Below are 72,089 nucleotides of genomic sequence, written 5' to 3' on the forward strand. Positions count from 1 at the left end.
CATGGCCTTCATCTTCCCAATGAACTTTGGTGTAATGATGATGCTATTCTTAGGGGAAAAGCACTAAATTTGTTTAAAGGTCTTTTCTACCCTAAATCTCATATATTCCCCGCTAGTATGGATGACTCAAGTATGGCTCCTAGCCTTACTGAAGAAGCCTAACACTCTTTGAATCAATAGATGACGAGGGAAGAAGTTATTTATGTGTTGAATAAAATGAACCCTTTCAAGGTGCCTGGCCTAGATGGATTCTGAAGTATTTTTCTTTAAACAATTTTGGCATATAGTTGAAGATGACTTTGTCAAACTTATATCAGATGTCTTTGTGATAGGTGGATTTCACTCCTCTCTTTCTGAGACTTTTATTGCATTAATTCCTAAGGTAGACTACCCCAAAAATTTAAGAATTCTGATCCATTAGTTTGTGCAACACTATTTACAAGCTTATTACGAAGATTATGGTTAACAGATTGTGGCCTTATCTAAATCAGATAGTTGGACCATTCTAGAGTAGTTTATTTCCTGGTAAAGGTGCAACTAATAATTACGTTATCCTCCTAGAAGAAATTCATTCTATATGTAAATTTAAAAATAAAAAACCTAACATGGTGTTCAAAATAGATCTAGAAAAGGCCTATGATCATGTTAGTTGGGATATCTTGGAATTTTGTTTGAAGCGAAATGGGTTTATTCCCATTTGTATAAATTTGATCATACATTGTGTAACCAACTTCTCTTTGTCTATTATTTGGAATGGGAGACAACTACCAATTTTTTTCCAACTAGAGGATTAGTTGCAAGGTGACCATTTTCTCTTATCTCTTTGTTATTTGCATAAAATTCTTGTCGTACACAATCATCAAGGCAGTCGGCGAAGGTCATTAGAAACCTGTCGGGTTATCTCGTAATGGACTCCCTCTATCACATTTATTTTTTTGCTAATGATGTTCTTATTTTTGCAAAGGTTTCTAACTCCCAGGCAAGGATAATTTTTTATAGAATTTTGTTGCCATTTTTTCTAGCCTTAAAGTGAATATTAATTAGACCACTATAGTTTTGGCTAATTAAATAATAGCCCTAACACATGTAACATTACATTTTTAACCTCAAAATTCTAACAAAAGTAAGACTGAATCAAATCAAAAAGCGAGGAGTATTTGATTATTGACTTAAAAGAATCACTTACACACATGCACGCGTCTAGGTAATTAAGGTGTAGGTGCTCCTTCAACATGCGGTTCTGAATGAGTCAATCATGGTTATGAATGCACTAGAGTCAAACGTATTTTACTTTATTGTTTATTTAGCTTATCGAGTTGTTTTAGGAAGTGCTTTAGCAATCTTTTCTATCTATTTATCAAATTATAGTACTTTCAATCTTATACCTCGCATTTACTTGATTGACAAAATATCTTTTTTAGTCCTTTAACTTTACCTCGGAGTCCATTATGGTCCCTTAATTTTTAAAAGTGTTAATGCAGTCTCATATGTCTTCAAAAAAGGGTCACGTTAGTCCTTTCTATTAGATCTGTTAGTCAAAGTCAAAATAAAAGACCACTTGACATACACTTGGCGCTGATGTGGAAAATGCTCATCACTAAGGTCATCAAAATTTCAAGAAAATTTTTAAAATTTTGCATTCACCATGGATTTGAACTGTGGCTATATTACTTGTTGGGCTAGATACTTTAACATTTGACCACTTCACTTTTTAAATTTAATTTACAGATTAAATATATATATATATATATATATATATATATATATATATATATATATATATATATATATATATATATATATATATATATATATATATATATATATATATTGAAATCTTGATTATCAATAAAAAGAAGATATTCAACCCAACCATTATTAAACCCTGAAAAACTTTTAGCTTGTTCATCGTCTTCCTAGAAATCATGTACCTAAATTCTAGATCTTTAAATTTCAATCAATAAAAACCTAAATCAACAAAACATTATGTATTTTCAGGTTAGATCTTTTACCATTGTTCATGAATTTGGGATCTTTAAATTTCAAGTTAGATCTTTAAATTTCTATCAATAAAAACCTAAACTCCAGATTCAAACATTATTGTACCAAAATCAACCCTTTGATGCTATTATTGTTCCAAAATAATCCTTTAAGTCACCATGAATCCGCCGGCGCCACCCTCTCGCTGTCACCACCGCGTCGGACAGTATTATTTGTAGACGGTATCAACCTTTCATAGTTCAAATTGCAGCCTTCAATGACCAACAAACAAAGCACGATTTATATTGATTTTGAATTTCAATCAAAGCGAAAGAGTTTCCACAGAGGTGTGAAAACTGAACATGTTTCTGTAATTTGTAATTACAAATTATTTACAATATGAATTGGAGAATCACTTAACCCAAATGAGAAAAATTGTAATTCTTTTTTGTTGCAAAATTGCCATGTTAACTGTTGTTACATAATCAATCGTTTTTGTAGAATGGGAGGACTTAAAAACCATAATTGACTTGTTTCCACCATCATAAGCAAGAAATAAATAAAGGGTAGCCAAATTGTATATATATTTCAAATAAGCTTATTTCTGCTATATTGTTTCTGTTATATCTCAAAAAGAATAAGCAGGAAGAAATAAGAGTAGTCAAACTGTACATATATAAATTGCATGTTAATGTTGATATATAAAACATTTGAAATTATTTATCAAAAGATAAGTAGCTCAAATGGTGAAAGATTCTTCCATTATCCTCTTAAGCATGGGTTTCCTGTGTCACACCAGATGTCACGTGTGCAGAAATAGACGTCGTTTCTACATTGACATTAAAGTTAAAGGATCAAAAATGGTATTTTGCATACTTGATTTCACATATGTGTCCTTCGTAAATGTCTGAAGACACCGTAGATTTCACATATGTGTCCTTTGTAAATGTCTGAAAACACCGTAGATTTTGTCTGGATTCATTTCTTACATAGATCAAGCTTTTTCACAATGTTTCAAAATCTCTTTAAAAGCTATAAAAATTTAAACTATTAGATAAAAAAAACCACTTTTAAATAATGTAAAACTTAATTAAGTATAATACATGTTTTATTTAACATATATAATTAATCAAACATATTTATTTTTACAATTTAATCTTTTTTCCTTGTTAGAAGTGTAAAGAAAATCACAATTGAAAATTATTAGTAGATCAAAATAATTTTAATTGTCCGGTACAAAAAAGTTTTGATATCTTTAACTACTTTTATACAAAATATCTATAAAATTTGGTGATATATTAAAACGAAATTTTAAATTAAATATACAAAACTGTCTATCTTACAAATTTGATATTTTCTTTAATTTGTCAAATTTCACATATGCTCCAAAAGATAAAAGAGGCTCTCACACCTGTGACAAAATGTTTATTATTTTCCAACACCACTCAACAACGGTGGTTAAGACTTAAGACATTGTTTAGATCTTACTATCACACAAAGGACAATCCAATGGGATTAATATTACATTTTCTTGACACGTGTACAGTTGATATACTCAACCAAATAAAACAAGGCAGCGAAAGGAAAACTCATGATTAACTTGATTAATTATGTGCTTGTTATCGCCCACTCTCTCGCTGATTTATGATTTTTAGCTCAAAGTGCATAATCACAAATTATTGTGGTATTTGGTGCCTCACCAATCACTCTCATAGTCTTAGTACTCCCTAATTGCATAATTCATTTTTGCTATAAGTTGTTCAATCTCTTCTTTATTTTTGGATTGATGGTATTTTTATCAAGAGAAAAAAAAACAACAAAGTTCTTTGAAAATTGAATTCTCATAAAGTCTGCTAAACAGATATTAACTAAAGGAGGATGACAAATAGAAAAACTCTCAATTCTTAACCAAACGAGACTTTTAATTTAACAATCTATCAACACTAGCATTCCTTTCGCGTAAGGTGTGAACCATGATTCTAAGTGATATCAAGACCATGAGAAATGAATAGTGTTGGATATAATCTACCAGAGGCGCATAAGGATGAGAAGAAGACACACACCCTCTTGAATAAACTTCAGAGTTGTTTGAGAGACAGACTTACAAATCACATTTCTAAAATCATGATTCTAATTGATATCAAGACCATGAGAGATGACTTGACGCTCGGAATTAATATTAGATGTGAAACCACAACTTCATGTAAAACCTATCCAGCCTCCAAAAGAGTTTCTCAAAAGACCACCAAAGTCTGATGGTTATGGATTACCAATGGTATGAAATGAAATAGTATATAATGAAATTTCATTGTTTAGATTTGTAAATAATAGTTGGAGTAAAATGAAACGTGATGGAATCCATTTTTATCTCATTCCATCAAGTTCTCTATTTTTTATTCCATCCGATTTGAAGTGTATGCAATGAAATGAGATATTTTTAACAAATATTCAAACAATTGCCTATGTTCCATTCCGTACACTTTCCTATATTTTTAATAAATTTTGTATTCCATACACTTTCCTATGTTCCATTCCGCTCCACTTTGTTATGTTCTATCAATCCAAACATAGCCTAAGATCCATGTTAAACTTAATTGAATTTATTAATGATTTATATTTTAATTTATCAACAATTATGAAATAGAATGATGTTTTTTACTTCTGACAAGGCCAAATTTCATCTAGAATTTCAGGGGGTCGGATGCTCCTGTGATGGTTATTAGTGTATTGATGAAGGAGACATGTTCGTAAGGATTGTTGCGCCCATCAAACTTGGCCAAGGAGGGAGGCTTGAAGCCCTCTAGGACAGGCGCCCCTCATATCTCATCTGAGAGTGGTTAGAGGTATAACAGCTTCATCTCCTCTAGAGGATTGAAATCGTGTTGATGTTGTCTGATGTTATGGACGTCGTCTTCCAACGTTTAGTTATGGCAGTGTAACTCGTCCATGGAAGCACGCATCTTCGTCAGGGCGTCGACACCACTGTTATCGTTGTTACCTTTTGACGTAAGGGAAATAGCTCATGTGTTAACCATGGCTAAAAGTGGCTAAGTATAGGGGTGAAGGTAATCAGAAAGAAGGGTGGTGGTGATAAAAAGGGTATGGCCTCGATTCGTTTTATTGGGACCCCACGTTGGGTGGCATTGTAGTGGTCAAAAAGTACAGTTGTGCATATTCTCCTTGCAAGAGCAGAGAGACTCAAAGGTCTTAGTTGTTATATCACGATGTATGGTGGTTAGGGCTTGCTAACGGCGATGATAAGTCTTGTACGATGGTGTTTTGCAGTGGTTTTATGAATCTTGCTCACGTGAGTTGAGAGACTCTAAAGATGAATGTTGTGATTATGTGTAAGCGTATATGGAATGTAATTTGTATGACTTAAGATTTTTCCTCCTCTCCCCTTTAAGGGAAGAATATTTATAGAGGTCTTTTGGACCTAGGGTTCAGGTAACCCTAAATGGTGGAAATCATTCCCCATAATCATGAAAGATTATTGACCACCTATCTTTTAGGATTAGTAGAGGATTCCCTTTTCCTTTAACGATGTCCTTACACATTATCGGTATATTTATGCAAATCTTCAAAGTATCGCATGGGCGGTACAGCTTTTTGGACGAGGGCGCCCTAGTTTAGGACCTTCACAAATATAACACTACAATATCTAAGCTAAAGAAGTTTTTCGTAGTGATTATTTGGTTGTGTAAGCATACTTTTACACTACTTAAATTTTTAGTTTGCAAGCAGGTTTCTTGAGGACAAGTAACAATTCAAATTTGGGGTTGTGATGACAGTCAGTCGTCATGTAAATTGATAAGCAATTTTAGGTGTTTTTTTAGTAGTAATATTGAACAAATGTGTGAATTTGGAGTTAAATTTAGTGATATGTAAGTAAATACCAAAAGTTGTTAAAAAATGAGAGAGAGAGAGAGAGAGAGAGAGAGAGAGAGAGAGAGAGAGAGAGAGAGAGAGAGAGAGAGAGAGAGAGAGAGAGAGAGAGAGGAAAAAATTTGAAAAGCAAAAAAAAGATACTGGAAGAATTTGGTCACAATGTAGGCAAATCGTGGCGCGGTCATGTAAAAAAAGGTAGAATTACGACACAATTAATATGAATAATGGCACGATTTTTGAGTCGTTTAGCCTAGTAAATAGCACTTTTTCCATAATTTTGGGGGGTTGGCAAATTTTTAGAGCATTTTGAGGACTGCAAGGTTCAAGGAGTTAGGACTGAATGTTTTTTTTATTGAAGACAAATTTCCACCTCCAACTTCATGTATTGTTCTTATAAACTTTATGTTATGAATAATCTAATTATGAGTAGCTAAGCTTCTCTATATTAGATCTTTTGAGATGATGTTAATTTGATTTGTTTGAACCATGTGATTGGCTTTGAACGATTTTATTAATTTGAGGTTCTAGTATTATTAAGTTAAATTTGCTCGTAACGTATTTTTTATGTTGACGAATATACGAAGTGAACTTAGCTTATGAATGACTACTGACCCTAGATTTTAAAATCTGACATAATTTAACTATTCAAAGTTAGTAATTGTTTTAGGAATAGATAACTATAATTTTGTGATTTAGGAATTAACGTACGTTATTGGTTGTTTTGATTTCAAGTGTACCTAAAGAATTAGGGAGTTGTTAGTAAAAGAGAGTGTTATACACTAAGGAATTGAATATAACTTTTGAGTTAGTTCATCGTCTTACTAGAAGATCATCTTAAAAGAACAAGTGCAATCACCAAACAGTGATAATTAACAAATTCAAGAAAGACCTGGTCACTTTAATCTCTAATCAATTTTAATTTATTTTACTTTCTTTGTTAAAATCAACTTTTATGGGAAAAAATCCAATTAATAATTATAGTACTCTAGAGTTGTAGTGTTGAAATTACACCGTCCCTGCAGATACGAATTTGGAATTTTATTACTTGGTGACTTTTAGTTCACTTGCTAAAATAATTCACCAATTGCAAACACAAAAGAAGAGTTCTTAAGATTAACGAGTGACAAAATTGGAGATGGTAACCTCGGGAATCATCATATATCTTCCAAAGAAGACGATTGTACGATACACAATATTAGATGTTGGGAAGCGCGAAACAGACCACCAACGGTTGAGATCTTACGTTAGATTGTTCAAAACACTTGAATACATTTGGTACAGAAAGATATCATTATTTTAAACATAGGGTCACACGTCGAGACTCCCTTATGAGGAAGAAATTTAATACGCTTGTTCTCAAAGTTATTGAAGATCCATCAAAAGATTCAAAACTCTTACACTTCCTTCAGCTAGAAGTTGGAAAGAAGACATGTATGACAAGCCATCATCCTACGACTACGAATAAGAGCTTGGGGACAAGTGTTTTGGGTCGCTCGCATGACCCACGATGAAAAGCCTTTTAACAAGCATTGCACTGAAAGACACGCAGAATAAGTGAGACCCCAACCGACACGTGATTTCGGTCTCCAGTATATTTTCCACTTTGGATTTAATCGGACGACAACTCGCACGAGGCGTCGAATCTCACAAAGGCGATTTTAATTGCTCACATTATATAAAACACAACATGTGTCTGCCACACTCAAACTACTTTCTCATTCATTCAGTTATTTGAATGTTTAAGTGTTAATCTTAAAAATCCACCCACTTGTGGGGTCCTACTATTAGGATTCCATTAAAAAATCTAGAGAGAGATGCTCCTCCTTCTCTCTAGAAATTTCTCCCCAAATCCTTTAGGGTTTGGTGGCTCTTTCCCACCCTCATGGTGGCCCATGCCTTCCACCCCTATGGTGGTCACATCCCTCTCTTTTGAGAGCACCCTCCTTCCCATCCGTTGTCTTTCTCAAGTCTTCACAATAACAACGGTTAAGTCTCCCTTTCTTCTGTTTCGGCCACCACCGGAGCCACCACCACTAACAAAGAACAAGTTAGTTGTGGGTTTTCTTCACATCCCACACACCTTTTCGGCGGATGCTTCTCGCTCTTCGGCTACTCCTTCTCTCTCGCTGCCCGGAACTACTCGTCCTCCACCGAAGCCGCCATGGGTAAATGTTGTACTATTGGGTTTTGTCAAGATGATTCATAAGAGTTTTGTGTCTTGTAAGGTGTTGGTGTCTCTCTTGTTCTTGTTGTTTATGGTTTATGTTATTTTGCTGTGTGAATTGCTCTTAGGCTTAGGGTGCTGTCAACTCGTGCTCAAGGTGTTTGATGATAGGTCTCAAAGAAGCTCGGATGATGGTGCTGTATTTTTGAGGAAGAACCTTTTCAGGGCTGGTGCAAATCAATCTCCTTTTTCCATTCAACATTTGATTCATCCACAAATTGTGAGTTTTTTCAATATTGTGAACCGGTATAATCGACTTGCGCGTGATAAAGCTAGTGTTAAAGCTAAAGATATGATCCTTAATTGGATAGATATAAAGATTGTGGTTCCTAAACTCATTTGTATCTTGCGGAAGAGTTCTGTTTGGTGGATTGGATTAAGGAATTGGTTTGGTAACTCCTTTTTAGGTTCTTTTTTTGCTAAGTTTATTGAAGTCCATAGCTTGTTTGGCTCAATTATTAGTGTTGTTGTTAAATTGTGGATGGGAAATACCCTAACACAATCTCTTTCACTATGTTTGTACCTTTCATTTTTCATCTATTGAATGAGTTTGTTTTACCGTAAAAAAAAAAAAATTCACCCACTTTTATACATCAAAAACTCACTTTATCACATCAGAATTCTGCTTCATTTGATCTCCATCTATTTTTGGTTCTAGTAAGAAACAAATGTACTTTTTGAACGCATGATTTGCAAATTGAAACATATAGAACTTGACCATTTGATTAGTTGGGAAAATGCCAATGGCAAGTTTGAATATTATCCTATAATCTCAAACTCAATCAAGTTGAAGTGTTATCATGTGTGTGAAGATTAGGCAGTCATAATCAACATGTCAAGTGGCTGGCCAACTTCAACCGTAGAAATTTTTTGATTAATTATATATGTTTATTTTTCCGTAATTATTCGTTCATACTATTTTGTTTAATTTCATATGTACTGCTGATGACCATATTGGCGTGGTCCCACTGGTACTAAGACTAACACACCTTGGATATATGCGGGTGCGTGTGTATGGTCTAGCGGTGAAACGCTTGGATCTTGAGAGTTTGCTCCTCTCAAGATCTCAGGTTCAAAACCTGCTAGATTTTGAAAAAAATTTAGATAAGTTAAACCGTAATCGTATATTTGTTATAAATTGCTTATTAAAAAAAACAAAAAAACAAAAACCTTGGATATATGTTTATATCATAATAAAATAAAAATATTATCATAAGAATATAAATTTTTAATATTTTATAACAAAGATAAATGAAATAAAATTAGTTTTTTAAGATATTGAAAAAAATTTAGATAATTTAAACCGTAATGATTGTGTGGTCATGAGACTTGGATCTGTTTGTTTGATGTTTTTTAAAAATAATTTTTATAGTATTATATTTTTAATTTAGAAAATTGCAAAGATTTTAAAAAAAAGTTTAAATAAAAAATTAATGTAAATAGTTTCTCATACAATATTATTTAAGTGTTTTATCATTTTACTCTAATATTTTATATTAAAATTTAAACCTATTTTACATAATTTTTTATAAAAGTTATTTTAAAATTAATATTTTAATTTATGAAAAATAAATTTAAAATAAATTTTACTATTTAAATTTTTTTTCGTTAATATCATTTGTTAAAAAACAGAACAAAGAATTTTTTTAAACTAAAACAATATGGTCATTGGTCTTTAATAAGATGATTTTAATTTTTTAATAAGAGATTTTTTTTAGTTTAATTAGAAGTTTTTATTCAAATTCAACTCTATATACGCAGTAGTGTTAAATTCTCTTGAGAAAGAATTCTATCATCTATTATAGTTATATTCAATTCAAGAAATCAGTCTGTCCAATGCGTTAATTGTTTCATAGATTACAAACTTTTTTTAGGTTGTTGTATTGGATTGAAATTTTAAACGATTTTAATGAAAAAAATCTTGTTGTATTCATTTAAAAAAATTAAAATTAAAATAAATTTTGTCATATTTAATTAAGGTAATTTTGAATTATTTTTTTAAATAGTGAAATTCATTGACATCCAAAAGTTCATAGATTTAAAAAAAAATATATCAATGAGATGGATTTTGAAATAGTTTTTTCATTTAAGAAATTCTTAATCCACATTTATGTTGTGGAAAAGAACTCTAAAAAATTCGAAAAATACACATTATTTTTAGAAATACATTTTCAGACGTACTTCACGCATACAATTTATTCTTTTTTTTGAGTTATTCTCTATTTTACGATTATATTTATTTGAAAATACATTTTTAAAAAATAGATCGGAAACAAGCACCCTGTCGCCGACATCCGGAAAAGACTCAAATCCAGCTAAGGGGCTTAATTTCCCATCTGCATTCACTTTGATGGGATACTTCATAATGTGCCCTTGCAATGGCTTAAAATCATCAGCTGTAAATTTCTTCCAGCTTTGTTCCGCAATCTTGTTCACAGTCTTCACACATTCCAAACTTTCAGGCTCCTTGAAGCAGTCATGTATGGTCCCTAAGTGCTCTGCCCACAAGGACATCCGATATCCATATACCTGCAAATATCAGTTAAACAAATTCTTGTGAAAATGATGTCTTGAGAAAGGTGGAATCATACTATTTAGTGAATATTATTATACAAACCTGCCCATGAGGGTGCCCTCTTTTTCTTGATTCATTAATATTTACTCTTTTAATGATATTTATTTATTTATTATAATTTATTTTTATTTATTATCATATTTAATCATATTTATTTATTCTTTATATATAATTAAAATTCATATATATTGTAGTCTAATAGAAATTTTTCTTGGTGTATGAAATTTAAAAAAAAAAAATACCAATAAGAATTTGTATTTGATATGAAATTAAAATTGGTTTATATATATTTTATATTAAAGTTTATTTTGAGATTATAAGAAAATACAAACTCATTTAATATATAATTGATTAATATATTTTCGTAAAAAATTTATTATCTTATTATGAATAGTGTTTAATATCGTTCAAAATATTACCAAATATTTTTTAAAATTTTAATAATATATATTCTAAAATATTTATTTATTTATGAGCTATAATTTCTTTTTTTATTTATTTTTAGTAATATTTAATTATATATTTTTATTTGTTATTTAGAAAATCACTAAATATACATATATTTAAATCAATTGTAGCATGATTTTTTATATATATAAAATTGAATATATAGTTTATAACAGAATAATTTTTTTAATTATATTTTCATATACTTCATTTATTTGTATGTTTGCTTATGAAATAGATTTGTCAAATAATCTTGTGTCAACTTAAAATACTACTATTTTGTAAATTTAAGATATTTTTATTTAATTTATTACATTATCTGGCAATAGAAACATACATTGACATGTGTTTGTTTGTGAAAGACTCTCCGTGTATATAATTTAGAGTAACCTAGAAACATGGACCGTGAGAAATTATATTAAAGACTATACTACCAAATCAACATTACTAAACTTTTCTATAGTTTTTGAAAAAATTGATATATACCAAAACCATTAGATTTTCCCCATCATTCTCGTGAGGCCTTTGTCGCTAGCTCACAAGCCAATAAAGGCAACTCACTCTAGATCACATTTCAAGTTCCAACACTATAATTTCCAATTATCTATATCTCATTCTGATCAACTTCAGCTTCTTTGGTTTTTCATATTTTTACTTCATTCTGGTGTTACATAAAGTAAGATTTTCTTTCTCTTCATCACTTCATTACTATTATTTTAGTGTCACTTTGAATATTAGACAACTGTTATGTCTCATGATTTATAATATTTTTTATTTTTGTGTAATGTATACTTCACTTTGTTTGCTTGCAGTTTGAACTTTGAGCATCAAACTAGAGTTTTTTTTAGTTTGGCTTTTTAAAAGGACTTGAATTTGTGGCATTTCTTCACAGCATTGAAACCATCACAATGGTGTCTACTTGTGTGAACTTTAAGACCAATACTCATATAACAAACTTGAGGAAACACAATATTTTTCATCAAGAGAATGGTTTTCTAGGTGAGAGAATCAAAGGGGGTGTGAATTACAGTCCATGGATTATTAATCAGTTGGAAATAAGTTTGAAAACCAAAGAGAGGGTTAAGAAGGTAAAACCTGGTGCTGTGTCTGCTGTTCTTACCTCAAATGATGCCACTGAGACTAAGGTAAGCTAAATTATGTCATGCGATTTATTTCCTATCATGGTTTTAAATTTGTGATTGCGAGTCAAAGCCACTTGACATGTCTAGTGTCCGTGTCTGTGTTCGTGCTTCAAAATATTTATGTGCGTCGACTTCAGACATTTCAGGTTCCATCTTTTTTGAGAAGAAAAGCTGATCCTAAAAACGTTGTTTCCATCATATTGGGAGGAGGTCCTGGTGTTCAACTATTTCCTCTTACCAAAAGAGCTGCTACACCAGCTGTGAGTAACCAAACCATTGTCTTTGTTGACTCAAAATTTGAGAATTGTTTCATTCTGTAATGAATAATGATACATAGTACTGTTTACATTTTTCAGGTTCCTGTTGGTGGATGCTACAGGCTTATAGACATTCCAATGAGCAATTGCATCAATAGCGGCATCAACAAAGTATTTGTATTGACACAGTTCAATTCTGCGTCACTAAACCGTCATATCTCTCGTACCTATTTTGGAAATGGCATCAACTTTGGAGATGGATACGTAGAGGTATGTATCAAGGAATTGGTTACTAATTACGAATAATATATCTATATTCATAAAAGGCTAATATGAACAGGTTCTTGCGGCTACTCAAACACCGGGAGAAGCCGGGAAGAATTGGTTTCAAGGAACAGCAGATGCTGTGAGGCAGTTTACATGGGTATTTGAGGATGCAAAGAACAGAAACATTGAGAATGTAATAATCTTGGCTGGAGATCATCTATACAGAATGGATTACATGGATCTCGTGCAGGTATTCGATTTATTTGTTTCATTTGTTGAAATATTTAATTTCTTCGTTTCATTTTCTGTGTTTTCTGATCATCTCGAAACATATAAACAGAGTCACATTGACAGAAATGCGGATATTACAGTATCATGTGCCGCCGTTGGTGAGAGGTATGAATAATGTTGAGTCTTCTTAATCCTTTGTTTGATAAAAGCACATAAGTTTCAAATTCAGTTTTATCTAAGTTTAATATCCATTTGCCCGATTTTCAGCCGCGCATCAGATTTTGGATTAGTCAAAGTAGATAGTAGAGGTCGCATCATCCAATTTTCCGAAAAGCCTAAGGGAGCTGATCTTAAAGCAATGGTAAGTCCTAATGTCCTATACATATATGAAATTTCAAGTAAAACACTTTAGTTTCTTGCCTCTTGATAACTTTATAAATTGACCGATAACTAGTACAAAATACTATATATACCGAGTCAATATGAAAATGAAGAAGATAACAAAAATAATTAATCTAACTAACTCTTAACTAACCTTATCTCTAATAGTTCTTGTTACTTCTATGCAGCAAGTAGATACTTCTCTTTTTGGATTGTCACCTCAAGATGCAATAACGTCGCCATTTATTGCATCTATGGGGGTTTATGTATTCAAGACTGATGTTTTACTCAAGCTTCTAAAATGGAGGTATCCAACCTCCAATGACTTTGGATCTGAAATCATTCCAGCATCAGTGAATGAATACAATGTTCATGTAAGAGAAATTTGGCAAAATAAATATATTTCCTTTCAATCCGGGGGTAATAAAAATACAGGTTGAATGACTATTTCACCTTTCTTTCAGGCGTTCTTTTTCGGAGACTATTGGGAAGACATTGGAACAATACAATCATTTTACGATGCTAACATGGCTCTTACCGAAGAGGTAGGTTGAAGAATCAAGATAAATTTTTTTCCTATCATGAAACTAACAATGTTTATAATATATGCTACTCTTGCAGAGCCCAATGTTTAAATTTTATGATCCCAAGACACCTATTTTCACTTCTCCAAGATTCTTACCACCAACAAAGATTGATAAATGCAGGGTTAGTATGACTATGTTCATCTCTCTTCAAAGTTCGATCTTAACCTCTTTGTATCATGAGATGCTTTTTTTACCGGTGTTTGAGTTGCTCTTTTGTAGATTGTGGATGCAATAATCTCACATGGTTGTTTCTTGAGAGAATGTAGCGTGCAACACTCCATCGTGGGTGAACGTTCGCGTTTGGATTATGGCGTTGAGCTCAAGGTAAACTACCATGATATCTTTACCAAGAACGATGTTGCTCTTTAGTTAGCCACAGTTTAACCGTGACTAAATTAGAGATTTTTTGTTGTAATCTGTCTTGCACACCCTTATTATCGACCCTGAACGCTATATAATATAATATACCAACATTTAAAACAATCTTTTACAGGATACTATAATGATGGGAGCAGACTATTACCAAACCGAATCCGAAATTGCTTCTGAGCTGGCAGAGGGAAAGGTTCCAATTGGAATTGGAAGAAATAGCAAAATCAGGTAATCTTTCTCAAGATGAACACTAGACTATTGAATTTGTTACGTTGGTTTAAAAGTTAACAAAAACTATTGATATTATCTAGCATAACATATCAATATAACAGGTAGAGAATATTGAATATTCATTTGATATTTGTTGCCTGTTGTCTTTGTTGAAGGAAGTGTATAATAGACAAGAATGCTAGGATTGGGAAAGATGTCATCATCATGAACAAAGATGTGAGCATGACTCTCTTTTACATTTGGTGTCATTTTGTTAGTTAGCGGTTTTCTAGCGTAAGATCATCATGAACTATGCGTCGATCGAACATAAGTATCTATCTTATGTATTCCCATTCAAATGTTTTGTTTGTAGGATGTTCAAGAAGCGGATAGACCTCGTGATGGTTTTTACATCCGATCAGGAATCACAATAGTAATGGAGAAGGCAACAATAGAAGACGGCACTATCATATAGAGAAGTATTCCATCAAGCATTTTGGTTTTGAACTGTAAAAATAGAATGAAAATAAATGTGTGTAAAATCAAGATGCTCATGAATAAAATGATGAAGGGTTGTTTGTGAACTCTCATTGGGATGAACAAATTCCATGGTAGTTTTGATATGAACACTTTTATGTTATATGTTGTATTAACTTTTGAGTTTCAAATTCAAACCAGCAACTTGAAACCGAAACATGGCTAGTTTTAAATAAAATTCATATTAAACCGAAACAATTTTATAAAAAAACAAATCTAACATCACCACTTAAACAAAAATGGAAGCATTAACTCGTGGTTCGCAAAGTTTTTTTAGTTTTGATAAGTTTGTGCCAGTTCCCACTGGTATAGTTATATGATCGATTCAATAGCCAACTTGGGTCAATTACCCTTCCAATTCTCGGTTCAACCAGTCGATAAGAGCCAATTTTTAAAACATTAACTTTGACCCTCTAAAATCTCATTTTAGAATGATGACAGTATATTGCAAGTATATATGTTACAAAAAAAAACATATATAATATCTTTTTATTTAGATATATTGCTCCACTAGTAAGTCCCATACATAATATCTTTATTTAGATGTTGCTCCACCAATAAGATATGCAACTTCCATTACACAACCATTATATATTCCTAACAAACTAACACCAAGACTCCCCAAATATTTATATCAGCAGTGGCCAAAAACTTCAAAGTCCCTTCATATTCCAAACTATCACAGGTCCCTTTTTCGTCAACTGGGAGGGATTCAAACTATTCATTGCCTTTCCAAGTAGGGCCATGGCTGCTACACTTGGAAACGGCTTGTTTTTTACCTCTCCTGCCGTACTGTTTGAAGACTTTGGATCATGATTCTCAACTGTTTTGTGCCTCTTTTTAGAACAAGCAGCCCGATTATGACTCCATCTCTGAATCCAGGGATGCGAAAGTGTAATTTCTACAGCTTCCTTAGCTTCGGTAAAAGAGGACTCGGCATTTGATAATACTAGAGGTGGTTCTAGTACCGTCTGTCCTTCGGCGTGACCGTCATCATTATATACCGTTTCGGCTTCCAAATTAGTTTTGGCGTCTTTCATATTAGTTAGTTTTACATGTGAAGTTTCTCCAATATTTTCACTCTTGGTGCCAAGAGCATGTTCTGGTGAGCATAACTTGAGCCGTTTAACCCATCTGCTACTTGGGTCTGATCCCAAAGAACTATGGCTAGATTTTGACCTTGCAGGTTCTTTTTCTTGAGAAAAAAGTTGGTCCACATCAAGGCTACGAGTTCTTGATGTGCTAGTCTCCATGTCAACAATGGGACTTGCCCGAGTGAGAAGTTCCTGTTCGTTTATATTCCCAGGCTTCTCTAGGTTTTTCCCTCTAGCCGAAGTTGTTGCACCTAGAGTTGAGAGTGAGTTTTGACTATCCTTGGAGCACTACAAAATTTAAATTTTGATCATTCATGCTTGATTTACCTCTCAAAGTTTAGAATAGTATCTCCTTGTTAACACATAAAATTAACACAAACTCTAGAGAATAGAAAAGATATTTTCGCTAAGTAAACAGAACCTAATTGTGTGTGAGTTTATGTCTTGGTATGAAGAAGTTGTGTCATTAAAGTTAGTTTTGTAGTGTCATACAACACTCATCATATACTCGACACAAATGTAAAGTTAATGAAACCCTTTCGTTTCCCACAAAAAAACCGTTGTATATAAAGTGTAAGAATCAGATGATAACAAATATCAATTAAATGCTTAGGCAATGGTGTTGATGGGAAATCAAACATGGGAAACCTTACCTTATTTGACAGCATTGGAGCTTCACCTGCAATAGGTTGGAAGCAGCACAATTAGTTCCAACAAAAAAAAACATCAATAACATCAAACTTGCAGAACATGTTGTCTTACAAGTAATAAAACTGCTATCAAACAACTGAAATTATGGAATAGTTAACAGTAAACATTATACAAAGTCTTAAAGGATAGCATTATATGGTATGTTCTTTTGCAGTGTGCATATATACCTGGAAGATTGTTCTCGTGTGAAGTACCAATGTCCATAAAGTCGGGTTCAGGAGTTGATTCATTCGTCAAGCTTGTTGGACGTTTGAAATCAGAAACATTTTCCTTCCCTTCACTTTTTACTGAACTTCCTAGAGTTTCGAGTTTAGTATGGTCACTAGCGGGTGGATTCAGAGATAAATCAAGGATCTCATTGAAATTATTTCCTTTGAATTTTGTATGTGGCATTGACTCTCTAAAAAACTGACCTTTGTTAGATAAATTAACACCGGGAATTTTCGACACCAGAAAACGATGTGTTGCTTGGGAAATGTTGGGAAGACCTCTTGATAATTTTTCTACGGAATCTACATTGGTGTATTTACTTGCATCCTTCACACCATAAACAGATTGTGGCACTTGCTCTACCGAAGAGTAAAAATTTTGTGGTTTAGCTGACTCCAAGAGTGAAGTCTGGTTTGCAATGTTTGGATTAACAATTAAATTTTGAATCTTGTGGTGCTGACTACGAACAACATTGTGTCCGTCGTCGTCACTGTCGGCTATGGGATCATGCGGAAAATGAGTGAAGCTGCCTCGCATCAATCTTGTTAGGGAAAATCTTTGATGGTCTAACAGGCTACTACTCATCTGCTTCTCAGGGACATGGGGAACAGAATAACTATGAAATTTAGTGTTTGTGTAATGTTCTTGGGATGCTGAGCTGTAGCTCGATGGATATACTTCGCGCGGTCCACCAGTTACTTCATTCATCGCAGATTTTCCTTTGTCGCGTACATTTGTGAGTACTATGTCAGAAGCTGATTTTACCGGTGCGAAAAGAGTTAAGTTCTTTGGTTCATTATCCCTCAAGGATCCAATTGGCACTCTCTGAGACAATAATTGACACTTTTCTATTGAAGTTTCTATTTTATGAGGAGCAGATGGTAATGGCCTAACTCTGCTGACAGAAACTTTGTCATCACCCGAGCATGACTCTATCCCCAACTTTCCATCTTCCTTGCGGAAAACACTCTTTTCTTGTCTCTGAAAAGGCAATCTTCCCTTCAATTTTTCAGAAACACCACCGGATACAAGAGATGGTTCGGAACCAAAACCAATCATTGCGGCCCCAGTTACATCCATGGAATGATCTGATCTGACCTCCCCACTCCAGCCAGGATTTATTGTTGACATATAATTTGTGTGATTCCAATGAGCCATCCATGGCAATAGATAACCATAACCATAACCATGCATTGCATGAGCATCAACTTTGTCAACATCATGGTGTGCACGGCCAGAAATCTCATCAGTCATGGAACAACGCACCGCTATATTGATCTCAAAGACTTAGTCAACTCAAACAACTCTTCAAAACCTGAATTTCCCACACATTGAATCATTAGCTTCCATTACAAAAATTCATGACATGCAAAACTAGATCACAAGTGCTTAAACACTGTCACATGCAAAATGCAGAATATGCTTACCAACCTAACCATGGAAATTACATCACTGACTATGTTTTTAGAAGCTAAATTCAAATCGAAATAATTCCATCTCATAAATCTATGGCAGAAGCAAATCTAACTAGCATGGAATCCAACAAAAACCAAACGGATAAATTCAAAAATTACCTTCGTGAAAGAGTGAGTCAGAAAACCGAAGACTGAGTTGAGCGAGTAGAAGGGAGAGGAAAAACAAACGAAGAAGAAAAGAATTGCTTAAAAAGAATGAAAACGGAGAAGTGTTACTGTCTGTAAATCAACGGTCAGAAACTCGTGAAGTGTGGTATAGAGTCCATCTAACCGTTGATTATTTTGTACTACTGTGTTTATTTTGTCTTCTTTCTTTTCAAGTACTATTCTCTTTCCTTGGCCACATGAATCGAGGAATAGGGATCGGTCCAATGGGACCCGCCCATGTACACTTTTCTTGTTTTCTTATTGGTTGTTCTCGTTGTCTTTTTGTGATTTGTTTTGGGTTTTTCATTTCTCCTATGTTTAAACCTACGCGGATGTATTGTGACCACTTTAAAATAATTTTCTTTTTATTTTTGTTTTTGATGACTAGACATTTTTGCTTAAGTTGAAAGGTTCCGAATCTTCGGTTTGGTCAAAATTATTCGTTTTCAAATATGGAAAATATTAAAACAAATTTACATAAAAGTTACTTTATACGTCTAAAGATGAATACTATTGTTTTACATTTTATATGGATTAGAAAATTCAATAATATTGTTCAGCTCTGGAATAAAAAATAGAGTGAGAATCGAAAATGATGATTGATTTAAGTTTTTTGGGCAGTTGAAATTGAAAGAGGTTGACCTCCAATAGTGTTTTAAAAATCGGAACGAACTGACCGGTCGGACCGGTTAAATCGAGAATCGGAAGGGTCATCGATCTGGTCTGATTGTTGGACCAGATATGCTATTGAACTGGTGAGAGTCGGCCAAAATCGGAAAAAATTGATGAACCGGCGGTTTAAGAAAATCGGTGGTTCAAATGCATGTTTTTTTCCAGCACAAAACGACGTTGTTTTCATATTTTTTTATAAAAATCAAATTAAAATATAATTAGACTTTATTCAACTCTTATTTGAACTATTTTTTCCTGTTTGCAATTAGACCTGGTTTAAAATTTATTTAACTTTATATTTTGTATTATTTTATTGTGAGTGATGATTATATTTAGAATTTGAATGTAAAGAATAAACATATTAAATTATGATATTTTTAAATTTTGTAGGTGTTGTGGTTTTTTTAGAGACTGAGTCATTCGGTTCGACCGATTTAATAAATATATAATGTTGCAATAGAGACTGGTTTATTCAATTGAGTTATACGATTTAATCTCATTTAGTCATGTGGTTCGACCAGTGACCCAGTGGTTCAACCAATGAACCATTGACCCAGTACCCTCACTAGTTTGATGACCGGTTCAATTTTTAAAACACTGCCTGCAAGCAGTGTTTTAAAAATCGGACCGAATCGGCCAATCAGACCGGTTGGACCGGGAACCAGAAGGGTCACCGGTTTGGTCTGATTGCTGGACCAGGTATGTTATTGAATCGGTGAGAACCGGCCAAAACCGATCAAAACAGGAAAAAACTGGTGAACCGGCGGTTTTAGAAAATCGGCGGTTTTAGAAAACCGGCGGTTCAAATGCATATTCTTTTTTTTCCGTACAAAATGACATCATTTTCATGATTTTTTTTAAATATATAATTAAAATATAATTAGATTTTATTTGAACCTTATTCGGAACAACTTTTCCTCTATTTGCAACTAGATCTGTTTAAAATTTATTTAAATTTAAATTTTGTATTATTTGATTGTGAGTTATGGTTATATTTAGAATTTGAATGAAAAGAATATGCGAAATCATGATATTTTGAAATTTTAAAATTTTGTAGGTGTTTTGATATTTTTTAGAGACTGAGTCATCTAGTTCGAACGATTTAATAAACATATAGTAGTGCAATAGAGATAAGTTTATTCAACAGAGTTATCCGGTTTAATCCGATTTAGTCATGTGGTTTGACCACTGACCCAGTGATTCAACCAATGAACCAGTGACCCAGTATCCTCACCGGTTTAATGATCGGTCCGGTTTTAAAACACTGCCTGCAAGGCTGGTACTTCAATATTTAATTCAATATGTGAGGAATAAGTGTGAATTCAAATTGTGTTAGAAAGTTGTTACCTCAATTTAGCGTCTTTTTTATATATATATATATATATATATATATATATATATATATATATATATATATATATTTATGTGAGAACATGATAATGAATCTGAACCATTAAATTTTAAAATAAATGGTGGAGATTATGTGTCATTCTTTTTTCTCTTCCATTATTAATATGGGGCATATCAAGTGAGAATGATATTTTTACCTGAGAATGGTAGGAATAATTATTAGCCCTTCGATTTAAACATAAATGGTTGAAATTAAATGCAGAGAGTCGTTGGATGCACTTGCAATTAGGATCTTTGTTACTGTCATCAGGAGAATTCTCATGTGCTAAGAAGATCCTAGAAGATGTATTGTTCCCTCAGAGTGGTCGTTCAGGGGTCGATATGGTCGATCCATAACAGTTTCCCCCAAGCTCGTGTATGTGCTCGATAAAGCATAGGTTTGTCGCTTCAGCTTTGGCTGCTGACCATTGTCGCCTTTACTTTTTGAAGAGAAAAAGAAATTATTTTTGTTCCTTGGAGATTTATGCATTTAATGCTCCATACTTTAAACGTCTTCCCGAAAGTGTCGTTTTTACGACTCTTAAAAACTGAAACACTTAAGTGTTGCGTGTGAGTGATTTGGCACGTTTGATAGAGTATATTTCCTTTTGCATGCTAGAATATAGTCTTCAAAGAGTTAGCATTAGTTTTCTTAGAGTCTTTTCCATAATTTAACACTTATATTCTTCTTTGACATTTCACTTTCCTGCAATTGAAAAGTCAGTGCATTATGGATAAAAAATTGCAGAAGAGTGCTCACAAACCCCTAAAGAATGCTTAATCTTCATGGGTAGAATCTGGTTACTCCTCTATTTGTTATGTTTTTGCTAAAGTAGGCAATTTTTATGGCACGTTTCTTGAAGTTAGTCTACCTTCACAATGGGGTATATAGACCCCAACTGAGAATGAAAGGATATGCAGTGAGTGTGGTGATTGATGTAATGCCCGGAAATTCGATTATTCGCTTAATTTAGACATTTGGAGTGTTTATGGAATTTTTTGCATTTTGGGACGATTTAATCGGTATTAGTTAGAGATATCGGATCAACAATTAATCGAGATTTTTAATATTTTTAGTATTAGAAATATTATTAGAGTGTCGGGTATTATTTTGGGAATTTTCAGAGCAAATAAAATTAGACCGTAAAATAAGAATTAACGAGTAAATTGGGAGTTTTAATAAAATAAATTAGATGGGCGGAATGGTGTTATGTTGTAATTTAGTTTTGGCCCAGATTGGAATAATTGAGAAGTGAGGATACACCTAGGTTTTTAGAAACTCAGTAACATAACATTTGGGAAAAAGAGAAGGACGGCAGAGAGAAGAGGAAAATTGGAAAAGAAAAGAGATACGAGAATTAGGCCGCGAAGAGAAAAACAGAAGAACTACGCGAAGCCGGAAAGCTTGGATTCGATCGGAATTGTAAAGCGGACTCCGAATACAAGGTAAGGGCGGGGTTCTTGCTCTATAAACGGGGATATGATGGACCGTATGTGGGGTTTAGAGAATTTTATTATCTCTTTGTGTTCGATTGATTTCTAAAAATTGTATGAAATTATCTTATGTTTGATTCTGTGTAAATTTGTTGTTTCCGTAAAAATTGATGTGTTGGTGATTTTATTGGTGTAAAATTTGTGTGATTTGATGCATATAATTTGATATCGATATTCGTACGGCGGGCTGTTTATAACATCAATTTTTGTTCTCCTATATACTTATAGTGTTTCGATAATGAAAAAAAATGATATATATTGAAAATATTTACTGTAGCATCGTCACGTTCATGTAATGTTTGTTTTCATTCTACGTCACTAGCCTCACGTTTATTGACATAAAACCATGTTTCAATATATGGTATGCTTAATTGTTTAGAGAATAGAATGAGCATGTAAAATCTGGAATTGAATGAGCATGTAAAATTTGGAAATAAACATATGACATCATTTTATAAGGAAAAAAAAAGAGATGCTTGCTTAGAAGACAATATATATTGCGTTAATATGCATGTTGCTTCTCTTTTCTACTGTAACGACCACTGTTATTTTGGTAGATATAATAAACTAAGTAGGTGGCAATTTGATGAAATATATCAATGTAAAGCGTATACGGTAGCTGTAAATTTAGTCAATTAGGAATCAGGTTGCAGATTTACTAATATATAATACTTCATTAGTTTATAATAATAATAATAATAATAATAATAATAATAATAATAATAATAATAATAATAATAATAGTTTAATATTATTAGTGTAATATTTTTAGGAGTTTTGAGTTAGAGATGAATATTTGTATTATTTGGTTAATTTAAATTATCTTCAATAGTGTTGTTAGAGATGTTTGTATTATTTGTGTTAATGTAAAGCGTATGTCTCGCGACGTTGTTTTGAGATGTTTGTGATTTGTTGCATTTCATCAGTGTCTCATGATTTTCATGTTTTAGCGATGGCCTGAATTGGCAAACAGCGATGAAGGCTTATGCCTGTTTTGATGCCTCTATTATCTAGTAATTGGTGATGGGGGCTGAAGCCCTGGGTACCACATGCATGAGCATTTGTTAGAGTCACATTTCATTTGTGTGATTATGATGTTATGTATTTTGATGTATGAATTTATGTGACTTGTTGTGAACTTTGAATATGATCTTATGTGAGATATTGTGACTTGTGTTGTTGATTGAAACAGTGAAGTAAACTAGGCAGTAACGATTATACCGCAAAGCGATAATTATTATAACTTGAACCTGAATATACTGTTTATCATCACCCTGTTTATATTGTTTGATATCTCACCCCTTTATTTTGTTTCGTCGTTACCTTTATACTGGTAACGTACAGGTGATAGCTTGATGAAGATTTAGACGCTGTGAGTTGAATCGGTGATCGCTCTGATACATAGCACTTGGGGGGGGGGATAAACGATTGTTTTACTTATTGTTTTATTTGCTGAATTTTATATGGTTTTGGTTTAAATTATAACTTAAAGTTACCGTGCAAAGATGCTACGATATTGTTTGAATAATTATGAACTTTGTTGATTCCGTTGCGAGTTAATTGTTTTAATTTGAAACAAAGTGATTTTCGAGTAATGATTTTATTGTCGTTTTGAATTTTTGTGCTATGTATCTATATGAAGGAAAGTAAGCCGTAAATGTTTTCGAATGACGAATATGTGATACCTCAAATGAACTTGTTTGAAATTTATACTCTGATTTTTCCGTATAATTTATCGGGTAGATTTGGGGTGTTACATTAGTGGTATCAGAGCAGGTCGGTCCGTCCGGCCAGAGTCGTCTAATTGTTGTTTATCCCTTAGTACGCGACATATGTGTGAAACACTGTTGGTACTTGTTTGTTTTGTTGCAGGGTTAGTTTGAGCGAAGTGGCGGAGAAGCTTTGCTTCTCGAATGTGGTTTAGTTGCAATGTGCAAAGAGGTATCGTAATGGTTTACATATGCGTAGTCGAAGTGAGATGTGTTAATTGATTGATATGTTGAAAGGTTGGACGTGGGAATGAAGTTGATGATGGTGGTGTCGGGAATATTTTCGAGGACGAAAATCTTTTAAGTGGGGGAGAGTTGTAACGCCCAAAAATTCGAGTATTCGCTTAATTTAGACGTTTGGAGTGTTTATGGATTTTTTCGCGTTTTGGGACGATTTAATCGGTATTAGTTCGGGATAGCGGATCGAAAATTAATCAAGATTTTAATATTTTTAGTATAAGAAATATTATTAGAGTGTCGGGTATTATTTTGGGAATTTTCAGAGCAAATAAAATTAGACCGTAAAATAAGAATTAACGAGTAAATTGGGAGTTTTAATAAAATAAATTAGATGGGCTGAGTGATGTTATGTTGTAACTTGGTTTTGGCCCAGATTGGAATAATTGAGAAGTGAGGATACACCTAGGTTTTTAGAAACTCGGTAACATAACATTTGGGAAAAAGAGAAGGACGGCAGAGAGAAGAGGAAAATTGGAAAAGAAAAGAGATACGAGAATTAAGCCGCGAAGAGAAAAACGGAAGATTTACGCGAAGTCGGAAAGTTTGGATTTGACCGGAATTGTAAAGCGGACTCCGAATACAAGGTAGGGGTAGGGTTCTTGCTCTATAAACGGGGATATGATGGACCGTATGTGGGGTTTAGGGAATTTTATTATCTATTTGTGTTCGACTGATTTCTAAAAATTGTATGAAATTATCTTATGTTTGATTCTGTGTAAATTTATTGTTTCCGTAAAAATTGATGTGTTGATGATTTTATTGGTGTTAAATTTGTGTGATTTGATGCATTTAATTTGATACCGATATTCGTATGGCGGGCTGTTTATAACATCAATTTCCGTTCTCCTATATACTTATATTGTTTCGATAATGAAAAAAATTATATATATTAAAAATATTTACTGTAGCGTCGTCACGTTCATGTAATGTTTGTTTTCATTCTACGTCACTAGCCTCGCGTTTATTGACATAGAACCATGTTTCAATATATGGTCTGCTTAATTGTTTAGAGAATTGAATGAGCATGTAAAATCTGGAATTGAATGAGCATGTAAAATCTGGAAATAAATATATTACATCATTCTATAGAAGAAAAAAAAAAGATGCTTGCTTAGAAGACAATATATATTGCGTTAATATGCATGTTGCTTCTCTTTTCTACTATAGCGACCACTGTTATTTTGGTAGATATAATAAACTAAGTAGGTAGCAATTTGATGAAATATATTAATGTAAAGCGTATACGGGAGCTGTAAATTTAGTCAATTAGGAATCAAGTTGCAGGTTTACTAATATATAATACTTCATTAGTTTATAATAATAATAATAATAATAATAATAATAATAATAATAATAATAATAATAATAATAATAATAATAATAATAATAATAATAATAATAATTGTTTAATATTATTAGTGTAATATTTTTAGGAGTTTTGAGTTAGAGATGAATATTTGTATTATTTGGTTAATTTAAATTATCTTCAATAGTGTTGTTAGAGTTGTCAATAGGGTTGTCAGAGTTGCTTTCAAGTTGTTTAGAGTAAAATTTGATAAACTATAGATTAAAATTGAAGGTATTTGACCCTTTAGAGTCGTTTTATTATTACTTGAGTCATACTATTAGCCAATTTGATGCATAAGAGTTACCCTTATATGTAATAAGAATTGTCAGTAGGGTATTTTTGGGCACTTTAGAGTTGTATGAATTATTGTAGAGTTGTTTAGAGTCCCTTCGAAACTCTGTCGAATTATAATTATATATTATTATAATTTTTGTGAGTTAATAATATAGAAGGTGTTAATGAAAATAACAGTAGCACTTTGTTGCTCATCAACGTAGTGACCAATTTCGTAACAGAGGCATTATATCAGTAGCAGAGGAATATAATAATAGACGGAAAAATATATAGCGAGTTGAATAATATTAGGAGTGTTCGGGGATAATTCGATAACCGTTGTGCTTGCGGTGTTTTTGGTAATGTTGCGACGTGACGTATTTTTGTGAGTTTTGTGAAGTATGGCGATGTTTGCGTGAATTATCTGTGATGAATTATTGTTGTTGATTTGTCGTGTGATATATTGCGATGTTGCGATGAGTTTTTGTGAATTATTGCGAAGTGCAGGATTTAAGGTGACGATTGTTTATCAATAACTATTGATATATTTTGGCGATGTAGGCGAATGTCTTTGTGACGATGTTTGGCGACGTGTTTGTGATATAGGTGTATGTCTCGCGACGTTGTTATGAGATGTTTGTGATTTGTTGCATTTCATCCGTGTCTCATGATTTGCATGTTTTAGCGATGGTCTGGATTGGCAAACAGCAACGAAGGCTTATGCCTGTTTTGATGCCTCTATTATTTGGCAATTGGCGATGGGGGCTGAAGCCCTGGGTACCACATGCATGTGCATTTGTTAGAGTCGTATTTCACTTGTGTGATTATGATGTTATGTATTTTGATGTATGAATTTATGTGACTTGTTGTGAACTTTGAATATGATCTTATGTGAGATATTGTGACTTATGTTGTTGATTAAAACAGTGAAGTAAACTAGGCGGTAACGATTATACCGCAAAGCGATAATTATTATAACTTGAACCTGAATATACTGTTTATCATCACCCTGTTTATATTGTTTGATATCTCACCCCTTTATTTTGTTTCGTCGTTACCTTTATACTGGTAACGTACAGGTGATAGCTTGATGAAGATTTAGACGTTGTGAGTTGAGTCGGTGGTCGCTCTGATTTGTAGCACTCGGGGGGGATAAACGATTGTTTTACTTATTGTTTTATTTGCTGAATTTTATATGGTTTTAGTTTAAATTATAACTTAAAGTTACCGTGCAAAGATGCTATGATATTGTTTGAATAATTATGAAGTTTGTTGATTCCGTTGCGAGTTAATTGTTTTAATTTGAACCAAAGTGATTATCGAGTAATGATTTAATTGTCGTTTTGAATTTCTGTGATATGTATCTATATGAAGGAAAGTAAGCCGTAAATGTTTTCGAATGACGAATATGTGATACCTCAAATGAACTTGTTTGAAATTTGTACTCTGATTTTTCCGTATAATTTATCGGGTAGATTTGGGGTGTCACAATTGCAACACCCCTTTTATGAGTGCATCTTCTTAATTATGGGTTTTCGTTTGTCCTTTATTGCTTTTGAAATGGAAATTATCAACAATTTAGAAATGGCTTCTTCGCAACTTCATCTAGTAAGTTGGGCATACGTGAAATTCTACATGTATTAATGTGAATACTAAAAGGGGGAAACTTTCTCTAACTCGTTTCTTCCATCTATTTCGATGTTGTCATAGTTTTGCGGTTCATCGCACTACTAAGGAAAAGGTATTTAACAACGATTGGGAAAGATATATAATCACGCAGGATCAAGCATTTAACAACGGTTAGGGAAGATATATAATCACGCAGGATCAAGCATTATTATGTAGCGTGTGGTAGTATATGCGCCACTTTCAATCACGGTCCAGTGACCGTCGTAGTAAATAGGAAAGCGCGCTCTTTAACAATGGTTATTCCTAATAACAGTTGTGATATTATGTGTGAATAAATGTCAATCGTATCACACTAGAATCAACACTACACCATTTTTGAATTGCTACCAAAACTTGTATTATAAGTATACACAATAAATTTGAACAGCTCGAGGTATGCAATCTTTCCAACTTCCAAAGAGAATAGAAAGCGTATAGAATTTAAGAAACGATAATGAATATCTTTAGTTTTTAAACTTCCAAGAGAAGAAGATGAAGAATCAGAAGGAACAATATAAAAGCGGAAGAACCAAAACACAAAAACAACTTCATTCAAAGGAATCACATGTGTTATCCTGCTCAAGCTACCAACAAGAGAATAAGAAGAAGAAAAAGGTTGAGGCAAATAATTAATTTTTTCGATTCTGATGATGATGATGAGGAGGCCCACTATGAATGGTCTAACTTTTTCTTAGCGAGTGGGTTTATATATGATAATGGTTTTTAATTATCTAATGATAGTTTTTTTTAATGAAGTTTTAATCTTTCTGTTTAATTGTCTTAAGGTTATCAACTTAACAGCTTAAACTATCAGCTTAAATTACAAATTGGATAAACTAACAAACAGATAATTGTAATTGAAAATTCAATAGTTTACGATGAACTTACTTGTAAGAAACTGTCTTCTAGTTGCATTCCTGTCAAGTTCACTGCATCTTTAACTATTACATTTCATAACAAAGTAAATATTAAACATAAAGCAGATAAGAATCAGTGTAAAATTTTCAAATTTCAAACCCTACTTCAACTATTGTATTTCATAACAAAGTAAGTATTAAACATGAAGGAGATAAGAAAACACAACAACTTCAAATTTCCAACAAATCTCTCTGACTTCAGTTTGTTCTTCAAATTCTTGTTCTTTTTTTGAATCTTCACACATAACCTTCAAATAGCCCATAACTTTCAACTCTGACTTCATATCACTCTCCTCTTTATTTCCCAATTTTTCTCTCATGTATTCATCCCATATGAACAAATTACATGTTTCATCACTCCTCTAAAATGGACATCTCTAAAAAAAATCCTTCCTTTATTATGTCCCTTCTTGTATTGGTACGAAACCATACGACTATCACAACCATAAAAATTTCCAGATTTAGATTTTACAGTGCAAGAAGACATAGTAAAACCTTTGGATGAGTTTGTCTTCAAATGCAACATTTGAAACGAAACTGAACAACAACAATGAGTATAGGTGTTATTGTCTTCTTCCCGACGATGCTAACGGGGTTGGTGTTAGGGTTTGTTTCTTTTTTTAGTGGAAAGATGGATACTTAGTGTTTAACATATATAAAGAAACGTCAGTGTGTAACAACAGTTTTATAAAGAAGTCGCAGTGATACCTATTATTTTTTATTTAAATATAAATAAAATTGAATAGGCGCGCATTAACGTAAAATGGATTAACTATTTGAGAAACCTGAAGATTGAACCCAGGAAAGTTGGGCTATATTAGGGGTGTTCAAAAATATGGTTAATTGGATTGTATGCTTGGACTGAATTGCATTGATCCATAAAAAAACTGAACCATTAAAATGGTTAATGAACTGAACCATTTATTTTAAACAATTCAATTTCAGTTTAAAACCGGTTCACAACCAGTTTTCTTTTATAAACTGATTTAATTAAAATTAGTTTTTCATTAAAAAATCTTGAATTTTTTTTTCTGGAAACAAAACTTAATTCTCTTCCAATTTAGTTTTACAATTTTGTATGATAGCTTTAACTTAATTTCAAATAGATTCTAAAACAAAACTACAGCCAAACCGTAATCATATGGAACCGTGAAGCTTATCGTAAAAATTCCAAACTATAAATTCTGAGTTGTCCTGTCCAAACTACAAAAAAAACTCGAACTCACTCGAAACCAATTCTGAAATTCAAATGTGAAGTGAGACGCGGAATATGAACCAATTTCGAAATTGCAACTGAGCCATTCATAAAACCGAGTCGAATTGAATTCTGAGTAGAGTAAGAGAGCAGAGCGAGCATTATTGTTGTTGATTGCGCAGAGAGAATGAGCGATGAATTTTGACTGTTGTTGCACGAGAGAAGCAAGAAAAAGCGCTTTTCAAAAAACCGTTTATCAATAAAATAAGGTTTCTTGTTTCACGTTCTATACCGCATTTTCATGTTTCCCCTGTAACTCTTCTTTCCTTTCCTTGTTTTCTATCCCTTTTGTTTTTTTATTATTTAATTTAAATATTTAAATATCACGTGACTAATTCTAAGTGGCCATAGGTTTTTTAATTAAAGGAATCGATGTTATTTCCATCTTTCTCATTCTCTTTGTATTCATTTTATTTTTTCATTATCATTAATGCCAAGTGTCATCTTTTAATTGGCCCGTGAGTTTAATTGAGAGAATAAAAATATTTTTTTCTGAAAATTAAAAAAATAAATAATTTTTTTTCTAAAAATTAAAAAGAATCTGAAATTTTTTATTACTGAAAATAAGACAATATTTTTTTCCGAATATAAAAAATTTCAATTTCTTTTTTACCTATCGTTTTTTAATATTACAAATTTTAAGGTTTTTTATGAAATTTAAAAATTGGTTGTAAAAGAGTTCAAAATATAAAATTGGTTTAAAATTGTAAATTGATTATAAACTAGTTTATAAATATAAATTGGTTCTGAACTAGTTTTAAATTGAATTGAAACCATTTTACCAATTAATTGAATTTTTATTGAAGTGGTTATTATAAACTGAATTGAACCATAAATATGGTTTGGTTCAGTGCAGTTCATGAACCATGAACACCCCTAGGCTATATCACCATGGTTAGGTAATTAACCGTAATTATAATTGTACTGACCTGAGGACTAGCACCAGAAAAGGCCACTGACGTCTTGCACAGTATTGATGATGGAGAAAGAGGGGGTGTACCTATAAGGTACTCTGAAGATCAAATAAGTAGGAGCACATATACGATTTAGTGCTTAGGGTTTTGAAAATGTGTTACCAGACTCTCTCGAGGAAGAGAGTTTATATAATGCCCTCAGCGCATGTGTAACACCCCATTTAAAATATATAGTCGATTTATTTTAATTCTATCGGTGTGTTTGGTTGGTGTTTGTTGAGTTCGGGGCATCGGGAAGAGAGCATGGTAGATATTGATAACCTGGGTTTTGTTGGAGGTAAAATAGATAATATAATAATACGATGAGCTAAGGGTAGTAATTGAATTAATTAGTATTATTCTGATTATTATTGATTTTAATAATTGGGTTAGAATATTAAAAAAAATTGTTTTAACAAGTATTAGTGATTTTCGTAATATAATATTATTATTATTATTATTATTATTATTATTATTATTATTATTATTATTATTATTATTATTATTATTATTATTGGGAAAATAGTATTATTAGAGCGAATTAAGTAAAAAGGGTTAATAAGTATAATTGGGGATTAGAGTTCAGTACGAACGATAAAGAGAGGAGACAAAAGGCTAAGGCACAAAGGATCTTTGGGGAAAACTCAATCGGTAATGAAGAACCTAAGTCAAAGCTTGGAACAGAGGTAAGGGGAGAGAATGGGTTCGGTTAATCGTGTATATGCATGAGAGGGTAGCGGGGGTTTCTTTTCCCCATAGGTTTTGGATTTGATTTGTTGTTTGATAATTTGTTTTTGATGCATGTGGATGTGTTGCTATCTGAATTCGTATTCTGTAATTATGGTATGAACTAATAATGATTTTGTTCTGGAAATTCTTGCTGCCACTGTTGTGTTTGTTGTGTTCCTGGTACCCATTGGGAGTTTGTTACTGTTCCTGTAGAACACTTTTGATTATCTTTCGGAAGAAGATTCCGGTGAGGTCACATGGGAGTTTGTGATTTGTAGCTATAGGGATTTGAGCAGCACAGCAGATGCGAGCTTAAGATAAAAATGCGTCTTGCCTATCCCTCGGTTGGGAACCCTATTTATAGCTGTTGGAGCCATAATTGCTCTCATTAATGGAGGAACCTTGGATTCCTTCCATAATGAGCAAACTGCCATAACCTCTACCGGCAAACTCTTTAAAGAGCTGTTACTTCCATAACCGTGAAGACCATTGATATGGAGGTAACGGTTATGGATTCCCCGGATTAAATAATGCCAAGTTCATTCCACGTCTGCCGGCCTGCCATGATATTCCGGGTCGACTGAGCGCTAAGGTCGGCTTATGGTCATATCCCAGGTTGATGATTATTGTCGACCTGATACGTCTACTTTTCCCAGTTTAGGTCCGACTTGTCTGATCGGCCTAAATATTCTAAATATGTACAAGCCCCCTAAGCTAAAGTTCCGTAGGGACGCATAGTTCGGTCCGAAGAGTCATTTTGGGTCAGTTTGGCAAGTCGGTCCCTCTGCTAATCCAACGGTAAAAAAAATCTTGACCTTGCGTGTGTCAGTAGGATTCACTTGTTGATTGTCGCCCTTTCGTTTTTCGAATGTATCACTAATGATGAGCATTTATGGGGAATATAAACCTACTTTATTAGCCCCCGAACCTGATTATTTCCCAAAAAATATCGCTCTTCTCTCCTTTCTCTACGGTTTCTAAATTTCTCTTGCGTGAAGCCTATTCAGGATTGCTTTCTTTCTCCTTTGATTTTCTTCATTAGGTAATTTCTCTTCCTTTTATCCTTTATCATGGTTATCATCAGGGAGTGTGATGATTCGGGGAACGTAATTGTTCCCCAAACTACTGAAGAGAGAAAAGCTCTCTGGAAGCATTGCATGGAGTTATGCAAGGATCATTTGAATAGGATTCAATTTAATCAAATTGTTCAAGAGGTGTACGGAGACCTTTATCAGTCTTTTAGCGATACTGACTCAGATTGTGGATCGTCAGGTTCAGTGGAAGTTCTCACAGAGATGGGAGGATGCTTTATTGATGCGGAGGTGGTGAAGTATAAGAAAAGTGTGGTGACTCGTGATGATATGCGCAAGGTTTGGACCAAGAGAGAGATTTCGTCTACTGGCAGCGAGGAAGATGTTGTAGTAGAGCTGTGTGAGGAGGGGGAAGTTTTGTGCCTCTCTCGTCTGAGAGGCGTTAGCAACAAATTTTCTACTTTTATTTGAGCCTTCTAGATGATTTTAGAATTCAGCTTCCTTTTACCGACTTTGAAGTTGAACTATTGAACACTATGAACGCGTCCCCGATCAGAATCCGACCTAACGGATGGGGTTTCATCCGGGCCTTCCAACTTATATGTGAGGCTCTGCTTATTGACCCAACCTTGGGCATTTTCTTTTCTCTCTTCGAATCGAGGGGGCTGACAAAGGGAGCTGGATAAGCATTAACGGATCCCCGGGAAGGCATTTCCTCCTGGCCTATACCTCGAATTATAAGAATTTTAAGAATCGTTTCATTCGGCTAAAAGGGGGTGAAGGGTGTCCGGACGTACTATACACCTCTGACGGGAATCAGAGCTTTCCCCTTTATTGGACTGAGGACCCGGTTCCCATTGTTGGTTATGATTATGACAAATTGACTGTTGACGAGATCAAAGCTCTTTCTTTTCTAGACTCATTTTCTTCGATGAAAACCAAAGACGTAATGGAGAAGTCTAATGATCAATTGACACTTCTGTCTTTTTTAGGTACTGTCTAACTTTTAATGTGTCCGGGGAACTATCCATTCACCTTGTGATCTGACCTTAATTTTGGAGCAGCGAAAGCTAATGGCTGAAGCGAGAGTGAAGCGTGCTGCAACCCAAACTACGCTGCAGTCGAATCCCTCTGGCCTCCTAACTCGGTCGTCGGTAGGAAGAAACCCGAGATCGTCAAGGAAGCAGAAGTGTTTACAAAGTCAGGAGCTGACATTTGAACAAAACAATATATTTAGCTCAAACTATCACGATTTTTTTAAAAAGAAACGTGAGTTGTAATAAATACAATGGATAACAAAGAACCTCTACACATAATGTGATATCTACATGCACCTTCTAAAACATGCAATATTCAAGTGTATATAACAGCTTGACTAACCATGTTCACGAGGTTGACCATCGACACTAACTCTCCCATACGATTTCTCTATAGTTTTTACAATAGCAGTGGTATCCTGGAGAAAAACCAAGAGTTTCCTCTTGTTATGTGCCTGTTTGCCATATCCTGATGGTTCCATCCACAAACCCTGATGCATTCTCTTCCAGGAGAGAAACAAACACGGTGTACATGACCATGATGACCTTTGTTACATGCTCCCATTACAAGATTTTTCAAAATACCACACATCAAATTCAAACAAACTAAAAAATCAGTTAGGTTATCAAAAGATGTTTGGCAAAAGTGAAAGATATACTTAAATACTTTGCAGTCCCATTAAGTATATACTCTTGTTGGTTTAAATACACAAGATGTATAATTTGGTCCATATTGCTTTGATTTTAGGTCCTAAAACATTTATGTCTTTGAAATACATTTACAAATAGTCCCTGGTCTAGGGACCGAAATTAATATTATCCACGTGAGACCAAAACAACACAAACCAAAAACAATTTTTTCTATTTTTTAGGGACAAAATTCAAAATCGGTGTATGCTACGGGACTCACTCCATTAAAAAAACATCCTTACAGTGGGGATAGTTTGCTCTTTTGACAAGCAAAGTCCTCGAGTAAGTGGTGATGACCATACATTCAATATTGAAAAGCCGAAGAACAAAAACTTAAAAATAGCTTAAAATTAAAACTTACAAAGTCACTCCAAACCAAGCTTTCAATCCTTTGACAATACCGCCTAAAATTCGCGATTTTATTGTCTGCGTCAAAATAGTTAGGCTTATTAAACTGCATTCCAATGGTGAGGAACTTTAATGTCCAGAATGTAACTAAAACAATGCTCAATCGATTTATCGAATATCTTATATGCACCTTACCACATGCTTCTTTGATGCTTATTGAAGAATATAAACAAACATCCGCAAATTTGACACCTTCGAAGCCACATAGCCTTGTGGAGGTGTTTTCCGCTCCAACCCTACCAAATCCTGACAACTAAATAACCATTAGACATTAGTTCATAAACATATTATTTTTTATCAAAAAATCAAATCACCATAAAAATATATAAAATTATGAATGAAAGAGAATCACCAAAACCACGCCCACCATCCATTCGTCCACTCATGCCCCTTCCAAAACCTCTACCAGGGCCAAAGTATAAACTCAAAAAATATACCTTATCAGACAACACAACCTCGTTAATCAAATGTTTAAGGAGTATTGTTGCACAAATTGTTTTTCGATATCTGCAGATTCACTAATCCACTGTCATCAGTAGCATACAATATAATCAATATTGCTTCAAAAAACTGAATCATACCTAAAAGGATACAAAAGATTGCAAGAAAACTCATTTATAAGAATTTAGTGACTAATAAATAAACTTCACTACTATCTGGTCAATACTTTCCCATAATACTTCCCATAACAGATAAGAAATGTTCTTTCCCATAATACTATCTCACTCTTATTTTATATTAATGTTCTTTCATTGAGGACAATGTATGTCTTAAGTGTGGGGGAGAGAATCATTTATTTATTTTGTTGTCTTTCAATTTTTTTTTGTTTTAATTTCAACCAATAAAAAATGCATCTTCTTGAAAGTTTTAGGCTATAGACTAATTTGAATCGAGTTTGCGGAGACTTGGGAAAAATTCACAAGATCGGTATCGTTCTAACACCGTAAGTCTCCTGCATACGGAAATCGATTTGAATTTGTTATTATGTTTTAGCCTTAATTTCTCATTCTTTGACAGCTCTTGAGTAGTTTATTTCAGCAGTCGGCACCATCTCTCACACTTTACGCAAGAAGCCGATGAATATAAGTGAATGTTCCGAAAAGAAAAGAAAAAAAAAAGAGAAAAGAAAAAGGTAATACACCTTCTAAGTTTGGTGACCCTCACCCGGTCACTTAACCCAACGGTTGTGTAATCTTCAAAAAAAATAGTTTTCAAAACTCTTTGTTAGTTGGTTCAGCGGTTTCTGGTGCTGAACTTGGTAGGGAGGATTACGGTCCGATCCCCCGCAACTACATCTGAGTAAGCAAAGGGTTATGCCACGCAAGTACCGGAACCCCGTGCAAAAGGATCAGAGTCACTAACCGGTTGTCCTGCTATAAGTGTGTGGAGATAACGGGCTTAATGTGATTGCGCCTGAATGAAAAAAAGCAAAAAGGATGAGTAAGTTAGGCTATGGTATAATAATATGATTTGAATTGGTTTGTGTATTTAGGAGCCTTATGTCTGCATATCTGTGGTTAGTGTTCTTACGATGTCCTTAGTGTGCAAGATTAGTACCTGTCGATGCAAACTTAACCGAAGAAGATTTGTAGCCTAGGATGAGTAACTGTTGATGTATTTCTGCTTTCTTTTCATTTTGCTCGGAATGCAAAAGTTCAAGTGTGGGGGAATTTGATCAGTGCATTTTGATGCACATTCTTCCATGTTTGTACTCAAGCATTTCTTCGGCTTGTTTTATTTATTTTTATGTTTTAATATGTTTTAATATTTTATTTTATTTTTGCACTTAATTGTTTTTCGTATTAATTTTTCAGCATTAGCAGTCTGCACGGAAACGATCATATCTGGAGTTTCAGGAGTCCGATTGAGGCGTTCTAATAATCGACGGAAAGCTAAGAGAAAGAGCTACAATTCTTATGTTGGAGTCGAAGTCAGAATCGGATTGTAGAAGGGCCAGAATATTCGTTGAAGTTGCAGCACTAGTTTTAGTTAAGTTTCGGGTCAATTAGTTTTGGGTCTGGGTCGTATGTTTGACCCAGTTGGGTTGTAAAACGGGTTGTAATCTTTCCCCTTAGGGTAGCAGCCGCGGTACTGTTCAGAATCATCTCCCATTCACGAAAAAACAAGGCTTGTACGAATTGATCCATGGCGAACTAATCCTTTCGAGTTAATCTTCCGTATTCAGGTTCCAAAACTATGAGATTAATATAATTTTGCATTATAATTCCAAATCCTTCAATTCTACTTTGTGTTTATCATTTGCTTAATCTGATTATTCGTAGAGTAGATTGTTTAGTTCGATTGATTTATGCTTTCCATTTTATTTGCGGTTTATCGTTGCTTAATCGTTAATCAGCTGTATGCTTAACCGAATGCTTAATTCGGCAAACGGGAAATATAATTCTGATAATGTTGTCGCGCTTGTTGATTGATGTTATAATCGAACAGGAATGGAATCCGCTTAGGATAGTAAAATTATAATCATCGATGATTGGTAGGAACTGAATCGGTAGATTGGCTTATCCCATAATCACTTATTTTCAAAACAGCTTATTTTCAGAATCACTTATTTTAAGCATTTTTTTCTGTAATTCGAAACTGAACCAACTCCCCCCCCAAATTCGATTTTACATTGGTTAATAAGAATAGGAATCCTTGAGAGACGATACTCGAGTTACCGTTACCGTCGTTACTACAGTTTTACAAATTAACTCGTTTTTGACCCGCGTGCGACAGCGGATCAGTATTTTTTGATGTTATATAGATACACCACTTGATCACTCTGACCTCAAATGTCACACATATGCACTTCTAAAATATTAATGGATCATAGCTCAACTCAATCACTCTTGATATATCTTCACTCTTAACTCTGCACTATTATAAGATTTGTTTTACTTAAACACTAAATTTGACAACACCATTATTATTTCCCCCTCTGCTCATGTTTACTTTACAACATCTTGTATGAAAATCATTATGCTTAATACAATCTCTGTGGGATCGATACTTTTTCTTATCACTTGCTTCTAATTTGACTGTGTATAATTGCACGTACAAAAATTTAGCCCATCATTTTCATGGTGATCTACACAAAGAAATTTATTTGGAGCAACCGAATGGATTCCTAGAGAAGGGAAAAGAAGACTATGTTTGAAAAATGGTAAAAAAAAAAAGTCTTTATGGTTTGAAACAAGCACCTCGCCAATGAAATCAAAAGTTCAACTCAGTGATGATTGAACATAGGTATAAGATGACCAAGACTGATAATTGTGTGTTTTTCCGGAATTTCTCTGAAGGTGATTTCATTAATTTGTTGCTTTATGTGGATGATATGCTAATTGTTAGAAAAAATATTTCAAGAATTAAAGAGTTGAAGAACATTTTGAGTTAATCTTTTGCTATGAAGGATTTAGGGGAGGCTCGGAAAATTCTTGGTATTGAAATTGTTCGAGATCGAAATGAGAAGAAGTTGTACTTGTTGCAAGAAAAGTTTATGGAGAAAGTCCTTTGGCGTTTTAGTATGGATAAGGCTAAAGCGATGATCATTCCACTTACTTCTCATTTCAAACTTAGTCATAAACTATGTCCATCTACGAATGAAGAAAAGTTGAGTATGAAGAACATTCTGTATTCATCGACTGTTGGTAGTTTGATGTGTGCTATAGTTTGTACAAGACCCGATATTGCTCATGTTGTGGGAATGATAAGTCGTTATCTTTATAATATGGGAAAATATCATTGGGAGGCCGTGAAATGGGTGATGAGATATTTGCGTGGCACTTTAAATTTGAGAATAACTTTGGGATGCAACAAGCCTATGTTGGTTGGATATACAGATTCAGATTTGGCCATAAGCTTGGATGATAGAAAATCTACTTTGGGATAAATGATGACTTTTGTCGGGGGAATCATGGCTTGGCAATTGAAGTTGCAAAAGTGTGTTGCACTCTCTACTACCAAAGCCAAGTTTATAACCGCTGTGGAAGCTTCAAAAGAATTGTTATGGTTGAGGAAATTTGCAATGGAACTTGGTGTGAAACAAGAAAAGTATGTATTGTTCTGTGATAATCAAAGTGCCATTCACTTATCGAAGAATTCCTTCTTTCACTCGAGGTAAAAGCGTATTGATGTTCGCTATTATTGGATTCGTGATGCATTAGATTCCAATTTGATGGAGTTTAAAAAGATTCACACCGATGGCAATGGTCAATATATGTTGACAAAGGTGTTTATTAAGGTAAAGTTTGAGTTTTGTCGTATGGACGCCAGATTGGTATTGCCTTCTAACTAGTCGATCGAGGGAGTTTGTTGGGCTTTTCTCTCCTATTTGGAGTGGCCCAAATGGATGTAGGTTAGTTACCCATGTGTGTAAGCCTTTGTTGTTACCTAACAAAGAGAATTAGGTCATTCATTCTTTGTGTGATAAAAACAACAAAAAAAGCTAGAGAGAAAACAATATTCCTGCAGCCCCATTTCTGCATAGAGCAGTTCTACGAAATCAGAACCTGCGCAAAATCCAACGGTCAGATCATCTTGAAAATTTGGCACAGTGTTCATGACTCATAGGAGCAAATTCTGAACGGTGGAGATTGAAGTCTGAGCTTTGTAAGTTAGTTTGTCGATTCGGTCTTTGAGGTTAGAATTTCTTGTTGTTTTTGGGTTGTTTTGTCTCTATGTTCTTGTTGTATTCTAAGATTGATCGTAGATCTTGGCGATGTTTATGTATGCCTCTAACTAGTATTAAAGATAGCCTTACTTGTACCCATTGTTGATTATAGTGGAGATTCTAAGTGGCCTACGAGTCCTGAGGTTTTTTACTCCTAGTTAACAGAGGTTTTCCACACTAAAATTGTGTCGTGTTGTTTGGTGTGTTTTTTGTTGATTGTCTTTAAGTTGCATTTTATATTTGGGAGATTTTGTGTTGTTGGATTATTTCGTTGCGTTTGTGATTTTCTTCCAACAATAATGAAGAAGGTTGTATTTGTTGTTGTTTTGCTCGTTAGTGAAACACAATTGAGGCAAGAGACCTACAAAGACTTTTGAGTGAAAATATGGAATGAGTGAGAATATGAAAGGAGGGAAAAAAAGGTAATACAATAAATGTATTAGAATAATATCAGGTGTCAATACGGAAAGAGGTTTAGAATTCAATATATATATATATATATATATATATATATATATATATATATATATATATATATATATATATATATATATATATATATATATATATTCAACAATTATTAATAATTTATATCATCATATCCGTTAAAAAAATATTAATATAAAAATATTCAAAATTCATTTTTACTCTAACACTAGTGAGTTTTTTTACCCTCCTAATTTTAAACCCCTTGTGAAGTTTTTGAGGTCCACAAGACCACAATGGAGAAAAATTAAATTTACGTATTTCATATTTAACTTATCAAGTTACTTCCCAAACGGGCAGTATTAGGTCACAACAACACTTAGTTATCCCACAGGCAGTATTACGTCACAACAAAACTTAGTTATACGACACACGATATATCTGCCGTTCAAATTTCAGCACACAACTCAATCACGAAACCATATTAAAATACCAAAACGACGTAGCATAATAACAAAAAAATCAAAATCAGAAGAAGGAGTAAAAAAACGCACACACAAATATTCGCATCTCTTGTAGATCTACTGCTAACCCTTCGGTTCCTCCCTTCATCAATTCTATCCTCTTCGATCTCCACCTCCGATCCGTCGTCGCAGGTCAGCTCATCTTCTCCGCTCTCAGTTCTTTCTTCCTCTTCGTGTTTCCTCTTTCGTTTCCAAAATGTTAGGGTTTTTCAGATTTTACTAATTTCAACCCTAGATCTTGATTTCTACACCACCTTAAACCATGAAAACAACACCGGATTCACTTTATTTTGTTTACATATTCATCATTTTTCATAAATCAAGCTTACGATTATTAAATCCTGAGATTCTAATTTCTCAACAGTATTTCTTGTTAATTTCTCTGTTTTAAATCTATTTAACCAAGGTTTTAAATATTGGTTAATTGCTTTAATTAGTGTTAATGTGAGTAGTTTAGGGTTTTGACACGCGAGATTTTCTTGCTGCAGATTGTGAATTGAATGGAAGGAACTGGAGGCAGCAGTGCCTCTGCTGCTGCTGCGCAACCTGTGAATCAACGGTTGCAGGAATTTTCGAAGCTATTTCAATATTATTTGGATAAATCTACGCCGCACTCGACGTATAGATGGATTGGGACTTTTGTTATTGCATCTATATATCTTTTGAGGGTTTTTTATATTCAAGGATTTTACATTGTGTCTTATGGACTGGGAATCTATATGCTGAATCTGTTGATTGGGTTTCTCTCACCTTTGGTTGATCCTGAGATGGAGCCTTCTGATGGACCTTTGCTACCAACTAAAGGGTCGGATGAGTTCAAACCGTTCATCCGCCGCCTTCCTGAGTTTAAGTTCTGGTAATTTACTTGTTTCAGATTTTATTGCGTGCGTAGTATAATATAATATGTTGATTAGCTTAATAGCATACCATTTTTGCCGATTGTTGCTAAGTTTTAATATAACATTTTGAAATCATAGGTATTTATTTGTGAGTAAGCTTTGATTTAATTTGGGATTCTTGTCTGTAGTCTCTAGCTTGCTGCTTCATTTCTTCTATTGGATGGTTATTGCACCTTTTGTTTGGGAATTTGACATGTCGTAGCTTTTTTATGTTAATCTGACTATCATTTCTGAATTCCATTTTATAGATATAGCTAGCACCTCCCATGTTCATGAAGCTTATGGGCCTGTTTGTTTATATTAAAAAAAAGTTTTTTTACTTTATATTTTTAAAAATGATTTTTAGGAAAAATAATTTCAAAACAGGAAGTTATTTTTGACTTATTTTTTATAAATTAATAGACCAATTTTGACATCAACATAATTATACATCGTTGAAGAAGCTGAAAAAATATGTAATACTGCAAAAATCATTATTTAAAAAAGCTGCAAAAATCATTTTTAAAACTAAAACAAGTGGTTCTTTTTGTACATTGGAGGTATTAGCTATCTATAAAATAAAGTATTTCCATTTGCTCTTCCAGAAAACATTTTCCAACTAATCATTAAATCACTTGCTCTCAGCTGCCAGTGCATTCAATGTAGCCAGTTAAAAAATGTTTCTCCAAAAACTTAATTTTCTAATCACATTATTTTCCATTGAACAAACTGTCTCCTCAACACCCTTTTGTATCATTAATAAGTATTTCAAATATGATTTTAGAAGCTTTAGAGTTTGATATGTCGCCTTGAAGGCTAAGTAACATACCTGTTTAGTATTTATGCGAATCATTCAATTTGGTTGTTTCGGTTTATCATTTATTCCATATTTCCAAAATTGCTTTCCTTAACTGTCTCAGGGTTTCCTTGGAAAATTTCACACCTTCTAAGCTCTCAGTTTTAAGAATCCAAAAGTGTAAAATCTATAAGGGGAAGTTCTTACTTGGCACAGGTGTATATGTCATTACAATACTTGAGAACTGTTTTGTGGAACAAGTTTTAATGTTATGGCATGATAAGGGTATTTGTATTTAAATTTTGGTGGTATGAATTGTTTTATTTAATTCAACTTTCTTGAAACAGGGTGGTGTTTGTGCATTCTTTTAAAAAAAATTTCCAACGACTTGTGTAAATTTTGTACAACTATGATTTGCTAAAGCTGGCATGTTTACGTTTGGTAACATTTCATAGGCATCTCCATTCATATAAGAATGACGATTTGTATTATTCTTGTTATCATGGTTGCAGGTATTCTTTCACAAAAGCTTTCCTAATTGCATTTTTGATGACTTTCTTCTCTGTATTTGACGTTCCTGTCTTCTGGCCAATATTACTCTGCTACTGGGTTGTTCTGTTTGTCCTTACAATGAGGCGCCAGATTGCACACATGATCAAATACAGATATATTCCATTCAACTTGGGAAAACAGGTTTTTACTTTTTATCTTTAGACTGTCTTTAATCATTTGCCCTGTGACAGAAGCAAGATTGTTTGGTCTGTATCAATTGCATGAAAGGTAAAGTCTGTTTGTTTTAACTTAATGCAGAAATACGGTGGGAAGAAATCTTCTGGAAGTAGCATTGGCTCTCGAGCAGACTGAAGCTTTGCTGTGTCATGATTTGAAGAACACAGATCTCAAAGTTAGGTTTTGTGGGCATTCAGGGTACTTGTTTTTCCCTTTTATTTGAAGGAATTTGTAGTCAGAGTATTAAGGATGCCTATATGCAGTTACAGAAAGTATTCGTTTTATGGTTTTATGATACCAGAAGACATGCTAATGCTGGTAGTGAACTTCATTGTTGATATAGTTTTAGATTTATTGCAATTTTAGTCTTGTATTGCCATTGGACAGATTCTCACAGAACCTTGATTTTTCTCCTACTCGGGATATTTCTATATTGCTTTTGAAGTTTCTGAATTAATGTTAGTATATTAGATTGACTATGGACTCTGTCAAATTACGCACAATTTTTCTCCTAAAGATATTTTTATTTTTTGGGCAAATTAAGCATCATATTATATTGACTATCGACTGTGTCAAATTAAGAACAATTTTTCTCCAAAATATATTTTTTATTTGTGGGCAATTGCCAATTTGTGGTGTTGCAGCTTTCGAAAGCTGATGAGTTTTCAAACTGTACCCTACACATATAATCCATTTAAGATAATAAAAATACATTAATACATTAATAATTATTTTTTTTATTTTTTTAAATAGTTAAATGTTATAAATATTGTAGGAGTACTGGAGTATTTGATTTAATGTGCATGTTTATTTTTTATTTTGTGGTGATCTTTTATTATTTCATCAACAACATACAACATTTGAAACCATGTAACTTTGGCTAGTAAAAATTCAAAGTCTCTAATTTCATAATTTGCTATCTGATTCCATAATTTGATAATGTAATAATGTAATTTGATAATGATGAAACTTGGTTTTTAATCTCTATTTAGACTCGTAGTTTATTTCGTGTTTGTATTCTGTTAGTTATGATTTATTGTATTGTTGAATATATCAATTCTGAAAGAATCTAATAAAAGTGTAGAGGTTTCTTTATGGCTATTTGATGTGCTTACATTATGTGTAAGCTTTAAAAGTAAATTTTATGGTTTTAGAAGTTTATGTTTCTCCTACTCACTCGCTCTCTTATTCATTCATTTTATTTTTCATTTTCTCTCCAAAAAGTTCCTATTGCCGGTGAGTAAATCTTCATCTCCACTATTTACTTTTTGCATGATCTGTGCTTGATTTTAAAAAATATTATGAATCAAAGTTCTTCCTCTGGGTCTGTGGCGTTTTAATAGACAAACTTTTATCATAGACAAATTTCTTCAAGTGAAATGAATGGAGACGAAGAAAGTATGATTTGAGAGGATTCAAGGAGAATAAGAAAGCTTCATTCATGTAAGATGAGAATCAAAAAGTAGTATTGCCTAGAGTCAATACAATCATGGGTTAAATATGTTTTATCATTATTTTTTGAAATTTAAAAAATTAAAATATATTTTTCTTATTTTAAAAATTTTGAAATTTAAAAAATTAAAATATATTCTTTTTATTTTAAAAAATTCTAAAATTTAGTAAAGAAATGTTTTATTGTATTTTAAACATGTATGGAAAAATTATTCAAAAATTTGAAAGTTTAATGGTAATTAAACAGTTTTCTAAATTTTAGAAAATAGTAAAGACTAAAACTGCATGCATGAAATTTTTGTAGGGATTAAAATATATTAATTTTTTAATAAGGATTAAAAATAAAAGTTGAGATATTTATAAGGATAAAAAACATTTAACCCTACAATCATTGGGATAAATTGATTTTTTTATAAGACAAGTTACTTGATTGATCAAATTTATTATAGGACATGTCAATACAATCAACTAAGCATTAGCAACCATTACCAATCTAAATAACTTTGAAACTAACATAACAACTTACTTAACAAGTAACAAACTAACTCATTAACATTGAACCACATACAACGCTCCTCCTCATTCATGATTTTTAATGATTGGATTTTCCTCAATGTCTTCAACATTGTATTCTTCAATAGTTTGATGAGAATGTTTGCTCATCGCAACAGTTTCGGAGTAATCAAGTTCGAATTTTTCTTTGTTGACTTAATAATGCAGTAAATAGAACTTTATTTATACGTGCTTATTCTCAATATGACTCCCAGTGTGCTTAGTCAAATTTATTGTTGATTTGCTTTCTATAAGTAGCTCAATTATTATAGTTTGAGCTATTTCAATTTCATTAATCACCGGTCCAATTTATAGTATTTGAGAGGATAAAACAAGAACTTCTCACTTCTGTGAACACCAAGAAAATGAAGCTTTACCTATGATGAACAAATAGCCTTTTTGTTCTTTCTATAATCTTCATCTTCACCCCAATTTGAGTTTTAGAAGCCTAATACTACAACTTTATTCTTTTTGTTTCTTCTTTGTATATCATCAAGATAATGTGATTCATGGTTCATTTCACATCTCTTTGCATCCTCTTTGAAGCTCTCAAATGTTATCTCTTTGATTGCTCCATGAACCTATTTACCAAACCAACACTTTCACATAGATCAAACATGATATTGCATAAATAACTCAATAATCTTGTGATTTATTTGTATAAAGGAATATCCATTAAGTTTTCATCTCATTCTACATTGAGTTGAGTTTGTCTCAATTGTCAATAGGCTCCAAAGTTGCACTAAAATTTAGAGAAATTCTTTATGCACCCGTACACCTTCTTAGGAACCTCTGGTAAAAATTCTAAAATACCCCTATATTTCAAAGATGCATATGCGAAGTCACATTTTTTTTAGAAAAAGGTGACTTCGCATATGCATCTCTGAAGTAAATTGACTTATTCAGAGAATGCAAACAAACACCCTCACTCTTGCCATTCTCTTCAAACACATAATACACCCCCAAAACCCATTTTCTCCTAACACTACATTCAGGTTGAAAAGCTCCATTGAAGATTCTCAAGCTCCAAAAGTTCCATAGAAGCATTCACATTCATTCCAACTTATCCTAAAAGTTCAAAAAATTTCGTAAGTTTTCTCTACTCATTACCTCATCCTCAAACTTCTTATTAGGTTTGTTATACTCTAGGACAATGTGTAGGTTGATGTAATTGTAATTCAATATTAGTGTTTGAATGTTAAAAATTGGATTTTGGATAAGTTAGGGCAAAAAGTGGGAGCTTTGAAAAAGTATGTAACTCAAAATAACCTGCACAAACCAATGCCTTGGAGTAAACTCCAAGGACTCCAGAATATCCATATAATAAAAGCCAAAGTATCAAGGCCTTAGTTCAATGGTCCATTCTCCGGGCTTAGGGTATAGTAACCAAACTCTAAGTCCTTTATTAAATTTGTATGGTTCAAGTTGATTATTAATGTATTAAGAACAAAATAGAAGTCCAAATGGACAAAAGAAAAAGTGCATGAGCTTAAACATAGGTCCAGATAGAAAAAGGAAAAATGAACATAAACATAAACATGATAATGATGAGAAATAGTAAAATAAAGCATAAAATAGTAAACTCGGTCGTACTGCTCACGAAGACATAAATTGGACGCCCTTCCGTGATTACCAGCATGTTGTCCCCTTCGATCAAATCTCATTATATTTGATCGGTCACCATTTGTATTTGGTTTTCATCAATCCTTAGGCAAAAATCTATCATTCCGGTAACACAATGTTTTATCTTTTATTGTTTTTTCGTATATTGTTTTAGTTTTCATTTGTGGTTGTTTTGCATTGCATTGCTTTAAATTTCATGTCAATTAGGGTGTTTTTGATGCTTGGTTTGGTAGTCTTAGTGTTTCAGGTGCAGGTAAATAAGTCAGAGGAATTTATGCGAAACCGAAGGTTATTCTGCTGAAGATAGAAATGAGATTTCTCGCTAACAGAAGCCTGACACGGGTGCCCGTGTCACCTGACATGGCTCATGTCAGAAGGGAGGTTGAATGAGACAAGAGGATAAAAGTCAAAGGTCTGACACGGGTGCCCGGGTCGCCTGACACGGCCCGTGTCCGCAAGCTGGGAGTAAGAAAAAGGAAATCACCAAGTCAGAGGGCCAACGTGGGTGCCCGTGTTGCCTAACACGACCCGTGTTAACAGAAGTGAGGAAAAACTCAGATTTTTTGCACACTTAAGTGTCAAGCTCATTAAGGGTAGTTTGGACTTTCTGCATGACTGTTTTGTGACCTGATACTATTTATACCTAGTTTTGGAAATCATTTGGCATCTTTGACCATACACAATAGAGAATTACACAAGAGAGAGAGAGAGAGAAAGCTAGCAAGGGTTTTCGAAGAACAACGATCTTCAAGGGCAAATACAATTGAAGATCAACGGAATTGACAATTTTTATAATGTCCACACTTTATTTTGCAATCCTCTTGAATATTATGAGTAGCTAAACCCCCTAAAGCTAGGGGTGTCCCTGAGTTGCGAATGTTATGAACCAAATTTCCATTGTTTTTATGCTATTGATGTTTTTATGAGTCTAATTTATTGTGCAATAATCTTAATGCTTTTTCTATCGGACCAATAGTTCTTGATTTACGGTTAAGGTTTAGGTCGGACATACCACCTTAACGCTAATTGCACAATAATACTACGGCGAAATCGCTTAGGAATGAGGATTGAACCGTAGTAACCGTTAAATTCTTGGTAAAACGATTCAAATTGCTTTATATCACCATTAATAACTAATGAATTAGGATTAAGAATGAATATCAAAGGTTTTTGGTTAAGGAATTAAGGAAAACAAATCTTGAGATTTGGTATTGGTTCATTCAAATAAGTTTGTCATAAAACATGGATAAAAGGTTTTCACAAAGCAATTCACACACCTAACCCTAGCATGCTTTCTCATATTTTCTAAACTCAAATTTTACGCTTACTTTAATCTGTTACATTTGTATTCAATTTCCCAACAAACCACAAACCCTCATGATATTTTATTCAGTTGAATAATTAAAATAGCTTATCTTTTCTACGCAATCCTCGAGATCGATATTCAGGATTAATCCCTTTTATTACTACATCGTTCAAATAGTACACTGGCTATTTTCTCGATCAATATTTCATATGGTTAGCATGTGGGACAGACACCATGGTCAGGTATCTGCCGGAAAGGTGCATGAGACAGCTTGAACGTGTGCAAATGATACCTAGGTCTCTATTTGAGGCTGCGATTGACACCATTACGCGCCGAGCTTTCACTAATACCTTTCAAAATTGGGAGCATCATTTGGTGCCAGAGGAGTATCGGGAGATGCGTGCATTCCAGAGCTGGCACTACGTAGATGGATATGTGACATGGTTTTTTAAAGTCTCACATCCTATCATGACACCAGATGCTCCTTGGCGTCCACCTAGGCCAGCGTATGAGAAGCTCATGGAGAATCAGCAGGGCGAGGATGACCATGCCATTGATATGTTAGCGGATACAGTTGATTGGGCAGGAGGCATTGGATATAGGGATCATGCAATAAGGCGGTGTAGAGGTGGTTGCCATAATGGGGAGGATTGTCAAGGAGGCGTCCAATGTGACAGGCTATAGGAGGCACAGGAGGTTGCAGGGGGTTAGAATTAAGCATACTCAGTAGTAGCAGTACCCTGTGTTTTATGACTTTTATTTCAAGTTGTATATTTGTACATTTTGCACTTTCAAACCATTGTACCGTATTTTGATACTTAATTTTATTTTACGTTGTTGTTATTTCTAAATCGTGTTATTGGATAAAAGATATCAAATTTAGTTATTCTGTTTCTCTGATTTTAACAATGTAATTATGAAGTTTTTTTAAAAAATGACAGAGTCAGAGAAAATTTTGCATGTGCATATCCGAAATGTGTTTTAGGTGGTTTCGGAGATGCATATGCGGAAAAAACTCTGATATTTTAATTTCAACGTTTAAATTATAAAACTTGGAAAAAAGCTCATTTCGAATATGCATATCCGTAACATCCTGAAATGTGAAAAAGGTGCGTTCGGATATGCATATCTAAACGGCATTTTGGGGTTTTCAGTGGTGTTTTTCACCCTATATGAGTGTACAAAAGATTCTTAAAATTTATCATATTGAACTTCATAACAGACTTTCTTTATATGTTCTTGGTGCAAGAAAAATATTTTTGCTTCTATTCCTAAATTCCATTTCCAAAAATTAAGATACATGATATATTGCCCAAACCAAACATTCCATGAGTAAAAAAAATTATTAATAATTTGAAATTTTTAATAAAAATTGATCCGCTGTCGCACATAAGTAAAAAAAAGAGTTTAAAAACATAGTAAACGGAAGCGGCACACGAGTCATATCACAAAAACTTTAGATTATTCTAACCATCCGATTGGAACAACGAGGGGTTTAGGTTTTCAGAACTGTAATCGTAAAAAGGTAAACTAAAACAAATATGGCAAACAAGTTAATCTATTGTTTCGTTTTTCGACTTATAATCTATTCTTACAATTCCAATTCCTTAAACGGATACAATCCTATTCATTTACAACAATAATCAACAAGCGGAATTGATATTGTATGGGTTATGTTCCTCCTATTTTCTGAATTAAGCAAACGATTAAAGATCAGACAAATAACAAAAAAGCTACACCAAACGCGGTTAAAAATAAGGGACATGAACACAATCGAATTTAATCAATTCTATCTTATAAGCAACAATTGAATCAAGAAACGAAAGCAAACAAATTAAGCAAACAAATTCATTGATAGAATTGAAAAGAAATTGAATAGAAAATTATAAAAACCTTAAAGTAGTGGAATATGAATACAATAGATTAAACTATGGTGATTAGCTTTTCATAAGAACTGTATCCGTCCATTTTTTTTTTGAAAAAAGAATCCCTGAATCCTAATACTGAAGTTTGTTTAAATAGAATAAGAGAAATCAGACACTAATAACAATCGACCCATAAAACATAAATATAAGTTCAAAACTAATTATTTTTTTGTATGAAAGAAAACACAAAATTCGACTCTTCTACACTCCAAATTGGGTTCAGACTTCAACATGAAACTTGTAGCTTATCCTCTCAGCTTTTTAACGCATATTAGAATGCGTCAAACGACATCCCGTAGCTCAAGTTATAATCTGTACAGCGAGAAGATATCAAATTACTGCTTATTCAGAAAATATGTAACAAAATTAAAATAAAAGCAGAAATAAACTAAGCTCAGGACAAACACTAAAAATATTAAAAATAACTTAAAAATTATAGAATTACCGTGGCACGATAGTAAAAGAGTGTGCATCAAAGTACACTGATAAAAAATAAAGGAATTCATTGAAACAAAGTATTATGAGTACTACTCAATCAACTACACGACCAAATGAACAAATTATATTAAAAGAAAATATAATGGTGAAGTTGTGATACCTATATGTTGGGAAGGTACACACTTTTCACGAGATCATAGAACCTTCTTTGGGTATATAATTGGAAAATAATGTCCTCAACCCAGTGGCGGAGCTAGGACGAAAATGTTAAGGGGCCAATATTAAAAACAATATAAAATAAAAACTGCGACAAGCAAGAGTGCTCTTGCCCTTTCTTCATTTTGCCTTATTCTTTACTTTATTTCAACATATTCTAAAGCATAGCAAATTAACAAAAATAATGATAATTTGTATTACAAATCTTATTCTCATTTTATTTTCTTGTAAGTAAAAAATAAATTTCTAAAAGGTATATTTAAAGTTTTTTGTGTGAAATAAGATATGTCAAATTATGATATAGAGCTTATTGATATATTTTGGAAAGCCACCGAATCATTGTCAACGCAGTATTATTTTTTATATTGTAATATTTTGATTTAAGGATGGTACTCTTTATATTGTAAAATTTTCCTTTTCATGTATTATTTATTCTTTGATTTTAAACGGTATACCAGGTTGAAAGCAGTTAGTGTGAAAAATATAACAATCAAACAATTTGTGTGTATAAAAAAGAGAAAAAAATTATAGTCAAAAGTTATTTTTGAGAAATTTAAAATAAATAGTTTTTGTATAATTAAAATTGAAATTAATTGTATGATGAAAGAATGTGCACCCATTAAAATAATTCTAATTATTAGATTATATATAAAGGAGAATTCTAATTATTAGATTAGATGTAAAGAAGTTTGAAGAGAAATTGCCAAATATTTTTAAAAAATAAAATAAAGAAGTATGAAGAGAAATTGCCAAATATTTAAAAAAAATTGTGAAAATGCACCAAGTTATGCATGTCAATGGGAGTTGATCCCGTGAACCTTAGGAAGATTAAAATGGCAATTACCACTCGGCCAAGATATCAAGTTATGCATGTCAATAGGAGTTGATCCCGTGAACCTTAGGAAGATTAAAATGGCAATTACCACTCGGCCAAGATATCAAATATGCATTAAATTTGCAGATGAATGAATGTTCTTGACTAAAATGAATGAGTGGTAGGAATGCATGCAGATGAATCCAAAGCTATAAGCTAAATAAAAAATAAAAAGAGGAGGGAAAATTTTGGGGCGTGACAACATACCATTGGAATGAGGACCCTTAAGACAGACGACTCCTAGAAGTCGATGTTTTCCCTTCTTAAGGCCTAGGGACGGTTCTCTGTCTAGCCCTGACCTGCTCATTCTCACGTCTAGCCCTCTCATGTCAAACAAATGCGTGTTGGGTTTCATGACCGAGTCTCAAATTGTCAGGGTTGTTTGCATCTTTTTTCCTAAAATAAATAGAAAATGACATCAGGAAACAACATTAATTTGCTCCAAGACACTTTTTGGATTTGCATCTTCGAAAATCAGTCTTGACACATTTATGAGATACATATCTGAATAAGCTCGTGTTTCTCAACAATGACAGAAATGCAAATCACTCTTGCCTTAACTTACCAAAATGCAACCAAACGAGAATGCATGTCTTTAACATCTATCTATTTCAAATGTAACTACTATCTAATGCATTTAAACTAACCTATTTTGCCTACTATATTAATCAAAACTAAAAAAATGAAATGAAAAACTTACTCAAAAAAGAGTTGTGGATGAAAAATGTTGAATGTATTTAGTGGAGTGAGTTGGGATTGGAAAGCTTGAAGTAGAGGTAGTGTTGATCCATGCAAAAAGGACTAGAAGAAAGTTGCTCATGAGCTCCAATGAGGGTTTGTAAAAAGTTTTACAAAATGAAGAAGAAAAGGGTCTGTCCGCGCGCGTTATATTTAAAGTAAACGCATTAGAAGATGCATCTCCGAAAACCCGCCTAAATTTGAAAATAAAGGTTAATTTAGAGACGCACCTCCGAATTAAATTTTAGAAAAATGAAAAATACTAGCCCATTTACGTTTATTTGGCGAAAAAATAGTGCCTCGCTAGGGGTTTGAAAGAAGTATAGAAGTGGGAATAAAATTCCCAAAAAAACAAATACAATAAGTCGTAATGGGCTGAAAAATAATAAAACAAACCTATACGGGTCGATTATCTAACCCGGTCCATTACGTAAACGAATCCAAAGCAGAGAAGAACGAATGAATAAAACCTCTACGCTTTACATAGTTACACTTCCAAAACCCTAACCAAACTACAAACCTTCAATAATGGGGAAGGCGAAGGCAAAAGGTAAGCATCGTTTGGACAAATGGTACCACTTAGCCAAAGAATCCGGTTACAGATCCAGAGCATCATACAAACTTCTCCAAATCAATTCAAAGTTCGGTTTCCTCAGTTCCGCACGCGCCGTCCTCGATCTCTGCGCCGCTCCCGGAGGTTGGATGCAGGTGGCGGTCAAGCATGTTCCCCACGGCAACCTTGTCATCGGAGTTGACCTCGCCCCCATCGCTCCCATGATAGGAGCCACCGCCATTCAGGAGGATATCACCAAACCTGAGTGCAAGTCAAAGATTAAGAAAATCATGAACCAAAATGGTGTTAATGTTTTTGATGTTATTCTTCATGACGGTTCGCCGAATGTCGGTGGTGCTTGGGCTCAAGAAGCTACCAGTCAGAATGCTCTTGTTATTGACTCTGTCAAGTTGGCTACACAGCTTTTAGCAGCTAAGGGAACTTTTGTCACCAAGGTTTTAACTCTGTTTATCATTGTTTCGTTCTGATTTTTTTAACTGTTGCTTATACTTTGTTCTGTGATAGGTTTTCAGGTCGCAGGATTACAGTGCGGTTGTGTATTGTATGAAGCAGGTAATTGTTTATTTATTTTTCAATTATTTGTTTATTTGTGTTTTTATGTGATTTGGTGGAATTTTGAATGTTGAAAATTGTTTGCTGTCGTGGTGGAATATTTGAATTGCAGTTGTTTGAGAAGGTTGAGGTGGATAAACCGATTGCCAGTCGATCTGAATCTGCTGAGATATATCTTGTGGGGCTTAAGTACAAGGCTCCTGCTAAAATTGATCCTCGCCTTCTCGATTACAAGCATCTTTTTCAGGCATCTGCTCAGCCGCAAGCTAAGGTAAATTGTTTTTGATTGGCCATTTTTGATTGGCGTTGTGTACATATATTTTTGTTGCTCATTTCAATTGATTTACTTGGGGGGTTGAATTGTTAACACAGGTTGTGGATGTACTTAGAGACAATAAGCAAAAGAGGCATCGTGACGGGTAATTACCCTCAGCACTGTGTTTTATCTTTTAATCTGTTTATGCTTTCTCAAATAGTTCTGCCCGTCTTGAAATGGAATTTATTAATTTGTGCGTGCTAGAGTCATCATGTGTGTTTTTTCATAAGAAACTAATAGTTGGACTATGGGAAAGTCCTTAGTTCAACTGATTTTGCTGCTATTTTAACTATTTTATTTTATTTTATTTTACACCTATAGGTATGAAGATGGAAACACAACTTTGAGGAAGGTTTCTTCAGCTGCAAATTTTATTTGGTCAGATGCTCCTCTGGAGATTCTTGGTTCTGTTACTTCTATAAGCTTTACCGATCCAGCTGATTTACCAATCAAGGATGACAAACTAACTACTGGAGAGGTATTTTTTGGGTATATACAATGGTATCTAACTTATTAATTTGTGGGGGTAAGAACCATTCTTATTGTTGTTAATATTAAATGCTTTGATTATGGCTGTATGGCAGGTAAAAACTCTATGCGAAGATTTGAGGGTTTTAGGGAAGCAAGACTTCAAGCATCTTTTAAAGTAATTACTCGGATAGAGCTTCACTTCCCGTGATTTCTTATTTGTTTTCAAATGATCGATCCTGAATATGTTTATTATATACTTTCGTCTGGGGGGAAATGATGTTGTATCTGTTGGTTGCCTATAGGTGGAGGATTCACATTAGAAAAGCTCTTTCATCGTCTAAAAAGACCGAACCTGCTTCTACAGCTGTGGTAGAAAACGAGAATGAGGTGGATGAAGATGATAGACTACTCAACGAAATGGAGGAACTGACAAATGCACTGGACCGCAAGAAGAAACGTGAAAAAAAGATTTTAGCGAAAAGAAGAGCCAAGGTTCGTGTCTTCTTATTTGCCTCAGTGGATATGGATACAATAGAAATAAATTTTCTCATCTTTGCCAAAATTGTTGTGTATACTTATTTGGAAATCATAATAGATTAATATGATGTTGATATCAAGATTTTACATGATGTTAGTCTCAAATAGTTTAAGGGTGTGCTCAAGGCCAAAAATTGTGTTAATCCATTATGTATCATGACATTCTAAGCCCAATTGTGGTTTTTAATCCTTTTTGTGGATGATATCAAGCTGATTCTTTGCTTTACCCATTTGGGTTTTTTACAGGACAAGGTGCGGAAAGCAACAGGGATGCAAATGGATGCAGTAGAAGATTATGTTGATCATGAGTTGTTTTCCCTTGCCGCCATGAAGGTTTTATTTTAATCATTTTACTTCCACCTTAAAAATGAAGTCCTTTTTTCCTTTGTTTTTCTAACAATCATTAAGAACAGCGACCGATGACTTAATGAGTAAAATAATTCTTCCTTATTGATCTAATTAACTATATTGAAGTATTAGTTAATAAGGTTTTCTTTAATCTTTTTATTCCCTCCATTTCAAATCTAGTGTTTACGTTTGTTTTAACAATCATTAAGAAAAGCAACCGAAGACTTGGTGAGTGGAATGATTTTATCAAATTATTCTTATCATCTTCTGTTGAAGTAGTATCTTATGGTTTACAAGTTAATATAATTTGTTTAAGGAGGCATGTACATACTGGTTGTTTGTTTAACACATTCATGAGAATTTACTCCCTTTGCGACAAAGATTTACCATGTTGTAAATTACTCGTATTATAAATTTACCATATTTCATAGATAATTTCCTTACTAATCCATTATTCTTCGGAGTAAATTACGTATTAGTGGTATGAATTTTTTATATTAGCAAATATCCATTTTGGTCTTTCCTTTCACGAGTAAAACAGAATGAGAGCATATATTACCTTTTTGTGATGAGTATTTTGTTTTTGCTGGGTTGTTTGAATATTTTAAGATATGACAATAGCTTCACAGCTTGAGTTTTATTGATTACTCATCTTTAGATAGGAGATGTATTTTCAAGTTGTTGTTGACTGTTTCTTGGTTGTTGTTACGGGGTTTTAGGGTAAAAAGGATCTGGTAGCTGTTGACACCACTGACTATGAAGGTGGTGAGGGTGAAGGGGATGACAGTGATAATGAAGAAAACAAAGGTGGCTCAGAACATTCATCCAGTGACTTAGATTCTGATGAAGAACGTAAAAGGTGATTGACAGGTTCTTTTGATATTGTTTCTAATGTTATGAGATCACTTATATTCTCGCATACCTCTTGGTAATAGTTATTAACCAGTATCTCTTATGCCCGGACCTTGAGAAGAAAGTGTGAGGGGTATACCTCTTAGGGATTAAAGTGTTGGGGACCATTGAGTTGGCTACAGGGGGTGATTTTAATAGTTATAGTTAAACAAGGGAATATTGAGAGGGAAAACATAGAAGTGTGAGTTGTATATTTGTCCTTTTGTTTATTTGTTTTTCTAAATTATGAAAACCATTCTTTAATCACATTTGTTCCTACCTCTCAACTGTTTTATTCTGTTGGTCTTTCATAACTGGGTAATCTAACTGTATACTTGTATCAGATACGATGAACAAATGGAAGATTTACTTGAACAGGCTTATGAGCGGTTTGTGATAAAAAAGGAAGGGACTGCAAAGCAGCGTAAGCGTATTAAAAACTCCTATGATGCAGACTCCCAACTTTTGGAGGTATGGAGCTTTCTTTTTTGTATGATTGTAGATGTAATTACATCTTCTGGTTTGGGAGTTATAAATATAAAGGAATTGGTATTATACTCCGATTCTTGAGAACATACTGTTTTATGAACATCTTTGCAAACCGATTCTTGAAATTAATATCTAGCACCGACACCTATGAAAAAAGGCGTGTTGGTGTCGGACACCTGCACCGACACTTGTGATTGCGTTTAATTTTTTCATTTTTTCTATTTATTACCGGTGTAGCCGTGTCAGTATCGGAGTCGTATTTGGGATGTCTGTGCTTCATAAGTTACACTCCCATTCCTTTAATACCAGTTTCCTTTATTTTCTGCCCTTTCTCACATTCAAACATATCATCGGCCCGATACTTTGAATGCAGCTTACCGGTAATATAGACATGTTTTTATGGTGTTCCTGTTGGTTTTACATGCTTGGACTTCTATTTAGGAGTGGCATTTTGAAGAGTTGACAAATATCTTATTCTTGGGAACTGTGGAATGACATGTCCTTTTTTATTCTGTGCTCAAAAAGAAATATTTACACATGTACTATTTTCTTTTGCCTTGTAGGCTGGTGAGGATGATGACATTGTTCAGACCAATTATGATTCAGATGAAGATCAGGGTGTTCAAGAAGCAAACCCTTTGATGGTGCCCCTTAATGATGGGGCAGAGCTCACCCAAGAGGAGATCACAAATACATGGTTTAATCAGGATGTCTTTGCTGAAGTTGTAGAGGAACGAGATGTTGAGAGGGATGATAGTGAAAATGAAATGGATATTGATGGGCCAAAGGAAAAGATCCCTGTTGCTGTCAATATCAAAGGAAATAAGCCTGTTTCTGAAAAGATAAAAGAAAATAAATTGGCTGCTTCTGTGGTGAAGGATCACACTCAACGTCAAGCATCTAAAGAAATTGATTATGAAGTTGTTCCTCAACCTGATACCGATTCAGATGATTCGTCCTCTGATGAGTCGGAGATAGATGATGCAGCAAAAGCTGAGTTATTGGCTTATGCTAGTCAGATGTTGAGGAAAAAGCGTAGGGAAGAGATACTAGATGATGCATATAATAAGCACATGTTTCATGATGAAGGATTGCCCAAGTGGTTTCTAGATGAGGAAAGGAAACACCGTCAACCAGAGAAGCCTATCACCAAAGAGGAAGTCGAGGCAATGAAAGCACAATTTAAAGCAATTGATGCCCGGCCTGCAAAGAAGGTTGCTGAGGCCAAAGCCCGAAAGAAGCGTGTTGCAATGAGGAAGCTTGAGAAAGTACGCAAGAAGGCCAATGTTATATCAGATCAGCCAGACATATCCGAACGTTCAAAGAGTAAGCAAATTGACCGACTATATAAAAAGGCTGTTCCAAAAAGGCCTCAAAAGGAGTATGTAGTCGCAAAGAAAGGTGTCCAAGTTAAGACTGGCAAGGGAAAAGTTCTTGTTGATCGCAGGATGAAGAAGGATATGAGAAAAAGTGGAATGGGTAGGGGAGGAAAAAAGGCAAAGGGTGGCAAGGCTCCAAAGGGCGGCAAGGCTCCAAAGGGTGGCAATGGTCCCAAGGGTGGCAATGGTCCCAAGGGTAACACGCCAAAGGGAAAAGGATTTTCAAAGGGTTCTGCAAAGAAGGGAAGAAAATAAATGAAAATAGGCATGGTCTGTCTTAATTTCTCTGCAAAATTTTGTATGCTCATTTTTTTCCTTTGTTTGTTACTTTGCTTTAGATGATAATATAAATTAAAGATTAGTGCTGTTTAGTTTCTCATTAAGGCAAACTCCAAATTTGATTGATGGCTTCTTTTATAGATTCTAAAAGTTATTTAGAATTTGATTATATGGGTGGCCTATATAGCTGTAACGGAGGAATAGTTTAAAGTATTGTACTTTGATATTTAATTTTATAAATTTTTATGGATGTTGTATTATTTGTTTAGTTTTATATTAAATATATAGGTAGATTATTCATAAAGAATTATTTCGCTTTTTGCTATTCCACAACTCTAGTTTTAGGTTTGGCCGCATTTTTTTTGAGTAATTTGGGAGGTGATGGATGAGTGTATGCTGCTGCTCTAACAGGGTTTTTATAGATACAAATGACAATTTAGGGTGCAAAGATTCAGAGGAAAAAAATTTAATAAACTCTAATAAGACCGGTAGTATTTCTTTCATTTTCAGCGTACTTGAATTTAATGTGTCAATTTTATGGGTTCAGATTCACTGACTTTTCATTTTCTACCTTTGCCTGACTTTAGGCAGTTTTAATGGAGAGAGAAGTGAAAATGGGAGAAAAAAAAGGAGGGAAAGCTGAGGTGAGAGAGTGAAATATTAGAGAGATATAGAGAGGAAGTTAGGGAGCAGTTCCCTCCATAAAGTTAGTGGATCCTCTCCCCAATTTTATTGGGTCACTTTTCTAATTCCTAGTATAAAAGTTAGGAAATTAGACAATTTTTTTACCCTTCTCCCAACCTTCTTAGAAATCCGCGTGAAATTCCTAAAACGTCCCTATATTTCGGAAATGCACTTTCAAAAATATCTTATTTTTTAGAAAAAAAAGTGTTTTTGAAAATGCATCTCCGAAATCACCTTTATTTCAGAAAAAAGGTACATTCGGAGATGCACTTCCGAAATATTGTCTGATGCAGAAGACAAAAAACGAACGAATAAAGTTTCGATTTATCATAAATATTCGAAATTACAAAGATAGATCAATATGATATTAAAGTTACATATTGTTAAACACGGGACTCGGTCGGTAACCATGACACTAGGTATATTCTTTTGATCAACCAACTAAGCCTTACATATTCCCAAAGCTCATGTAAAGTTATCTTCTTTCTCACTTTTCTAAAAAGCAAATCCAACTGAATATGTCTTGTCCGTGGAGGTCACAACAACAATTTCTAGAAGTAGAAGCATATACTTGTTGGTCTTGTACGTCGAATCAATTATAAGAACGGTTGGAAATGTATTGAACAACTTGATACTTTCGGGATGAGTACAAAATATGTCACACACCGTAACTTTATCCTCACAAGTATTGAAGCTTGAAACGTATAGGTTATCACTCAAAAGTTTCAAAACGTGTTGCATTTTCGACCTCGGCCCCATTTTCATGACTTTAAGATTGTACTGTTCATTGTATACTTGCTTGATATTTGAAACACTATCTAATTTTTTTCGCTTCAAATCTGCAAGTATGTTTCTCGGCGTAACTTTGATTGTCGATAATTCTGAAATAACATCATTCTCTTCGCGAGACAACTGACACGCACTTGGATGCCCGTGTAGATTAATTTTCAATGCATGATTATGAACTCCACATATGACGCTAAAACGCCAAAATCCATCAATACTACGAGTTACGCGCAACTTAAACGAACACACACTTTCACGATCCCGTGTCACCGTGTTTTAACATCCGGTTTGTTCGTACATACTTCCCACCCCTCTCGCAATTCAATAGAACAAAAGCTTTCCTTCTACTACTTCCATTGTCGGACCTTAATATCACAATGGCAAATCCAAGTTTACAGCTTCATTTCGGACTCAATCTAGCAAATGTTCACGACAAGCGAAAGGCATATCATTTATAAATTGTGGTCGAACATCCACCGCAACGGTAATGGTTTTAACGTCGTTCACCGGCTCATTAGACTTAGCATCTACGTTGACCTCATCCGGAACTACTAACTTATTGGTGACAATGTTGTCCGGATGCACCATACCTAATATATGCAAAATACATCAATGTTGTTAAAACAGTTTTTTAAAATTCTGCATCAGAGCTTATTTCAGAAGTACACTTCCGAAAATTGTTAGGTGGTGTATTTCAGAAGTGCATTTCTGAACTGACACAATTTTCTTCATCAACAAATCAGGAACAATGTAATAGAATAAGAGATGAAATGAAGTTATTTACCTCAAATTGTAGCTTTCTATGCCCTCTTTAGTATGATCAACCACTTGAAACTTGATTTGGAGACAAAAAACTGGATTGAAAAGGATTGAAGTTTTGGAGAGGGTTTGAGTTTTTGTTTGGAGGAAAATGAATGAAATAGTGAAGGAGAGAAAAGGTATATGAAGGGTATTTTCAGAGATGCATCTCCGAAAAAACACCTGACAATTTAAATTGAAAAATGAGTGCTTTCGAAAATGCACTTCCGAAAACACCCAAAAATGAGTGTTTTTGAAAAAGCATCTCCGAATTCTGAGAAAATAGGAAAAAAATGGCTCTGGAGATACATCTCAGAAATCAGGGAGTTATGGAGTTTTAAGCAAGGGTTCTCACCCAGGAGGGTGGATTTTTTCGGAAATTATGATCATCTACACTTTCAACCACTAAATTGTAATTCTCTCTTATCCAATTACTTCTATCATGCAACATAGCCCATTTCTCAACGGTGAGATCATCAAACAAACTAATTTTGTGAAGAATCTATGAATAAGCCTCCTCCGCATCCGACAATGAGATCATGTATGACAAATAAAGTACACAATTCATCTTCTATCAGAAACATGACTATTAGATCTAAAGCCTTGTAATACACGACCAAAGACAAAGTTAAACAAACCCACTTGCTGTGACTCCTCTCCATGATTCCTCTCCATACATGAACATGAAGCTCATTGGAAAATTAATCTTACCTCCCAAATACAACGGGCCATATATACGTTACGCTGTACAAAAAAATCAATCAACATATGCCTATTCCTACAAATTATCATCACGAGGCAGCCACACATGTCCTAAAGTACATCAAATTTACTCAATCTCTAGGCATTGTACTGCCATCAACCTCCTCCATCCATTCAAATCAAAGCATTTTGTGACAGAGTCCGGACTACTTGTTCAGATACTAGGAGGTCAGTGACATGTTTTTGAATTTTTATGGGCAACTCTCTCATATTGTCCGTGTTGAGTAGAATAGGTGGCCAGAAAAGAACGGCTTGATCTTCGGTGATGGTTGAGAAAAAAAGGGTTGTACTTACAAGATACTCTGATACCAAAGTAAGAGAGAGAACAAAGGTACAACAGAAAGTATGAAATTTTTGGGCAAAATTTTGATTACCTTTCCTTCTAGGCGTAGAGAACTATTTATAGTGTTCTCTTCGGTATGAATTGGGTCATGCTATATTTGTGGGCCTGAGCGTAATTCAAGGGCCCGAAATAGAGGGAACCGTTGAATAAGTCGTAGTTCATCCGGGCAGAGGGAGCTATCTGTTGGCGAGGACGGAGACTAGCGTGTTCGGATCGTCCTAAATTGAGAGGGAGCCACCATCAGTCCCGCTCGGTGGCAGACATAAGGGTAGTTTGGTCTTTAGCTTGCTTGAGGAGTGAACCACTGCTTATTGGTTCGCTTAAGTGGATTGGATCAATTGGGCCAGTCCAAAACACATATCATGGAGATCAAAGAAGTAAATCACTATTTCTAGAAACTCATCTGAGTATGAATATAGAGCCATGACATCAACTATCAATGAGATTCAATGTTTAACTTTATCTCCTACATGATCTTAAATTGGCACACAACTCAAATACTTTGTTGTTTCGTGACAACTGTAACACCCCATAAATTTCTTTATTTACTTTAATTAAATGTTTTTAATTAAATATTAGAATTAATTGAGTTATTTGAGAAATATGGATTAATGAGGCTAATGGGCCAGTGTCGCGAGTAGCAATTGGGGGGTGTGTCAGTTGCAAAGCCTTTTTACTAAACTAAGGTTATATTTTCATAAAATAGAAAAGAGGAAGATTTTGTGAAAAGAGAACCAAAAAGGAGAAGAGAAGGCTGAACGTGAAATTGGGAGAAGAGCAAGTGCGAAGAGCAAGAGTACCCAAGAATTCGACATCGAGGTAAGGGGGGATTCTTCTCATTAACCTCTATTATGGGTATTATGAATGATTCAATTGAGTTTGTATGTTAGGATTCTGAATTGGATTATATGTCGGTGTTTGGGGTTTTGGGGTTTTGTAGAACTTAGGTTCAATTTATGATGTGTGATGCAATTGAGCTGTTGTGAATGATGTTTGATGTTGGATATTGATGTTAAAACATGTTAGAAGTACATGTAAATGTGTATTTTCGTGCTGTTATGAGATCATGGACGTTTTGGTATGATTGGGTTCGCAATTGGGATGAATGAAGTGCTGCAGAAAAGTGATTTTTCTGCTATATCAGTAATGTAACTGGTTACATGAGGAGGGTAACCGATTACATGGTCTCAGAATTGGCGAAGAACTGCATTTCGCGATGATGTAACCGGTTACATCATTTAGGTAACCGGTTACCACTGGGCGAAATTGAAAAATAAAGGTTATTGTCAGTGATGTAACCGGTTACATCATTTAGGTAACCGGTTACCACTGAAGCTTTTTGAAAAATATTTATTTTAAATATCCGTAACTTTTAAACCGTTAATTCTTTTTGGTACGCCGTTTCGAGGACTCGTTAGATGAATTAATCTCTTATTTTATGAAGTATATTAGGGAGTTATAACTTAAACCATTTTTGCTTGGTTTTGGTAGATTGAGTAACGGTACGAACATGCTATGCGGTGTTTTAGCTAGTATGATTGCTGAGATGATAATATATTGTTGTGTTAAATGTATTATGTTGTAGTGAATATCAAATGGTTGTGATATTATTATGCTTGTATGTTGTGAATAAATGATTATGAATCGTTGGTGGATGTTAATGATGAGCATGTCGTGGTTGATGCATGCATTTCATAATCATGTTGCGGGCTGTATCCCTTATGGTGGTGGGACAGCGGTAGCTAATTCCCATCATGTGGAATTAGTGAGAGAAGTAGCCAAATCTTTATGGTGGTGGATCGGTGAGATGGGTTATCCCATGTTTGGTACCTTATGCATTTAGTTGCATTGCATTAGGTTGTTGTGTATAATTGTAACATGAATGGAAGTTGTCCAATGTTATAATTTGTGTGTATTTGGTATGAATGACTGTATTTGATGAATGTTGCTATACTATCTGAATATAATTGATTTGGGTGAATAATGTATGGATGAAGTTGTATTGTTTATATTCCTATAACATTTGTTAATGCGAATGAAACTCACCATTACTGTTGTTGTTTTTCAGATTGAGGAGTAGCTTGTGTACTTGGTGAGGATTAGCTCGTCAAGTAGTTCGTTAGAGTCAGTTGGGTCTGTGTCATGCTCTCGTCGTGTAACATTGGGAACGTTATTTTAGAATTGGCTGATAAACTCTTGTTTTGTTTTTGGTTTATGGTTGAATCATGAGTCTCCGACTCTGGATGTTTGATTATTCAGTTGTTAAGAATATTCCGCTGTGTTAACATGCTATCTGAATATTTTTTGGTTTATCGTTCCTTTATGGCATGACATGAATATTTGTTTATTTTATTGGAGTTGTAATACCCTTTTTCATGTTTTACTCTGATTTTTGTTAAATTTTCCGCGGGGTTTAGAAGGGTGTTACAATAGTGGTATCAGAGCATAGTCGGTCGTCTGAGTCAGAGTCTTAGTGTCGGTTAATCCTTCGTATGCGATTAGTGTAAGGTTGACACTGTCGATACTTCTTGTTCTAATGAATATTGTTTGATATTTAGCAGAACATTGGCCGGAAGAGGAGGAAGAAACGACGACGCGATCGCTGAGGCTCTGGGCATGATTGCTGGTGTGTTGGGAGGGAATGCCAATGGAGCTGGTATTGGTGCTGACAGGCAGCCGAACAGTTTTCAGAGGAACAATCCTCCGTTGTTCAAAGGCACACACGATCTCGAAGGCGCTCAGAGGTGGCTGAAGGAAATTGAAAGGATCTTCTGAGTGATCGATTGTGCTGAAAATCTAAAGGTGAGGTATGGTACTCACATGCTGTTTGAAGAAGCTGATGATTGGTGGATGGCTAGTAGGGATGAACTCGAATCTGCAGGTGTAGCAATTACTTGGGCTGTATTCAGGCGAGAATTCCTGAGGAGGTACTTTCTTGAGGATGTTCGGGGCAGGAAAGAGGTTGAGTTTTTGGAGCTGACACAGGGTAACATGACGGTACCGGAGTATGCTTCAAAGTTTGTGGAGCTGGCCAAGTACTATGTCCACTATAACAATGATGAAGCGAGCGAATTTTCGAAATGTGTTAAGTTCGAGAATGGTCTCCGTGATGAAATTAAGCAGGGAATCAGGTACCAAAGGATTCATCGGTTTACTGATTTGGTAGATTGTAGTAGAATATATGAAGAGGATAACCTCAAGTTGAAGTCATCTCACTCCCGCGAGTTAGTTGACAAAAAAGGGAAGAAGCCTATGGACCGTGGTAAACCATATGGTAGAGGTAATCATAAAGCTGGAGGTTGGAGGAAGCCTAGTGGGGGAGACTCTAGTGCCCCTGTTAAGTGCTTTAAGTGTGGGGAACCTGGGCATCGCGTTCACGAGTGCAAAAGTGAAGAGAAGAAGTGCTACAGGTGTGGTAAGGCAGGCCACATTGCCGTTGACTGCAAAGGAAAGACTGTGACTTGTTATAACTGTGGTGAAGAGGGCCATATTAGTCCACAGTGTCCTAAGCCAAAGAAGAATCAAGCTGGGGGTAAAGTTTTCGCTTTACAGGTTCAGAGACTACTCCAGAGGATCGGTTGATTAAAGGTACGTGTTTTATCCATGGCACTCCTTTAATTGCAATAATAGATACTGGAGCAACTCACTCATTTATTTCGTTGGATTGTGCTAAACGTCTGAACTTGGAAATATCTGATATTCATGGAAGTATGATCATTGACACTCCTGCGTCGGGTTCAGTGACTACTTCGTTTGCCTGTTTGAACTGTCCAATTGATATTTTTGGTAGAGAGTTTGGAATGGACTTAGTGTGCCTTCCATTGGAACAACTTGATATCATCCTGGGCATGAATTGTTGCAATTTAATCGGGTCCATATCAACTATTTCACGAAGACGGTTATTTTTCCGGAAGATGTCGGTGTTGAGGGTCTAGCGATGACGGCTAGACAAGTGGGTGAAGCAATGAAGGACGGGGCTGCCGTGTTTATGTTGATTGCATCCATGGAAGTGAAGAAGAAAGTGGTGGGTAGTGACCTACCAGTAGTATGTGAATTCCCAGAAGTTTTTCCAGAAGATGTAAGAGAGTTACCGCCAGAGAGGGAGGCAGAATTTGCTATTGAGTTAGTTCCTGGAACTAGTCCTGTGTCGATGGCGCCGTATCGTATGTCGGCATCTGAATTAGCGGAGTTGAAGAGTCAGCTAGAAGAATTGCTGGAAAAAGAATTCATTCGTCCTAGTGTGTCGCCGTGGGGTGCACCGGTGTTGTTGGTAAAGAAGAAAGAAGGCTCTATGAGATTGTGTGTGGATTATAGACAACTGAATAAAGTTACTATCAAGAATCGGTATCCATTACCGAGGATTGATGATTTGATGGATCAACTGGTTTGTGCGAGCGTGTTCAGCAAAATTAACTTGAGGTCGGGATATCATCAGATTCGGGTGAAGACGGATGATATTCAGAAGACGGCATTTAGAACAAGGTATGGTCATTACGAATATACAGTGATGTCATTTGGAGTAACTAATGCGCCGAGGGTTTTTATGGAGTATATGAATAGGATCTTCCATCCTTACCTGGATCAGTTCGTGGTGGTATTTATCGATGATATTCTAATATATTCTAAGAGTGAAGAAGAACATGCAGAGAATCTAAGGGTGGTATTAGAACTATTGAAGGAAAAGAAACTTTATGCAAAACTGTCAAAGTGTGAGTTCTGGCTAAGTGAAGTAAGCTTTCTTGGGCATGTAATTTCTAAAGATGGTATTGCCGTTGACCCAACGAAAGTAGAAGCAGTGTCTCAATGGGAAGCTCCGAAGTCAGTTTCCGAAATCCGTAGTTTCCTTGGTCTTGCGGGTTACTATAGAAAGTTCATCGAAGGTTTTTCAAAGTTAGCGTTGCCGTTAACTAAGTTGACTAGGAAGGGTCAAGCATTCATCTGGGATTCGAAATGTGAAGAAGGATTCCAAGAGTTGAAGAGGAGGTTGACTAGTGCGCCGATCTTGATTTTTCCGAATCCGGCGGAATCTTTTGTTGTGTATTGTGATGCTTCATTGTTGGGATTAGGAGGTTTACTGATGCAGAATCAACAGGTAGTCGCTTATGCGTCAAGACAACTCAAAGTGTATGAGAGAAACTATTCGACTCATGACTTAGAGTTGGCAGCAGTGGTATTTGTGTTGAAATTGTGGAGACATTATCTGTATGGTTTGAGGTTTGAAGTATTTAGTGATCACAAGAGCCTGAAGTATCTCTTTGATCAAAAAGAGCTGAATATGAGGCAAAGAAGATGGTTAGAATTCCTCAAGGATTATGATTTTGGACTGAATTACCATCCGGGGAAAGCAAACGTGGTTGCCGATGCTTTGAGTAGGAAGTCTTTGCATATGTCTATGCTTATGGTGAGAGAATTGGATTTAATTGAACAATTCAGAGATTTGAGTTTAGTATGCGAAGGCACTCCTGTCAGTGTTAAGTTGGGTATGCTGAAGCTGACTAGTGGTATTTTGGAAGAGATTCGAGAGGGTCAGAAAGCTGATGTAGAGTTGGTTGATAAGTTGACTCTGATTAACCAAGGCAAGGGAGGTGAATTCAGAATCGACGAGAACGGTATTATGAGGTTTGGTAACCGTGTTTGTGTTCCTAATGTTTCCGAATTGAGGAGGAATATTCTCGAAGAAGGACATCGTAGTGGATTGAGCATTCATCTTGGTGCTACCAAGATGTATCATGACTTAAAGAAGCTGTTTTGGTGGCCTGGAATGAAAAAGGAAATAGCTGAATTTGTCTATGCTTGTTTGACTTGCCAGAAGTTGAAGATTGAGCATCAGAAACCGTATGGAGCTATGCAACCGTTATTTATTCCGGAATGGAAGTGGGATAGTATATCTATGGATTTTGTTTCTGGTTTTCCAAAGACGGTGAAGAACTATGAAGCCATTTGGGTTATTGTAGACAGGTTGACAAAGTCTGCTCATTTCATACCAATGAGAATGGATTACCCGATGGAGAAGCTGGCTCAATTGTACATTGAGAAGATAGTGAGTTTACATGGTATCCCTTCGAGTATCGTGTCAGATAGAGATCCAAGGTTCACATCCAAATTTCGGGAAGGTTTGCAGAAGGCTTTGGGTACTAAGCTGAGATTGAGTTCTGCTTATCATCCGCAGACGGATGGACAGACGAAAAGAACCATTCAATCACTAGAAGATTTGTTGCGTGCATGTGTGTTGGAAAAAAGCGGTACTTGGGATAGTTATCTACCCTTGATCGAATTTACCTACAATAATAGTTTTCACTCGAGTATTGGTATGGCTCCGTTTGAAGCTTTGTATGGTCGGAGGTGTAGGACGCCTTTATGTTGGTATGAATCTGGCGAAAGTGCTGTGATTGGACCGGAGATTGTTCAAGAAACGACAAAAAAGATTAAGATGATTCAGGAGAAGATGAAGGCTTCTCAAAGTCGTCAGAAGAGTTATCATGACAAGAGGCGGAGAACACTTGAATTTCAAGAAGGAGATCACGTGTTTATGAGAGTTACTCCTATGACTGGTATCAGACGAGCTCTAAAGTCAAAGAAATTGACTTCGCATTTTATTGGTCCGTTTCAGATTTCGGAAAGAGTAGGAGAGGTGGCGTATCGCATTGCGTTGCCACCGACGCTTGCGAATCTGCATGATGTATTCCATGTGTCGCAGTTGAGGAAATACATTGCCGATCCATCTCATGTGATCCAAGTGGATGATGTACAGGTAAATGATAATCTGATAGTTGAAACCTTGCCTATGAGGATTGAAGATCGGAAGGTGAAACAATTGCGTGGCAAGGAGATAGCGTTGGTCAGAGTAGCTTGGGGAGGACCAGCCGGTGAAAATGTTACATGGGAATTGGAGAGCCAGATGAAGGACTCCTACCCGGAACTCTTTGTCTAAGGTATGTTTTCGAGGACGAAAACTTTTCTAGTGGGGGAGGGTTGTAACACCCCATAAATTTCTTTATTTAATTTAATTAATTTTTTTTAATTAAATATTAGAATTAATTGAGTTATTTGAGAAATATGGATTAATGAGGCTAATGGGCCAGTTTCGCGAGTAGCAATTGGGGGGTGTGTCAGTTGCAAAGCCTTTTTACTAAACTAAGGTTATATTTTCATAAAATAGAAAAGAGGAAGATTTTGTGAAAAGAGAACCCAAAAGGAGAAGAGAAGGCTGAACGTGAAATTGGGAGAAGAGCAAGTGCGAAGAGCAAGAGTACCCAAGAATTCAACATCGAGGTAAGGGGGGATTCTTCTCATTAACCTCTATTATGGGTATTATGAATGATTCAATTGAGTTTTTATGTTAGGATTCTGAATTGGATTATATGTCGGTGTTTGGGGTTTTGGGGTTTTGTAGAACTTAGGTTCAATTTATGATGTGTGATGCAATTGAGCTGTTGTGAATGATGTTTGATGTTGGATATTGATGTTAAAACATGTTAGAAGTATGTGTGAATGTGTATTTTCGTGCTGTTATGAGATCATGGACGTTTTGGTATGATTGGGTTCGCAATTGGGATGAATGAAGTGCTGCAGAAAAGTGATTTTTCTGCTATATCAGTAATGTAACCGGTTACATGAGGAGCGTAACCGATTACATGGTCTCAGAATGGGCGAAGAACTGCATTTCGCGATGATGTAACCGGTTACATCATTTAGGTAACCGGTTACCACTGGGCGAAATTGAAAAATAAAGGTTACTGTCAGTAGGGATGGGAATAGGCTGGGCCGAGCTAGGCTTTACCAAGCCTGAGCCTGGCTTGCTAAAAAATTCAAAGCCTAAGCCTGGCCTGTAGCCTATAGTAGGCTTATTTTTTGGCCTGAGCCTGACCTTTTAGAAGGCCTGATTGGCCTGTTAGCCTACTTAAAAGCCTATTTCATTTGAACATTTGTAAATAAGTCATTCAACTCAACTTTATATAGACTAACAAATTAAAAGATCAGTGAGATTAAATGTTTGTTTGCATTGACTTATTTGAGTTTACCTAGTTGTATAAATTTTGTGATACTATTTGTTTGAAAAAACTTATGGAAGTAACTTATGACATTGTTCATAAGATTTTTTTCCATCTTATTTTCATAATTTCTTTAAGATAACTAATATTTATTTTTATATTTTAATTCAATATACAAAATACAATATAATATTAATAAAATTATTCAAATTTATTTAAATAGGCCGGCCTCATAGGCTTAAAAGGCTTTTTATATGACCTGTGGCCTAGCCTTTTTAGCTAAATAGGCTTATAAAAAAGCCTAGGCCTTTTCTATTTATGTAAAAAGCCTGGCCTGGTCTTGGCCTATGTAGGCTGGGCCGTAGGCCCCTGTTAATCGGCCTGGCCTATTCCCACCCCTAACTGTCAGTGATGTAACCGGTTACATCATTTAGGTAACCGGTTACCACTGAAGCTTTTTGAAAAATATTTATTTTAAATATCCGTAACTTTTAAACCGCTAATTCTTTTTGGTACGCCGTTTCGAGGACTCGTTAGATGAACTAATCTCCTATTTTATGAAGTATATTAGGGAGTTATAACTTAAACCATTTTTGCTTGGTTTTGAGAATTGGCATTTGGTGGTAGATTGAGTAACGGTACGAACATGCTATGCGGTGTTTTAGCTAGTATGATTGCTGAGATGATAATATATTGTTGTGTTAAATGTATTATGTTGTAGTGAATATCAAATGGTTGTGATATTATTATGCTTGTATGTTGTGAATAAATGATTATGAATCGTTGGTGGATGTTAATGATGATCATGTCGTGGTTGATGCATGCATTTCATAATCATGTTGCGGGCTGTATCCCTTATGGTGGTGGGACAGCGGTAGCTAATTCCCATCGTGTGGAATTAGTGAGAGAAGTAGCCGAATCTTTATGGTGGTGGATCGGTGAGATGAGTTATCCCATGTTTGGTACCACATGCATTTAGTTGCATTGCATTAGGTTGTTGTGTATAATTGTAACATGAACGGAAGTTGTCCAATGTTATAATTTGTGTGTATTTGGTATGAATGACTGTATTTGATGAATGTTGCTATACTATCTGAATATAATTGATTTGGGTGAATAATGTATGGATGAAGTTGTATTGTTTATATTCCTATAACATTTGTTAATGCGAATGAAACTCACCCTTACTGTTGTTATTTTTCAGATTGAGGAGTAGCTTGTGTACTTGGTGAGGATTAGCTCGTCAAGTAGTTCGTTAGAGTCAGTTGGGTCTGTGTCATGCTCTGGTCGTGTAACACTGGGAACGTTATTTTAGAATTGGCTGATAAACTCTTGTTTTGTTTTTGGTTTATGGTTGAATCATGAGTCTCCGACTCCGGATGTTTGATTATTCAGTTGTTAAGAATATTCCGCTGTGTTAACATGCTATCTGAATAATTTTTGGTTTATCGTTCCTTTATGGCATGACATGAATATTTGTTTATTTCATTGGAGTTGTAATACCCTTTTTCATGTTTTACTCTGATTTTTGTTAAATTTTCCGCGGAGTTTAGAAGGGTGTTACAACAACCAATATACATGATACATTGTAACAAGTCCTCATTCTATTAGAAGACAAAACACATAGAATTAGATTGTCACTTCGTAAGAAAAAACTCTAAAACCATCTCTTTGATCTCCTTCCCATCACCTCATCTCAGCAATTAAAAGACATATTTACTAAAGCTCTTGATCTCACTCCCTTTCATACTTTTGTTTCTAAGCTTGGTCCCTTCAACATATGTAATCTATTTTGAGGAGGGGATAATAGACTATAGTAACTTTTTGTTAATTATTTAGCATTTCTAATATTAGTTAGTTAAGACAGTTAAGTTATTGGTTAAGTCATGCTCACTATAATACTAATAGTACTATAGTACCTAACTATCACACATTTGTAATCATCTTTCTCATAATGGAATAATTCACTCATTCGCATTTACTTTTTTTTTTTTTTACATTCACATTTACTTTTCAATTCTTCATTTAACTTTCAATACTGAAAGTAAAAACAAGAATCCAGCTTTAAGAAAACTTTGAGTTTTATAGTCTCTTTCCTAATTTCATTAGTTACGTAGTCAAGATATTCATTGTTAAGATATTGAAGGGAATCTATTTTTGAGATGCAATAACCTCTATTGTTAGACTAACTAATGAAGCTTAAGTCTCGAGGAATTAACATGTCACCCTTTAAATTATACATGTTAATTCTTATTTTTTTTATTTCATTTTTATCTCTGATGAGATTCAAAGAATTTTCGGACGAAATTTTCGGTACACCCTACCAAATTTCCGATACGAGTAAATTTCCGGTAGTGTATTTAAAATTTTTGGTATATCGGAAATTTCAAATTTTCGGGCAGTACTAGAAATTTCTGGTAGGTTTTAATATTAGGTTTTTTCAACGGTTGAGATTTTGCCGACACTTTTGGAGGGTCCTTATTGCACCGACACATATGTGTGGCCTAGAATGCATCACCATTTGTATAAATAAGGGTCTTAGGGTTATTGGATAACATATCTCAACAAAATGTCTCTTCCTCAATATTTGATTAATGTAGCAGTATATTTTTATGGCTGCAACCCTGCTGTTGAAACCAAGATTCCAGATGGCCCCGAATCCGTTGCCACCTAGAAAGAAACGTTGAATAATTCACTGTCTGATTCAGATAACAGAAAGGTGACAAAGATTGAGTTTCTGGAGGACTGTATTGATACAAATGGAAGGGTGAAATACAACCTAATCGAGTTGAAGAATGATGAAGATGTGAATGCCATGTGGAAATCATTTCTCCATAGGATAACTAAAGGTCCGATCGAGTTGGACGCGCAGATCCGAAGATCCATGGACGACATAATGAAGTGTCTGAAAAGTCCAAAGTCATCTGTTAGTGTCTAGGTTTTCATGTTTCAGAGTACTGTTTATGTTTGTTGTTTGTTGTTTGTCGTCTGATGTTTGTTTGTTATTGTTGTCATTTTATTTTCTTTACCTAATCGAAACATGTACTACCAAAAAAGATGATCCAATAAAAAGGATGTGTATCCAAAATATACATATAATACAACCATAAAAAAATAAATCTACATATCCCCTCC

At 34.4% G+C, this 72,089-nt stretch overlaps 5 protein-coding genes across 6 annotated transcripts; 4 read left to right on the forward strand and 1 right to left on the reverse strand.

Annotated features, from left to right (window-relative positions):
- Positions 1-11,539: 11,539 nt before the first annotated feature.
- Positions 11,540-15,145, forward strand: LOC131632262 (glucose-1-phosphate adenylyltransferase large subunit 1-like). The gene is made up of 14 exons (XM_058903046.1): positions 11,540-11,790; positions 11,927-12,259; positions 12,394-12,516; positions 12,613-12,783; positions 12,854-13,030; positions 13,121-13,176; positions 13,279-13,372; positions 13,581-13,766; positions 13,857-13,937; positions 14,014-14,100; positions 14,199-14,303; positions 14,473-14,579; positions 14,738-14,798; positions 14,935-15,145. Exons 2-14 carry the CDS (start codon positions 12,023-12,025, stop codon positions 15,034-15,036), a joined length of 1,587 nt encoding a protein of 528 aa, XP_058759029.1. The 5' UTR covers positions 11,540-11,790; positions 11,927-12,022; the 3' UTR covers positions 15,037-15,145.
- Positions 15,146-15,573: 428 nt separating this feature from the next.
- Positions 15,574-18,843, reverse strand: LOC131632261 (uncharacterized). Of its 2 annotated transcripts, XM_058903045.1 has the most exons (5): positions 18,688-18,843; positions 17,317-18,428; positions 17,071-17,199; positions 16,846-16,871; positions 15,574-16,480 (listed from the first exon to the last, which is right to left on the reverse strand). In XM_058903045.1, the coding sequence occupies exons 2-5, from the start codon at positions 18,365-18,367 to the stop codon at positions 15,752-15,754; spliced, it is 1,935 nt and encodes a 644-aa protein (XP_058759028.1). In that variant the 5' UTR covers positions 18,368-18,428; positions 18,688-18,843; the 3' UTR covers positions 15,574-15,751. The 2 variants fall into 2 exon arrangements, with proteins under 2 accessions (XP_058759028.1, XP_058759027.1); XM_058903044.1 differs by having other exon boundaries at positions 17,071-18,428.
- A 21,357-nt stretch (positions 18,844-40,200) lies between these two features.
- LOC131632233 (protein RER1B-like) lies at positions 40,201-43,074 on the forward strand. The gene is made up of 4 exons (XM_058903016.1): positions 40,201-40,359; positions 40,716-41,083; positions 42,414-42,594; positions 42,712-43,074. The coding sequence occupies exons 2-4, from the start codon at positions 40,728-40,730 to the stop codon at positions 42,763-42,765; spliced, it is 591 nt and encodes a 196-aa protein (XP_058758999.1). The 5' UTR covers positions 40,201-40,359; positions 40,716-40,727; the 3' UTR covers positions 42,766-43,074.
- A 4,723-nt stretch (positions 43,075-47,797) lies between these two features.
- On the forward strand, positions 47,798-48,247 carry LOC131632257 (uncharacterized). The gene has a single exon (XM_058903042.1). It carries the CDS (start codon positions 47,798-47,800, stop codon positions 48,245-48,247), a length of 450 nt encoding a protein of 149 aa, XP_058759025.1.
- Positions 48,248-52,241: 3,994 nt separating this feature from the next.
- On the forward strand, positions 52,242-57,850 carry LOC131632267 (adoMet-dependent rRNA methyltransferase spb1-like). Its single transcript, XM_058903051.1, has 11 exons — positions 52,242-52,762; positions 52,833-52,880; positions 52,993-53,151; positions 53,253-53,299; positions 53,518-53,674; positions 53,781-53,842; positions 53,970-54,159; positions 54,451-54,537; positions 55,272-55,411; positions 55,788-55,914; positions 56,496-57,850. The coding sequence occupies exons 1-11, from the start codon at positions 52,283-52,285 to the stop codon at positions 57,564-57,566; spliced, it is 2,568 nt and encodes an 855-aa protein (XP_058759034.1). The 5' UTR covers positions 52,242-52,282; the 3' UTR covers positions 57,567-57,850.
- The last annotated feature ends 14,239 nt before the right edge of the window (positions 57,851-72,089 follow it).

This window comes from Vicia villosa, unplaced genomic scaffold (genome assembly GCF_029867415.1).
Source record: "Vicia villosa cultivar HV-30 ecotype Madison, WI unplaced genomic scaffold, Vvil1.0 ctg.000920F_1_1, whole genome shotgun sequence".
Taxonomy (NCBI): domain Eukaryota; kingdom Viridiplantae; phylum Streptophyta; class Magnoliopsida; order Fabales; family Fabaceae; genus Vicia; species Vicia villosa.

Excerpts from the sequence above, each read along its gene's own strand:
- LOC131632262 (XM_058903046.1), top strand. The coding sequence starts at position 12,023 with ATGGTGTCTACTTGTGTGAACTTTAAGACCAATACTCATATAACAAAC. Across the intron at positions 12,517-12,612 it reads AAAGAGCTGCTACACCAGCT|GTTCCTGTTGGTGGATGCTA; the intron begins GTGAGTAACCAA and ends TACATTTTTCAG. Across the intron at positions 14,580-14,737 it reads GGAAGAAATAGCAAAATCAG|GAAGTGTATAATAGACAAGA; the intron begins GTAATCTTTCTC and ends TCTTTGTTGAAG.
- LOC131632261 (XM_058903044.1), bottom strand. The coding sequence starts at position 18,367 with ATGACTGATGAGATTTCTGGCCGTGCACACCATGATGTTGACAAAGTT. Across the intron at positions 16,872-17,070 it reads ACACGAGAACAATCTTCCAG|GTGAAGCTCCAATGCTGTCA; the intron begins GTATATATGCAC and ends AACCTATTGCAG. Across the intron at positions 16,481-16,845 it reads CTCCAATGCTGTCAAATAAG|TGCTCCAAGGATAGTCAAAA; the intron begins GTAAGGTTTCCC and ends TAAATTTTGTAG.
- LOC131632233 (XM_058903016.1), top strand. The coding sequence starts at position 40,728 with ATGGAAGGAACTGGAGGCAGCAGTGCCTCTGCTGCTGCTGCGCAACCT. Across the intron at positions 41,084-42,413 it reads CTTCCTGAGTTTAAGTTCTG|GTATTCTTTCACAAAAGCTT; the intron begins GTAATTTACTTG and ends TCATGGTTGCAG. Across the intron at positions 42,595-42,711 it reads CATTCAACTTGGGAAAACAG|AAATACGGTGGGAAGAAATC; the intron begins GTTTTTACTTTT and ends AACTTAATGCAG.
- LOC131632257 (XM_058903042.1), top strand. The coding sequence starts at position 47,798 with ATGGTCAGGTATCTGCCGGAAAGGTGCATGAGACAGCTTGAACGTGTG.
- LOC131632267 (XM_058903051.1), top strand. The coding sequence starts at position 52,283 with ATGGGGAAGGCGAAGGCAAAAGGTAAGCATCGTTTGGACAAATGGTAC. Across the intron at positions 53,300-53,517 it reads CAAAAGAGGCATCGTGACGG|GTATGAAGATGGAAACACAA; the intron begins GTAATTACCCTC and ends TTACACCTATAG. Across the intron at positions 55,412-55,787 it reads TCTGATGAAGAACGTAAAAG|ATACGATGAACAAATGGAAG; the intron begins GTGATTGACAGG and ends TACTTGTATCAG.